Here is a 72,089-nt window from a genome sequence, read left to right as displayed (position 1 = left end):
TACTGAATTACTTCTTTTGGTGGAGGAAGTCCAAATGGATCGAAATACATATTATTTAAGTAACAAACCCAATGTGTTCCAGGACCAATAGAGTCGTCCAAATTTATAATTCCACACTCGTCCTTTTCTTTTAATTTTAATAAATTATTTCTACTAAATACACCCCTAAAGTTTTTAATTTTTAATTGTTTTACCCATTGTTCAATTTCAAAGTTAGATATTGGTTTGTTTATAAATTTTATTTTTTTTTTACTATAGGAATTCGTCTGTAAGGTCTCCGTTGTGAATCAATCTGTAATCCTTTCCCACTTAACAAAGATGTAATCAAAGGTATCCCTAGACTAGCAGCCAACATACCTAAAAAACCCACCGTCTTGTTTTTGTTTTTGTGTTAATTTAATCACTCCAGATCCTACTAGTTGCTTTCTTTGATTAGGTGTAAGATATGGTGATATCATATTTCTCTTATCATAAGCTACTGAAATAATACCATTTCCAAGTATTTTACTAACACCAGTACTGGCTAACCCAGACAAAGCACCAATGCCTAGAGGGGCTAATATTTTTGGAGCTATTTTTGCTGCCATTGGAAGAATTGTTTTTCTAACAAACCAGCCAAAGCTCCTAAAAATCCACCATTTTGACCTTGACTGGACATCTGTTTTTTTGAAATTGTAATTTCTAATCTCTTCTTATTTGCAACAGCTTTTTTAATTTGATTAATTTGTGTTTTTGTTAAAAGTAAAGGGAAGTTTCCACGTAATTGTTCATGTTTTAATCTAAAAGTATGTGGAATTTTGTTGTTGTAGGCTCGGGCTAAATTTTTCTTTTGTCCATCTGTAAGGTTAATTTTATATTCAATATAATTTGATGACATTATATATTTAAAATTTATTTTATTTAAACAATAACAAGTTCATTTCCAATAGTATTTATTTCAACTGTTTCCTCATACAATACAATTGCATAAACACGGACATGTGCTGCCGGCCGAACATTTAATTTAGCTGTTAATGTAATGTGTTTAGGATCTTCTGTTATTGCTTCCTTTTTATATTCCAAGTTAAAATGAACAAATCCAAACAAACTTTGAAAATTTGATCTATTTAGCAGACTTCCAGTAGTCTTATTATTTTGTTTATAATAATAATTAATTACATCATCATATATTCTTGATATACTTGTGTATTCTGTTTCTGGATAAAAAACACCATTACCAACTTCAAGACGACAAGAGCTCAAAATACAAACATTATCATCTGCTGCATCAACTTTAAATGTATCTAATAAATGTGGATTCTGTCTTTGTGCATTACTTTTGTCAGGTCGTTGTAAATAAACAAATACATGTTGTGGTTTTGTTACACCAGCTGTTATTCTAAAAGTTATGTTCGTCTGTCGTGTATCAGTTGATTGTGTTATCATTTCCCTAAGGTATGACCATCTTGCTTTTTTAAATCTTTCAGTAGCAATTAGATCAAACCCAAATTCATTAAAAACCAAACGTGGAACCCATAGAATTAATTTTGTTACAATTACTCTACCAGCATCAGCAGCATTAGCTCTAAAAATTAATTCATCATCATCTGTCAGCTGCAGTGTTATTTGAATTTGACTTGGAGGTAAAATATTAGTTTCTAAACCCTGAAAAAATGAATAATTATTTAATGGAATTTTAGCATTTACCTCATTACCACCTTGGATTAAATCCTTTCTAATAGCAAACCCCGAATTATATTTAACTTGATCCTTCCTGCTCTCAGCATTCTCATTTATATCTAAATAAATAAACTCATTTGTTCCAGTTGATTTTGCATAATCTTCAGATAGTTCAACTAAATTTTTTACATTTATTATTTTGTATAAATTATTACAATCATATACAATTTTTCCATTTTGTTTAACCACTAACTGATCAATTAATGAAGCTGCATTATTAATTAGAGCAATTTGATCTCCAACATCATAATTATTACCATCAGCAAGCTTATTTACTTTAAAACTTACTTCAAAATAGCCATTAAACCAATCAAAATATGAACTTCTATCATTAATTGTAAAGTGATATCCGTTTTTTTTGTTTTAACATTATTTCCAAGACAGATATTAAGGCTGTATCTAATTGAATAGGAGTTAGTTCGTATCTTTCGCAATATTCTTTTGTTCTAAACATGTATATATTATTATATATTTTATTTTTTATTTTAGTTTTATTTTTTATAAATAATCTGTTAATACGTTTTTGTTGAGCTGAAGTTCCAGCACGAGCTAAAGTCCCAGATCCTGACAATATTCTATTTATTCTCATATGAATATCCTCCTCATTATCATTATTATTTTTATTATTTTTACTGTTATTCTTTTCTTGTAATTCCTTAGCAATTAAATTACCAACTGCCGGAGCAGGTTTCTTTTTAAGTTTTTCAACAATTTTAGCTGCAGCTAAATTTCCAACTTCTGTGCCAACCTTTTTTGTTCCGCTTTCAAGTGCTGCTTTTCCTGCTGTTTCCAAAGCTTTTTTTCCAGCTGTGTTAATTGAAGATGCGGCTGAACTTGAAAGCAATTTCGTTAAAGTGTCAAAGATACCTGTCCCGTGTATGATTTCTTCTCCTGTGTGAGCATCAACATAAATAAATATTCCTTTATTTTTGTCATAAACTTTTTTGTACATTATATAAAACTAAAATTTTTAATTTCATAATTAAAGTTTTAAAACTTTAGTTTTAATTAATTTCTTTTAAAATTAGTGTAAAACTTGTTTCAACCTCATTAAAATTAATTATTCTACCAAATACATCTGTAATATATATTCTAATTGAATTTATAATATATTTATTAATTTCAGAATATCCAACTCTTTGTGGTTCTTTTGTAAATGGATAAGCTCTTGTTAAATCTGCAGTACTTAAAGCATAGATATTATCACTGAAATTACCATCAACAAGTGAATTATCAATAAGATCACAATGAATATAAATTGTATCCACAGAGTTAGTTATATTTGGTGTTTTAGTTCCCCATTCAGTATTGTCTAATTTTTTTTTCTCAAATCCAAGCAATGTATGAAAATTTGATATTTCCAAATCCAACTTAAAATTATCTGTAATTGAAATCAAAATCTTAAAACTACTTAAATCAAATTCCAAACTTATTGGAGCAATTTCTGATTTATCAAATTCATAATCATCATTACTTATTAATGTTTCCCTAATATAATTATTAATATCTGTGTAACTGTAAGAACCATTTGTAAATATAATATCTTTCCAATCCTTACCATTATGATAACGAATTCTTTTATTGTCATATTCATCACTAATATTATGCCAAGAGTAGGTCATAGTGTTAATACTATCCAAAAACCCAAAAACATAAGTTTTATTTTATCTAAAATTAAAGAACGACTAAATCTGATTGTAAAATCACTCGGAGTATTTTTATTATCTTTAACTGTTTCAGAACTTAATACTATTTTTTGTTCCATTTATATAATTAAAAACTTTAATTAAAATCTAAATTCAAGAAAAATAATTTTTATATAACATTTCATGTTGTTCTGGTAAAAGAGAATTCATTTTTAATAGTTCATCAATTATTCTAATACCTTCATTTTTTAGTTCTTCATTATTATTTCCAGCATTAATTGAACCACAAATTATCTCCAAGTCATTAACCAATTCTTTTGGATTACATGGACAAACGTCATAACCTTGTCCTCTAATTACTTTTTTAAATTTCATAGATCTTTTATTGATAGGTAATCCTGACTTTTCTGTTAATTATTTGAATATTTTTCTTGAATGTATTGAATGCTTTTTATTATTGTTATATCTTTTATTAATTAAATCAATTAAATCATCATCTACTTTAGTGTTAATGACTTCTTTTCCAGTTATTCTATCCTTAGCAATTAATTTGTTTTGACCATAAAGTTTATTTAAGTTAATAATTAAATTACCATATTGTCCATTTGGTGAAACTTTATATGGGTTATGATATCTTATTCCTTTTCCTTTTCTAATTACCTCTGAGTCATCAATCATTTTTGATAAGCGTTCACCATATATTTTAAGATTTTTTTTGTCTGATTTTAACTCCGAAACATACTCACCTGCAGTCATAGGTTCTGCATCTGTAAATTCAATTTTTTCATCTGGATTTTTTTCCTTGTGTTCATTTATTCTACGAGTACATCTCTTTAATTTTTCGGTAACCTCTTTTCTTGTTTTTATCCAATCATCTTTATCTTTGTTTATTACTAACTCTGATAATACAGGTAAGTTCCATTCTGATATTACATCTTTATCAATATTTGCATCTAAATTTATCACAAATTCTTCTTCTGATTCATCAGTTGTTTCACCTATTTCTTCTGCTAATTCTTCAGGAAATTCTCTAGTGTCTTCAAACTCATCATCTTTATCATCCGAAACCATATGATCCTCTGGTGGCAATAACCGCATTGACTCCTGGAATAGCTGTGGTAAACCCTGGTATGTTTGTATGTCTTTCATTTCATCACCTAGTAATGCTAATTGTTGTTTTATTCCAGGTAATGCTTTTAACTGACTTGATAATTGTTCTTTTTGACTTTCTATTTTTTCAGTAATTGGCTTATAAATTTCAGTATACATATCCCGATTTGTAGCTTTTCTTATTTTTTCTCTCATTATTTCTTCTCTAAGATTTCTCATCTTTTGCCCAACTAATTTTTTTCTTATTATCATTTCATTAAGTTTTGATTGCATTTATATAATAATGTAAGATAATGTAAAATAATGTAAAATAATGTAAGATAATGTAAGATATTGTAAAATAATGTAATATTATATAAATGGAAATTCCAAATTATGATACAAAAAATGATAAATCCAATAACTTTAAACAATTTTATCCTTTTATGCCAGATTCATGTTTTAGAATGTTAATATGTGGATCTTCTGGATCTGGAAAAACAAATACATTAATGCATATACTTCGAAAACCTCTTATATATTATGATAAGTTATACTTATATGCTAAAAACCTAGAACAATCTAAATATCAAGATTTAATTAACAACTTAAACCAAATTGCAAAAGAAATTAAAGTAGATCCAAATGAAATACTTGAATATTCAGCTGATCCCAACCAAATTGAACCTTGTGAAAATCTTGAATCAGAAAAACAAAAAGTAGTAATATTTGATGATTTTGTATGTGAAGATAAAAAGTTCAAAATGAAATAACAAAATACTTTATTCAAGGACGTCACAAAAACTGTTGTGTTATTTATTTAAGTCAGTCTTACTATAAAACACCAAAAGATATTCGAATTAACTGTTCATATTATATTTTATTTGAAAGTCCAGGTAAAATGGAAAATAATAGGATTTGTGATGAACAAAATATAGATCGTGATTTATTTGCTAATGCAACAAATCAAAAATATGATTTCTTATATATTGACAAACCAAGGAAGTTTTTAAGAAAAAACTTTACTGGTAATATATAATAATTATATAATGGGAGTTTTTAATGATGTAAAACAAATAAGTGAACCTGACAGTATAAGTAAAGTTAAATTTGATATTGATTTAAGTGATTATGCTACTAAAAAACAATTCAAAAAACTTAAAAAGGAAACGGAATCGTATCTTCACAAAAATAAGGAACTTGATAACACAATGAACAGAGCATTAGATATGGGAGGTAATAACCTTATAAACCTAGGAGATCCAGATAAACCCAACGATGCAGTTCCAAGACGGTTTGTGTATAAAAAAATTCAAAGTGTAATAGATGACTATAAACTTGAAGATGTCAAAAGTATAAAACAAACACTAGAAGCAGAAGTAAAGAATATTGAAGAATTAACAAAAGATTTTAAAAAGAATTCATTATTAATTAATCAATTACAAGGTAAAATTGAAGAAGAAATGAAAGCTATGGTTGATTCTATTAAAGAACTTGAAGAGAAATCTGATTTGACAGATGACAACATAAAAGAAGTATTTCGAGTTAATTTAAACATTTTATTCACCCAAATTCAAGAATTAAAAGATAGTTTGATTAAACATGAAAAACTAAAAGACAAGATTGTTGAAGCTGAGAAAAAGTTACAAAATATGTATCAGTTAGAAATCAGAACAGAAATAAATAAACTAAATACTGAAATGACAAAAGGGAATCAAGATTTACTCGACACATTTTCAATAAATTTGCCCGAATATAAATCTGAACTGGAAAAGGCAGCTTCACAAGAGGTGATGATCATGATACAGCATTAGATAACCTTAAAAAAGAAATTAATTCTAAAATAGATGAAATTTAAAAACAAATTCGAAATTGGATTAGTATTGTTGACAACCGTCACAATTTAAAATATGCAGAATTAAGTAATATTACAAAAAAATTACAAGAAGATATTAATGAATTTAATGATCAAATTAAAAAAATAATAAATGATTTGGACTCTGTAGTTGAAATATCAGCTAAACAAGAAGAAGCAATTAAGATAATTAATGATAAAATTAAAAAAAATAATAAATGATTTGGACTCTGTAGTTAAAATATCAGATAAACAAGGAGAATCAATCACTGCTAATACCCAAGTAATTACTGCTAATACTAAAGCAATAACCGCTAATGTCGAAGAAATTACCACTAATACCCAAGAAATTACAAAAGTAAAAAATGTTTTCTTAAAACAAGAAACACAATTAGCTAGAACAAAAGGCGTTGTTGACAATTTATCTGCTTCTGAAGTTGCCACAACAAAACGACTTGATGATTTAGCTGAAATAATTCTTAAACTTAAAAAGAAAGACAGGAAAATAGAAAAAAGGGTAGAGGAAGTGAGACATGAAGCGTTTCTCTTTGAATACTATTATAATCATACTTTTGATTACATACAAATGAAAAAGTATTTTGACCGTCGTGGTGCCTGGATACATTCAACATATAAAAATATGGCCGATCTGAACTATTTAAATATATTTGAAATAAGACCTGGAATTATCTTAGATTATAAAGATTTTATAAGCATAAACCAACAATATAAAATAGATGTACTAGATATGCTTTTGAGTGGTGTGTTTATAGTCAGAAAAACCGGAACTTATATAATAGATATTAAGATTTTATTAAAGGGTGCGAGCTCTCCGGGTGAACCGTATAAACCGACTAAAAGCCCAATATCACATTTTATATTTAGGTGGCGGAATGATAGGCCTCAGGATGATGTTTTATTTGATATATTTGATAATGTAAATATAACAGCTGAGGCAGCTGAGGACTTTGACACTGATAAGTTAATATCTATGTATAAGAAAAAAATTAAAATTTATCTAAAACAAGGAACAATGTTTGATATTCACCCGTATAACGATTCAGCATCTACAGAATTAACATTTATGCTTTTGATAGGTAGTTACATTAGATTCTACATATCGGATGAACCTATATCCTCTGGTAGAAGCAGACTTTTGGATTAAAGGGTTAATTAAAAGCTTAATTAAAGTTTTAATTACTATGTGTACCCTGATAATATACTTACTAATTGAAAATAAGATCAAATATGTTGTATAAACAACTCCTCGATATATGTTTATCTTAAAAGGAATGCAATAAATCATCTGTTTAACTTATAATATTGATTGTAAACACACCGTGTGTCACCAAATTACAAAGCTATAATCTATACGTTTAATGGTTTTAACATTCCTTCATGAATTACAGCGTAATTCTCAATAAACTGTTTCAACAAAAACTATTTATCAACACCGGTGTCATTTTCAAGTTTATCAATATCAACAACTTTAAACAAATATTGGTTTAATGTACCGGTGTCGCTTTATTGATTATTGCAAATAACAGCTGATCAAAGGAATGTGATAATGAATCGTCTGTTTAACTGCGGTATAATAGTTAGTATATAAATAAGAAATTCGGAAGTAATATTACAGGAGGTACATTTTATAGTTAATTATTTTATAGTTAATTATTTTTAATATATTTTAGATTTTGTTCTCATTTTTGTTAACTGGTAAGGTTTTGTCAAGTTAAAGCAACCTGAAAACCTGTTTTTTCTTATTTTTTAAATTGTCCGGCATTGGATTTTTTTAGAATAGGGACAAGGGGTCAGTCCGGACCAAAGACTAAATCTTTTTTTGGTTAAACCAAAGGTTTTCATTCGGTTTAACTAAAGATTTAAAAGATTTTCAGGGTATCAAGGGTACCAAGATAGTATTTTAAGTTTAGGGTAAGATTAAAGTCCACTTATAGAATAGGGTCAAGGGGTCAGGGGGGTCAGATTTTGAGCCAAAATCGGTAATTCTAATACTACTACTATATACCGCTATGTTTTGGACAAAAAGTCAAATGATGTTTAAGTCCCAAACAAATATGGAAGCTTGACATCACCTACTACAAAAAAATAATCGTATTAACTGACATATAGAACATAAAACTGATCACGTAAAGTCTATTCTTTAAGTCTACTAAAGCATAAGTCAATTCCTTTCTGTTTGAAAAGCATTCTCAGGCCCCGGCCAAGAACCAGTTCTGGGCTAGAAAGCTTCATCATTATATATGATACATCTTACCAGCGAGTATCTTCCTTATTAGGCCATGTGTATTCATACTTCTTCTGAGACATGAACTTCAATCTGACATCTGTACCATCAGTTGCTAGCACCTGAATAAGAAATAACAGTTTTAGAATGGAAAAAATGTGCCTGATCAAGTAGAGTCATTTCGGACACTTGAGGTATCGCGTGTTGAATGGATGATCATATAATGAGACGGTACCGTACTTTAGGCATGAAGGGGGCAATTAGCCGGATATGCCTCCGTGGTCCACTCGAATGTAGTCCATATCAATATATAGTGCACTTTTCCCGCCTAGTAAAGGCCATTTTCATGCCAGATATAAGCTTTATTTATGCTTGATTGTAAAAAGGAATGTCCGCAGATGATTTTAAGCTACGTTATATGCTTCAAAAGTTGATTGGAAGCTGCTTTGTAAAATGAAAGTGAAAGTAGGTATTTCCTGATGTCTACCTACGCAATATTAACGTTTTCATCACGTGTCTCAGTCACGTGACCATGGTTTCACTGCATTATGGTCAACCCCATATTTTTTGGGTATATTTTGATTGCCTAAAGACAGACCTTCAAGACAAGGGTAGTCTCGCAGGATGTGAAAGGCTAGAAATCTTGATAAAAATATGTTATAAGTTGTTAATTTTATATAGAAAATAGTAGCGGATGCATTTAATACCTTCATACCTAAAATGAAAAATTCGCACTTCGTGAAAATTGCTTCAACCGATGTAAAACTGGTACTTTCTGATCAGAATTGAGCAATAAGCACCATTTTAAGACAAACATGGCATATTATTTGCATATTTTGGGCAAATTTGAGATTTTTTCGGAAAGTAGACAAAAATTCTGATTTTTAAGGTGCTTCCCCACATCTCAGTTTTGCATCAGCGACACCATTTTAGGTAAGAATGACAGAAATCGATTATTTTTCGTGTACTTCTAGCTGTTTCTTGCAAACGAATAATAGAAATAAGATAAGTAAGGCCGTATGATACTATATTTAATGAAAAATTGGCATTATCTATGCCCCTGACACGTTTTTTGCAGGTGTGGACTGTCTGTCTGAATGGGGCATAATTCCAACAGTTGCCTTTCTTTCAAACTGGAAGTTGGCAAAATTGTTGACAGCTGACTTACGTACAATAATTGACTGCAACAGAACGATTTTGAAAACTTTGGTATTTCTTATAGGCATGAAGGGGGCAATTAGCCGGATATGCCTCCGTGGTCCACTCGAATGTAGTCCATATCAATATATAGTGCAATTTTCCCGCCTAGTAAAGGCCATTTTCATGCCAGATATAAGCTTTATTTATGCTTGATTGTAAAAAGGAATGTCCGCAGATGATTTTAAGCTACGTTATATGCTTCAAAAGTTGATTGGAAGCTGCTTTGTAAAATGAAAGTGAAAGTAGGTATTTCCTGATGTCTACCTACGCAATATTAACGTTTTCATCACGTGTCTCAGTCACGTGACCATGGTTTCACTGCATTATGGTCAACCCCATATTTTTTGGGTATATTTTGATTGCCTAAAGACAGACCTTCAAGACAAGGGTAGTCTCGCAGGAAGTGAAAGGCTAGAAATCTTGATAAAAATATGTTATAAGTTGTTAATTTTATATAGAAAATAGTAGCGGATGCATTTAATACCTTCATACCTATTATTTAGCATCTCCGAATCTTGTTGTTCGGTTCTAGGTATTATACGATTGTAAAATCATATTGAAAGCCGGGAACCAAATACAGATAATATGAATGTATCGGCGGGTCATCTCGGAATGTTCGGGATATCTCGAACATACAATCGGGTCAACTCGGATTGTTGTAAATATCAAAACAAGAGGGCCAAGATGGCCCTAGGTCGCTCACCTAAGAAACACTCCATAACAGTGTAAAACATGTTTGACCTAGTGATTTCATGGAAACAAATATTCTGACCAATTTTCATTAAGATTGGACCAAAAAATTGGTCTCTTGCGATAAAACAAGCATTTTCTTAGATATGACCTAGTTTTTGACCCTAGATGACCCATGTTCAAACTCGACCTAGATTTTATCAAGGCAATCATTCTGACCAAAATTCATGAAGATCAACTGAAAAATACAGCCTCTATCACATACAGAAGTTTTTCCTTTGATTTGACCAAGTGACCTAGTTTTTGACCTCAGATGACCCATATTCAAATTCGACCTAGATTTCATTAAGGCAATCAACCTGACCAAATTTCATAAATATCAACTGAAAAAAACAGTCTCTATCGCATACACAAGATTTTTCTTTAATTTGACCTAGTGACCTAGTTTTTGACCTCAGATAACCCATATTCAAAACCGACCTAGTTTTCATCAAGGCAATCACTCTGACCAAATTTCATGAAGATCAATTGAAAAATACATCCTCTATTGCATACACAATGTTTTTCTTCGATTTGACCTAGTGACCTAGTTTTTGACCCCAGATGACCCATTTTCGAAATCAGCCTAGATTTTATCAAGGTAATCATTCTGGCTAAATTTCATGAAGATCAGTTGAAAAATACAGCCTCTATTGCATACACAAGGTTTTTCTTTGATTTGACCTAGTGACCTAGTTTTTGACCCCAGATGACCCATTTTCGAACTCGGCCTAGATTTCATCAAGGCAATCATTCTGACCAAAATTCATGAAGATCAATTGAAAAATACAGCCTCTATCGCATACACAAGGTTTTTACGTGATATGACCTAGTGACCTAGTTTTTGACCCCAGATGACCCATTTTCGAACTTGGCCTAGATTTCTTCAAGGTTATCATTCTGACTAAAATTCATGAAGATCAATTGAAAAATACCGCCTCTATCGCATACACAAGGTTTTTCTTTGATTTGACCTAGTGACCTAGTTTTTGACCCGAGATGACCCATTTTCGAACTCGGCCTAGATTTCATCAAGGCAATCATTCTGACCAAAATTCATGAAGATCAATTGAAAAATACAGCCTCTATCGCATACACAAGGTTTTTCTTTGATTTGACCTAGTGACCTAGTTTTTGACCCGAAATGACCCATTTTCGAACTCGGCCTAGATTTCATCAAGGTTATCATTCTGACCAATATTCATGAAGATCAATTGAAAAATACAGCCTCTATCGCATACACAAGGTTTTTCTTTGATTTGACCTAGTGACCTAGTTTTTGACCCGAGATGACCCATTTTCGAACTCGGCTTAGATTTCATCAAGGTCATCATTCTGACCAATATTCATGAAGATTAATTGATAAATACCACCTCTATCGCATACACAAGGTTTTTCTTTGATTTGACCTAGTGACCTAGTTTTTGACCCGAGATGACCCATTTTCGAACTCGACCTAGATTTCATCAAAGTTATCATTCTGACCAATATTCATGAAGATTAAATGAAAAATACAGTCTCTATCACATACACAAGGTTTTTCTTTAATTTGACCTAGTGACCTAGTTTTTGACCCGAGATGACCCATTTTCGAACTCGGCCTAGATTTCATCAAGGTTATCATTCTGACCAATATTCATGAAGATTAATTGAAAAATACAGCCTCTATCGCATACACAAGCTAAATGTTGACAGACGACGGACGACAGACGACAGACGACAGACGACGGACGACAGACGCCGGACATCGAGCGATCAGAAAAACTCACCTGAGCATTGCTCAGGTGAGCTAATAAAAATCCCATTATTAGCTATTTAAAAAGATAAGTGGTAAGTACTTTATTTAAAACAAGTTCAGGCGATACGAAATGCTAGTTAAATATTTAATAATCTTTAAGGGACATGGGGTCTAGCGGTCCGGTAAGATATATATGTATTACTAAGTATTGTATTATACAGGTAATTTCTTTAAAAGTTATGATAATTTTTCCTAAAGTTGCCGTAACTACGGATTTTTGTAAATATTTTATTTATAATTAGTTCTCACTCGGCTTCGGGTTGAATATGAAATTTCCGACAGTCGCCGTTGGATCTATTTATATATTTACGAATACTTATGAAAGCATTAGATCTATTTTTATTATTTTAATTCATCAGTCACGACAAAAAGAAATTGATGAAAGCTTCCGATTTTGGCGTACAAATTGTTATCTATTATTTATTGAATTTGCAGTCGTATAATTTCTTGGGATTAAAGAATTATAAATACTTCAGTTTCCGTACACTTACAATGTATTTATAACGGCGAGAAAAATACGAGAGCGAACTTTTGAAATCACATTCCGATTTAAAAAATAAGATATAGTCTCCTCTTTGAAAATATCGTTCTTAATATTCATTTTTATCACCGGACATCTACACTGAAGGTCTAGAGGTCCGGTTACCGGACCCCGAAGCCGCTACCATATTTTATGCATTTAGAGAGATAAATTTGTGAAAAAATATCCCTGCGTCTTTTGAGCTTACCTTTGCCGTTGCTATATAATAGCAGATAATTTTTATTAATGTAATACAAATAAACATTCAAAATCAAATGACTGGTAACCGTAATACAAATGAATCTAACTTTAATACAATTCATTTGATGGCCTATTGCAACCATGCATGTGAGTACAAATCAAACACTTATACAGTTCTATGTTCCGCACCATTTGCAAACAAAATCTGGCTCTCTACATTTAACAAAAGTCACATTCGAACTGCAGTGCCTCTTTTCCATCTTCGGTCATCGCACACAAATCAATCGTTTTCACGCAACGGCGGTGGAACATTCTGGGACATTTGTTGCAAGCTATCCAGAAAATGCTATCATCATAGACCTCTTAACAGACGTAGCACTTCCGGGTTACGTCAACATCAATGTCGATGTCTGACCCGTCGCTAAGTTTTGGCATGTCAACATCGCTGTCAGATGATGACTCGCTTTCTCTGTTCTTTCTCTCCAAATACTGCTTTTCTACCTATTTTTGAAGCTTTTACTGAATATTTAATCGCCTCTGTTCTTCACGAGCTTTCTTTTTTGCTTCTTTTTGTTCCAGTTTCTGCTTACGCTCCTCATCCTTCTGTTGCTTCCTTAGTTCTCGTTGACGTTTTCGTTCTTGTTTGTCTGCTTCTTCTTGTTCTTTTCTCTTTCGTTTTTCTTCTAATATTTCTCGGGATTTTTCTGTTTGTACTGTTTAGTTTCTCAGCATGAACATTTCGGCCTGGGTGGTTCCAATACTCCCGCTTTCATAGCTTTGGGTATTGTTTAATCACCCCTTGGATATGGTGCCTGCTTTTTAATTTTGTCTTTTGGCAGTTCCTGTGATATGAAGGCTCCATAACCTCAGATCCCCTTTCTAAATTCCAGTTTGTTTAGTTCTGCTCATTGTTTTCTCGTTTAGGGCAAACCCATTATTTCAACTAGGGACCATACGCCGCTTTTCATGAAATTACATACTAGTGTAGCATTGAAGGTTCCACGTGCACCGCCGTATGAACACATCTGCGGATGTCTCTAAATTGTTTTTTTTTTTGTACTTTTAGCATGTGTAAATGTTGAGTTCTGCTCAACCCGGGGCTAGAGGGCGTGGACGGTAGCATGCATTTAACTGGGGACCATACGCCGCTTTTCATGAAATTACATACTAGTGTAGCATTGAAGGTTCCACGTGCACCGCCGTATGAACACATCTGCGGATGTCTCTAAATTGTTTTTTTTTTGTACTTTTAGCATGTGTAAATGTTGAGTTCTGCTCAACCCGGGGCTAGAGGGCGTGGACGGTAGCATGCATTTCCACTACCGTCCATGAACAGGCTCAATCAAACCGAGCCTGCAACATTTTCATTTTTGTTGTGTTGAGCGACCTGTAGAGTTTCCACTTTTTCTATTTCCTTGTCTGTATTAATTTCTTGTTGAACATTTACGGTGTTATTAGCGTTCTCCTGAGCTGCTGGTAAAACCTGCGATTCATCGGCTGCTCCAGAAGCAATGACCGTTTGAGGTGCTATGTGGGTGGAAAATGTTACTCGGATCCATTTTGCACGTACTCAGCACCTTTGATGCATTCAACGGAAACAGTCCGGAGTCCCTAAACCCATGAACAGCAACACTGACTGTGTTTTCCATTAGATTTTCAAGGCAATATATCTTTTTTTGAAAAAACAGAGTTATGGAAATGTAAAAATCATAAAGGAGCAGAAAGCTTCCCTTCAGAAATTAATAGTTATTTGGAAAAAGAAAAGCAAAGTCACTGTATTATTGGTCCTTTTAAGAAAAATCCTTTTAGCAGTCCGTTAAAGATTTCTCCGTTAAATTCTGTTCCTAAAAGAGATACGTTAGAAAGACGGATTATTCTGGACCTTAGTTTCCCTAAGGGTAATGCAGTTAATGATTCAATTAAAAAAGATCGTTATTTAGGAGAAGATATTGAATTAATTTTCCCAAAAGTTGATGATTTTATTCATTTGATAAAAGCTAAAGGTAAACATTGTTTGATGTTTAAATTAGACTTGAGGAAAGCTTATAGACAAATTTGTATTTGTCCAGGTGATTATAATCTAGTAGCTTATCGTTGGAAAAAAAATATCTTCTGTGATACCGTTTTGTCAATGGGTTTAAGAAATGCTGCAGCTATCTGTCAAAGAGTAACTAATGCTGTAGCTTTTATGATATTTGCTTAAGGCAGGTTTTATATAAGGCTGGTTTGTCAGAATCAATTGATAAAGCTTGTCCACCATCAGAAATAATGATATTTCTAGGCATTTTGTTTAACTCTAACTCCATGACAATGGAATTAACCAATGAAAGGTTAAACGAAATTAAAAAGTTAGTTGTTTTTTGGTTAAATAAAACTAAAGCTTCTTTAAAAGAATTAAGTCTCTCATTGGAAAATTAAATTTTGTGGCCGCTTGTGTAAGACCAGGACGCATTTTCATAAATAGGTTATTAAACTGGTTAAGAGCCATACATGGATTAAATCCTACAGTGGAAGTTGATATCCCAGATTATGTTAAAAAGGATTTGAATTGGTGGGATAGGTTCCTTGTGAGTTACAATGGAATATCTATTATGTTATATAAAGACTGGTCAAAACCAGATGGTATTTTTTCCACAGACAGTTGTTTAACTGGATGTGGAGGTTATTTCCAAGGAGCTTACTTTCATTCAGAATTTTCAGAAGCTGTAAAATGCAAAAACTTAAATATAGGTGTGTTAGAAATGGTTACTATTATAATAGCTCTCCGATTATGGGGACAAGAATTTAAAGGAAAAAGAATTTTAGTGTATTGCGACAATCAGTGTGCCAAGTTTTAAATACAGGTAGGTCAAGGTCAGAGACTTTTCAAGATGGCTTAAGAGAGGTTAGCTATTTGTGTGCTATTCATGAATGTGAGATAAGAACAATTCATTTATCTAGTAATGAGAACAGGCTAGCAGATTGTCTTTCTAGGTGGCATTTAGATATTCATTATCAGGATGAATTTAAAAAATTAACACATGAACAGGAGGTATATGAATGTTTTATATCAGAGAAAATGTTTAAATTTTTAAATATTTGGTAACATTCTGATATTTAATTTCAGATAAACAGTTTAAGGAATTAAAGCAGGACCTCAAAGTTTCAAATTTGTCTGCATATGCATCTGGTTCACGGAAGAATTTAAAAATTCAATGGGAGTCCTTTATACTTTTTTGTTTATACTTTCATTTACAGTATCTTCCAGCTGAATCTTACACTTTACAATTGTATGCTCAATTTTTGAGCCGTTCTTTCAAATCAGTGGACAGTATCAGAAATTATTTAAGCGGTGTTAGAACCATGCGTTTATTGTTAGGCCTTTCGTTAGATAAAATAAATCAGTTTTTATTAAATTTATCTCTGAAGGGTTTAACTAGAATAAAACAACATTTCATTAAACAAGCAGAACCTATTACACCAAAGATTTTAAGTGAGATTCATTCCATTTTAGATATGTCAAATAAAAATGACATTGTTTTTTGGTGTTTATTTTTGTTTGCATTTTTCTTAGTAGCTAGAAAATCTAATTTAGTACCAACAAAAAAAAGCAGACATTGAAGTTAGTAATTTTTTATTAAGAAAAGATGTTACTCCTTTCGGTGATCATTTGTGTGTTAATTTTAGATGGTCAAAAACTTTGCAATTTGGAGACAGATTACTTCAAACTCCTCTGTTGAGGTTACCTAGATCTTGTTTGTGTCCAGTTGTAGCATATTACAAAATGTTACAATTTGTTCCTACCATTAGAGATGATCAACCTTTATTTTCTCTGGATGAAACACATATGATCAATTATTATATGTTTCAAAATAAATTGAAGTCTGTTCTTGCGGAACTAGGTTATGATCCGGTCAGTTTTTCCTCACATTCATTTCGTAGGGGGTTTGCAACTTTTGCCTTTCGATCGAACGTAGCAGCTGATGAAATTCAGATATTAGGTGACTGGAGGTCAGACGTATATAAGAAATATATTTCTCTTACTTTAGAAGACAAACTTGATATTATGAAATACGTAAGTGATAAATTAAATTTTTAGTAAGATAAGTGGCTTTAAGCATTCTAGTGTCCACTTAATAAATTTTTTTTGTTTTTCTCTTCTACTTCAGTTTCTCGCATAAACCAACTCAGGAACCCGAAAGTGAAGAGGTGTCTAATTCCGTCTGACTCTATGGCTAAGCATGTAACTGACATTCGTGAAACAGACATACGGTCTTATCCTGGGATAACTATTGGACATTTAACTTCTAAGATCATGAAGGGTTCAATAAATTTAAATTACGAAAATATTGTTATTCATGTAGGTACTAATGATGTCAATAACTTTTCTTCGGGTGAAATTTCCTCTCTGTATTCTAACTTAATCACTGCTGTCAAGACCTTCACAGATAGTTCTGTCACAATATACTTGCCCTCTATCTTGCCTAGACCAGTAGATTTCTCAGAAACAGGACCGAAAGTCAAAGAGATAAATTTATTTCTTGAAGCCATTTGTAAGGATAGGAAGATTAAGTTTCTAAAATCTTTTCGTCCCTTTCTCAAAGCCAATCAGCCTCGTAGAGAGCTTTACGCCATCAAAGATGGCGGCTTACATCTAAATTTAGAGGGTACTAGAAGGCTAAAGCAATTTTTTATAAACACAGTAGCACATATGTAAACACTATATGAATGGAAGGTTGTAATATGGTCTTGTTAGAACTGTTATTCAGTTATAATTGTGTATCTGTGTATTCTGTAAGTTGTTCTATTCTCATCATAGAAAATGTTTTTTTTATTACTGCTTAATTGAGTTTCACTTCACTTTGGATATAATATATCAAAGGAAGATGGATATATTCACAAAGTAGTATGTTATACTTTGGAATATGATATTCCTAGAGGAAGTAGTAAGCAATATTTCCCTAGAAAAGGGACAGTACACTAACAGTCTAAGACTCGAATGTCTTAAAAAAAATTTGTTTTTACATTTATGTGTTATTTAAGGGATTATATTCCTTTACAAATAGTGATTGACAGTATATACTTCACTTTAGATAATTTATCAAAGGAAGTTTATCTATTCACAAAGTAGTATCTTATACTTTGGAATAAGGGGTTTCTAGAGGAAATGGTATATGACATTTCCCTAGAAAAGGACAGTGGTATTATAGACTTGTGTGTTTAAAAATTTATTGATCTAACAACATGTACTTCACTTCAGATAATTTATCAAAGGAAGTCTATCTATTCACAAAGTAGTATCTTATACTTTGGAATAAGGTTTTTCTAGAGGAAATGGTATGTGACTTTCCCTAGAAAAAGGACAGTTGTATTATAGACTTGTTATTTAGGGATTTATTTATTTAATTCATGTCATACAAGAAAAGACATTGTTTTCAATGCGGTGAATCATAGTAGTTTCTTTATACTTACTTTATAGGTATGAATACCTTTAGATTGAAACTGAACACATTTACTTTACTTTTATATATTTATTCAAAGAATCATTGTGATTAGAAGTAAACCTTAGTAGTTGTCATAATTATAAGAACAAATACCTTTTAATAAAAATGGAATGCATTAAGTGCAATAAATTCACTTTGTATAAATTTATTCAAAGGAAGTTGATTCAGTTTACAAAGTAGTATATACTTTGGAATAAAATAATTTTAGAGGAAGTGGTATGTAACGTTTCCCTAGAAAAAGGTTGGTTATTGTAGTAGTAATATGGTTGTTTTCGTGCATTAAAATTTATGGAATATTTTGTTAACAGTCTCATAAAGGACAGACATTCTTATTAGGAGTTCAGTTTTATAGGAAGTTTGATGTAAATTTACAATTATCAATACAGTATATATAGTATCTGTAGATATAGTATCTGTAGATGGTTACATATATGTTTCTTTGAGGTTTTGTTATATGTAGCAATTGCTTGGTTTATTTATGTAAATGTATAATGTATTAAGTTTTTATGCTGGGCCTGTGGGTTGGCGTTAAGTTGAATATTTATAATGATTACTGTCTTATTTATGTAGATATTCAGTTTTCTTATACTGAATAAGTTTATTTTGTAGTTGACAGTAGTCAGTAGTGAATGATAACTAACCTTTTATATGAGAAATGTACTACTCTGACTCATAAAATTTGGTTAGTTCATATATGTATGTTGTGTTATTGTTAAAACGTGATCTATATGTAACCTAATAAATATTTATTATCATCAAAAATTTTGGCCTTTTCTTATATAAAAATAAAAAAGAAAAAAAGAGTGATCATTTAATTTAGGCGATTTTCTGTATTCATAAAATCGGTTAATTATTGAGAACAGCAGTTTTTTCGCGTCTGTAAATCAAGTTAATCGTCTTATGTGTCATCGTTTCTGATTGGTCAACGGTTTTTATTCTTTTTAAATCTATTGGTTTTTTATCAAAATCATTGATAGGCTTATTCTTGTATTTTATAATTCAATTTAGACAATTTTCTTCATTCTATATTTTTCTTGGTTGGATCACGTCTAAAATAATTTTGAAAATGCCCGAACCCGCCCTGCCCTTGATATTATTGTATATGTGTTTATAATTTCATGTAATATTTATATGTTCACTTGTCTATTGTTTGTTGTTTATTTGATTTCTGATAGTAAGTGTTTAGTTGAATATTTATAATGATTACTGTCTTATTTATGTAGATATTCAGTTTTCTTATACTGAATAAGTTTATTTTGTAGTTGACAGTAGTCAGTAGTGAATGATAACTGACCTTTTATATGAGAAATGTACTACTCTGACTCATAAAATTTGGTTAGTTCATATATGTATGTTGTGTTATTGTTAAAACGTGATCTATATGTAACCTAATAAATATTTATTATCATCAAAAATTTTGGCCTTTTCTTATATAAAAATAAAAAAGAAAAAAAGAGTGATCATTTAATTTAGGCGATTTTCTGTATTCATAAAATCGGTTAATTATTGAGAACAGCACTTTTTTCGCGTCTGTAAATCAAGTTAATCGTCTTATGTGTCATCGTTTCTGATTGGTCAACGGTTTTTATTCTTTTTAAATCTATTGGTTTTTTATCAAAATCATTGATAGGCTTATTCTTGTATTTTATAATTCAATTTAGACAATTTTCTTCATTCTGTATTTTTCTTGGTTGGATCACGTCTAAAATAATTTTGAAAATACCCGAACCCGCCCTGCCCTTGATATTATTGTATATGTGTTTATAATTTCATGTAATATTTATATGTTCACTTGTCTATTGTTTGTTGTTTATTTGATTTCTGATAGTAAGTGTTTAGTTGAATATTTATAATGATTACTGTCTTATTTATGTAGATATTCAGTTTTCTTATACTGAATAAGTTTATTTTGTAGTTGACAGTAGTCAGTAGTGAATGATAACTAACCTTTTATATGAGAAATGTACTACTCTGACTCATAAAATTTGGTTAGTTCATATATGTATGTTGTGTTATTGTTAAAACGTGATCTATATGTAACCTAATAAATATTTATTATCATCAAAAATTTTGGCCTTTTCTTATATAAAAATAAAAAAGAAAAAAAGAGTGATCATTTAATTAACAGGCTCAATCAAACCGAGCCTGCAACATTTTCATTTTTGTTGTGTTGAGCGACCTGTAGAGTTTCCACTTTTTCTGTTTCCTTGTCTGTATTAATTTCTTGTTGAACATTTACGGTGTTATTAGCGTTCTCCTGAGCTGCTGGTAAAACCTGCGATTCATCGGCTGCTCCAGAAGCAATGACCGTTTGAGGTGCTATGTGGGTGGAAAATGTTACTCGGATCCATTTTGCACGTACTCAGCACCTTTGATGCATTCAACGGAAACAGTCCGGAGTCCCTAAACCCATGAACAGCAACACTGACTGTGGTTGCCTTTTCCCATGCCGTCTTAAATACGTTTGCAAACTCTTTTTGGTGACGTGTTCGCCGATGTTCTGAAATTGATAATCGCGGACAGCCTGCTTCCAAGAATCTTTTAGTACGCTGAATAAACGAAGGTCGAAGGGCTGCATGAGATGCGATGCATGCTCTAGGAGACAGTAGAGCTCTATTCCACCCTGTCTACAGATGTCACTAACTCTCATTGACACGTGGGTCGAGTGGCCATCAACGAAGAGAACAACTGGTTAACGTACACCCCGTTCTTTAATAGATGGAATAAAGACATCAGTAAGCCATGTAGCAAAGAGGTCCGCGTCCATCCACCCGTTGTCTGTTCGGCCCATGACTGCCTCCGGAAACCCCTCCAAAGGATTGTAAGCACATCGTTGGCCAGGATAGACAATAAGTGGCTTCAAGAAATGTCCCGTTGCACTCATGCACGCCAACACAGTAATCTGCGTTTTATCAGATGATGTAAAATGATAAACAGTAGAGGAACCTTTACGTGCAATAACTTTGCCTGACTTCGGACACAATGAAAATCCTGACTCGTCTGCATTATATAGACGGCTAGGGTCTTGAAGAATGGTAGGATCTTTGATTTCATTGCGAACTCCTCAAACCAGCTTTGAACTTTAGCCTGTGTAATAGTTGCTCGCTCTTTCCCTAGGTCCTGTGATAGCCGTTCTGTCATTTCGGGATGCCGCTTCACAAAACCGTACCACCAGTCCTTCCCAGGCCTGTTGTCCTTGAATGGATTTGGTCTCTTGTCAGCATCAATGATACGCTTGACAGTATCAAGAACTTCTTGCCTGGTTCTGCCATAGCCAATACGGGCCATATATAGAACCCAGTCAGTGATTTTTTTTTTGCGCGATTTGACTCCGAAATTCGGCGTCTTCCCAATTGACAAAAATAGTCAATATTCCCAAAAAATGCTTAAAAATTCCCAAAAAAACGAGATGATTATTCCCAGTTAGATTGATTTCTTATGAAAGTTGAACTAAAACGATGCAAATAATCATAAAAATTCCGACTCTAATTATGGTTTATTCGCAGAATTTTGTTGCCGATTCGAAGCGCGTTGTTTACATAAAACGGGTCACGGCATAGTACGGCATTTAGTATGACTTTCATCACGGTCGCTAAACGCTTTTTTTCATGAGTCAAAATGAGTCGGAAAAAATTGTTAGTAAATAAAATAACCATGTCGCATAATTCCAAATATTATACCAAGAAAATAAAACTGAAACACGCCGTCGGTACTCCAGACATTCGATCATCTTTTGGTAAAGTTAATTTAAATAAAGAGAATTCTAATCAAACGTCAGAACTGTCCAACAAATCTGAGTCCCCACAAAATGACCATCAGAAATCAACAGAAGCAGACCCTAAGCTATCTGAGCCATCAGATCCTGTGACATCTGAAAATGTCCTGTCTGTTCAACCTCAGTGCTCTGAGCTGGATGTACCTGTTCCATCATTTCAAGTTTCATCCTCATCAAACACTACATGTATGATAGGCCCGGTTCCTCCTCCTGTGTCTAAAACTAAGCTCAGGTTGAAGAAAAAGAAAGGCCCAGTGGTCCCATACCAACGCAGATTCTACAACCTGAAATATGAGCATTTGTACAAGTCATGGTTGTATTACTCGGGAGTACAAAATGGGTACCTTTGTAAAACATGTGAACTTTTTGACAATCATACTGAGAACAAAGCATTTGTAACCAGGGGCGTCAAGTTAGGGACTCATCCAACCAGGCAGTTAGAGCTCCATCAGGACAGTTTACAGCATAAAAATGCCAACGAGCGGCTGGTTCTAGCAAGGTCAAATGTAAATGTGTATCGTCAGCTTCTTCTGAAGGAAAATGATACCAGGATGAAGAATCGAGAAGCTTTGAAGAAAATATTCCTGTGCATTGACTTTCTGATCCAAAGAAAACTTGCTTACACAGAAAATACGAAAGCCCTTGTAGAGTTTGTTGCTAATCTAGGTGTCAGGGGCTTACAAGAACATTTGAACAGTAAAATTAGTTCTAAATATTTGTCAACAACTTGTATTAACGAAATGCTTTTGTGTACGTCCGATCTGTTTGAACGTGATCTACTAGAAGACCTACGGCGAAAAGAGTTTTCTCTTCTGGCTGACGAATCATCTATGGCACATAGAAGTCAGATGAGTGTAATGGCTCGATTTGAAAGACACTCAGTTGTTTCAACCTATTTCCTCGGCTTCATTGAACTTACCAAGGGAACGGCAGAGCATATTGCCTCAGCTCTTGAAGGGATCCTTGTGGCTAAAGGAGTTGACATTTAAAATATGAGGTTCAGTGGTTTTGATGGATGTAATACTATGAGTGGTATTCAAACAGGTAAATTTAATTCATAAAAAAAATTAGGGAACAATAAAAAATATTTTAGATAATGATTCCTTACAAATTTGATAAGAGGCTGGACAAACTGTAAATGTCGTTATATCAGTATTGTGTGAGTCAGCTTTTCAGTACCATAAACATTTGTATTGTATTTACCTCCCAAATAGTGACACTGTATGTAAGTTTTATGAAATGATTTACACTGTTAAGAAATGATTTTCTCAATAACCGAAGAATTTGACCTTAAAGTTAAACTGATTCTAAATTTTCACAGGTGTTCAGAGAAGAATGTCTCATGTCAGCCCGTTTTCCACTTATGTAAACTGCCGAAACCATAGGCTGGCATTATGTTTGACCCATCTCATCAAGCGATTCCCAAGATGTGGACTCAGCTCTTCTGTCACTGTGGAAGCTTTTTGAGTTTTCCACTCAGAAATTTGCAGTGTTCAAACATATCCAAGTAAGTTGAATTAACAACTGAATAATTTACACATTTTATTCCTGAATAAACTGTCATCTGAAATTGTCATCTGAATATTTTCTTCAAGTTTGATTTTATTATTGACTTTGTTATCTTTAAAATGAAGAATTTATGGTAATAGATGTATATCTTAGACTCTATAATTGGATAGTAAATGATTTCCACTCTCAAAACTTTACATATATCCCATTCTAAAAATCTTAATGACAATCATTTCTCCAAATTGACAGGTTGTTTATGGTGTTAAACCACTTGCGATCACAAAGGCATGTACCACACGTTGGCTGTCACATCTACAGGCTGCTGCTAGATTTGTTTTACGGTAAGGTATTGTCAATGTAAATACTATAGGTTAATTGAATCTTATACATAAGACATCACTATGCTTTGAGAAAAAATGTAAGGTAGCAGAAAGAAATTCAATATTTTACAAAGCTATTTTCAGAGTGAGACTAAAATAATGTTGTAAGAGCAAACCATTTTTATAATAAAGTAACTCAAAAGGTACCTGGTACCATGACATAAAAACTGTCTGACTGATCATTTTACCTTGGCTGGCTTTGCCCTCAGATAAACACAGTGACACCAGGTTAGGGCTGAAACACTGCCGAGGGTCCACATCTAAGGATATCAATGTTCTTGGGTTACCTGTAGACTATGGTGTACTCCGTCTGTCAAATAATGTCGGGCTCATTGACTGTCAGTGTGTTTTCCATTTATATGCTTTCAGGTATGTCTGTATTCTGGATACATTGGACTCACTGTATGCAGCGAGGAGGGAGCCAGAGTTGATGGGAATACGATTGTGTCTGACCAATCATACAACTGTAGCCACTATTCTACTGCTGACTGGCATACTCAAGCCAGTGAACATGTTGTCGTTATATTTGCAAGTTAGTATATTTTTAAGCTTGAAACTACATACATGCAAGTTCTGTTAAATCGTTCTGACCAAAAAGATTTTTGAATTCCACACCACTAATTTGAAAACACCAGTGACATTGTTTGCTTAGTATTATTAAAACTCATTTTGCAGAAAATATAGTATATACTAATCAGTTAGTTATATAACAATGAGGTTTAACATCATGTAAATTAAAATTTTGCTTCTACATGTATTTGCCATATCTTTAGGAAGAGAATATCAACTTCACAACACTACCAGAGCATGTGAAGAACAGAACTGAGGAACTGCATGGGCTAGTGGAGAAATACAGGAATTTGCAAACTAGTGACACTGAATTTACCAAATGTATGATGCTCTTCGGCGAGATCCAGGACAGGACGAACCTGGAGAGGAGAGTGAGAGAGTGCGGCAGACAGTAGGCTATAACACCAGAAAGTTACCTACAAGAGACTGACAGGTTTGTTATATGCTAACTTTATGATTTTGAAACTGATAACCTATTTGCCTGCCTCCGACTGAGAATCTTTTTCTTGTTCAAAGCTTTCAAGATGAATAACTGACATATTTATGATAATGTTTAATTGATGGAAATTGTTATGAGAATGAAAATATGGTTGTTTTTTTTCTAAATGTATACCTTATAATGCTATAATGTTTTTGGCAACAGGAATTCCATTGATATATGACCTAGTCCAAGAGATCGAAGATGCCTTTGCAACAGGGCAACCTGTTTTGACCGGCTTCGGCTTTCTTAACCCATCAAACCTACAAGACACCATAACTGACCTGCCCAAGTATGGAGAGGTATGTTTTAGATGAATTGCGAATACCTACACAAAAACAAAGACAAATATCAAACAGGGAATGCCACGTACCAAAATCGCAGCCTCCCCCAAAACGAAACCTACAGCACGCAGACGCGCACACCACAAACACACACACACACACACACAAAGCCGACACACGAGGACAAAACGAACAAACAAAGGAACACACACACACACAGCCCACATAAGAGGACAAAACGAATAAACAAAGGAACACAGTGGGGCACCGCCTTGGAACGGTCAGTGGCAAAAACACCACTGGGGAGCTTAAACGGGTTTATGGTGCGCACCCAACCTCACTCTTACCACCACCATGTTCCAAAGACACGGGACAGTGTAAATAAAAGTAATCCCCTCCGGGTGAATCTCTAACACACGGACTGAAAACAAAAAGGCATGGCATGTAAAACACAAAAATGCTCGTGTATAAAAATATAAAAAGCAAACCTTAAGAACCAAAAACGTATGTACTCAATGCCTTTTCAGAAGACAGAGCAACAAGAGAAACACTCTTAAGGGCCCGACGAAACAGGCCAGAAGGCAGATATCAAAACAGTTCAGTCCTAGTAGGATTTAAAAACTGCTTATCATAGAGTCCTCCCCCTTTTCCGTCAGACACAATCAAAGAGGGAAGCGTAGTGTCCAACTGTAAACGGGTTGAACACTAAACATGCGGTATGTCTCAAAACAGTTGGGTCGTAACCTCTTTTAATAAAACGTTTTATAATTTTACCAAATACATTTGGAAAATTACCATGACCCATGATCTTACGAAATTTGTAAACCACATCCCCATAAAAAACGGGTTTAGAAGCCTTCTATGCAAATTTATATTTTTATCATGGTTCAACACGTGTATCATTGAAGATTCCATGTTCACCGCCGTTTGAATACATCTGCGGATGTCTCTTAATTGCTTTTTGTACTTTTAGCATGTGTAAATGTTGAGTTCTGCTCAACCCGGGGCTAGAGGGCGTGGACGGTAGCATGCATTTCCACTACCGTCCATGAACAGGCTCAATCAAACCGAGCCTGCAACATCTTCGTTTTTGTTGTGTTGAGCGACCTGTGAAGTTTCCACTTCTCTATTCCACCTTTTCAAAATGTTATCTAAGGCCATTAAACATAACAATATCTGCCTGTATGATGCATTGTAATTTGTAGATATTTTTAATTCAGGTTTCAAATCTACCAACTTGGCAAGTCTTATGTTTGAAATCTTTAAATATTATGTTTTTGATTAAAGGACTTACTGGGTAGATTGGTCAACTTTTATGGCTCTCCGAAGGAAGACCATTTCCAAGGGCATGTCTCTCAAGCATCAGCATTAATGGATGCCAACCAGCTGGAAACCGAGCTAAAAAGTTTCAAAACTCAGTTGTTCATGCTAAGGTATTACCGTAAAGTGATTGTTATGTTTAGCTCTCCAAACTTTCTGTTAAAAAAAGTTTTTATTTCACACGTTCTTATGTTAAGTTACTTTATACAGGTACAACAGATTTCTTTGATGAATGAGTTTTTTTTTTAATAAAAGGTGTTTCAAAAGATAATTATATCTTATCTTTATAAAGTCATTTTTGATTGCAATTGATTTGAATTCAATTTCTACAATCGTACAATACTTTCAGAGAAGTTTGTGCTACTAGACAACTTTGTTTTGTTCTGTTCTGTTAATCATGCTGTTGTTTGTTACCAGTTGGTTTTAATTTCATTTGTTCACATTTTTGTTCGCATTTTCAGCCCAGTTGCAGTGTGACATCATTTGTCAGTCAGTGTACTATAAGTCTAATTTGAACTAGTATATGATTGTAAGAAACACAATTTTTTAAGCCATTATGAAATTTATTTGAATTTTCATACATGGCAATAATCATGACTATAGATGTAAAACTACCTAGTACATGAATAAGTCAAGGTTGTATTTAAGTTTTTTGACTAATTAATTTATCTATCTGTGCACAAATACTAACTTGCAGCTATTAAATTTATTCGTTTACAGGAGAAATGGTAAAACTACTGTCACAGATGTATATAAAGAGTTCCAGCGGGATCCTGTTCTCCAAGAGTGTTTCCCATTAGTATACAGACTCCTGTACTTCTCAATGATACTTCCATCCTCTACAGCTGTGGTTGAAAGGAGTTTTTCTCTGATGTCCAATATTTTAACAAAGAAGCGAAATCGTCTTACTCAACGTAGTTTGGACGCTGTAATGCGTTTATGTCACCAAAAAAATGAACTGAATAATGAGAAACTAGAATGTTTAGTGGACAGCTTTAAATGATTTCTTTATTAAGTTGTGTTAATTTTTCCCAATTTTGAAGTTTATCGCGCTAAAAATTCCCAATTTAAAAGGCATGGGCTGTTACCAAAAAAGTAAAAAAAATCACTGCCAGTCAACTAACCTCTGCTCTTCAGCTGTAGTCAGAATGGTCTTGGATGGACATGACACAGGCGTCTTGCCATGGACTTTGTCATGCAGCGTGGACGTCGGAATACCATAGTGCTTAGATGCGGCTCTCAATGACATTGACTTTGACTGTACGGCATCCACAGCATGATGTAGAATCAAAATGTCGTGGTTTTTCTGATTTCTCTTCGCGCCTATTTGTTTACTCATGCTGAAAAATAAGATATTAAGTCAAATTAGTTCTATTTGCTAAAGATCATAAAGAACAGAATTGTCTTTTCGAAAATATACATTTCGTGCCGAAAATAACGTGGTTACCACAGTGCCAGCAAAACACGTGCTATATTTAGTGTCAGAAATATTTTAACAGACAAAATGATTATTTAGGCTATTAATAGAAGAGAATCTAGCGTTCGAGATTACCCGAAACATGAGAAATCTATCGGGAGAACTCGGACATACCCAAAATATGGCCGCAAAGGATAATAACATCTGTTGACCGCCAAAACAAAGAATCAAATAGTGTATGCCTTTTTGTTTCCATTACGTGTGTAAGAGATTCACCCGGAGGGGATTACTTTTATTTACACTGTCCCGTGTCTTTGGAACATGTTGGGGGTAAGAGTGAGGTTGGGTGCGCACCATAAACCGGTTTAAGCTCCCCAGTGGTGTTTTTGCCACTGACCGTTCCAAGGCGGTGCCCAACTGTGTTCCTTTGTTTGTTCGTTTTGTCCTGATGTGTTGGCTTTGTTGTGTGTGTGTTCCTTTGTTTGTTCGTTTTGTCCTAATATGTTGGCTGTGTGTGTGTGTGTGTGGTGCACGCGTCTGCGTGCTGTGGGTTTCGTTTTTTAGGAGGCTGCGTTTTTGGTGCGTGGCATTCCCTGTTTGATATTTGTCTTTGTTTTTTTACATGTAATAAACGTTTCATTCATGTAAGAAATACAAAAATCTCATTCACTATATAGATCTATTTAACTCCAAGCAACGGTATAGTTACGTAAATGTTACTTACATGGTATGCAGGAAGATTTTTCTCCAGAAGCAGAAGCGTTGATGTATGGTAAGTTCGTTTTGTAATTTTTCAAACATGGCGGTTGCTCACGTCATGTATTACGTCACCAAAATGTCATTTTATGTGGAGAACAAATCTAAATAACACGTGTTCGAGATTACCCGACGTCCGACATGACCCGAAATGACCCTAAATTATAAAGAAAAAATAATTACATGAGTTACTTAACATTTGCCTTCCGGGGTTTCGTTTATTACTCATCAGGGCAAATAATACAATACGGCGTCATAAAATGTGTAATTGCTAATCAACGTCATTTTTGCGTGCACATGTGTACACAACGTAAATATTGTGACGTCATCAATTTTGATTAAGTTTCGGTTTAAAAATATCAATGAAATAGCGTTCTTTAGATAACCTAGCTGAAACATCCTTACTGTGAAGTTTGTAAAAAGGAAATATTGAAACTTTTGGGAAGGTTTTTGAGCATATATCTAAATGTATCTAAAATTGTACTTTCCTTTCAGGTGGGTCTCTTATTTATTGGTCATGTACTGTCCTTATGTTCCTGAGTTTATTTCCTGTTTGACCAATATAAAATTCATTACACCCATTACAAACCAGTACATATAGTACATTTGGAACAGTGCAGTCCATACTTTCTTTTACATGAAATATTTTATTATTTAAACTGAAAGAAGCCCCTTCAATAATTCCAGGGTCATTACATTTTTGTACTGATGGAGAAGTTCTGTTTTCATTAAATTCAGATCAAATAAGAAGTCTTTTTAAATTCGGAAGTTGTCTTTTACATTTTTAAATTGTTATTTTTGTGTCGTTTATTATTCTTTTCATAGTGTCATCATTATTCAAAATATCCATGTTACTTTTTAGTATTCCAAATAGCCCCTGTTTTTAGGATTAAATGTTGAAATATATGGTGTAATGTTCTCACTTTTATCATTTTGTACACTTAATAAAGTATTCTAGGGATTTGTATTGCTTTAATAATTCCCGTTTTAATAACTTGTAATGGAAATTTTCTTTCAATGAGAACGGTGGCCAGTTCCTTTAAACGTGCTTTAAGTATGTTTTTGTCTGAAACAATTGTACATATTCTCCTTGCCAAAGAAAATGAAATGTTTGTTTTTGTGTGTTTAGGATGGCATGATTTGAAATTTAGATATTGTTTGGAATCAGTTATTTTGAAATATATATCTGTGGTAATAGAAGTTCCATTCTTAATTATCATTATATTTAGAAATGGTAAATAAACTGTGCTCTGTTCCATTACGAATTTTATATCGTTATGTAATAAATTTTAAATCTTTTCATAATAAATAAAAGTATCCCCCCCCCACCCTCTGGGGGAGACATATTGTTTCTGTCCTGTCCGTCCGTCCGTACATCACACTTCATTTCCGATCAATAACTGGAGAACCACTTGACCCAGAATATTGAAACTTCATAGGATGATTGGTCATGCAGAGTAGATCACTCCTATTGATTTTGGGGTCACTCCGTTTAAGCTCAAGGTCACAAGGGCCTGATCATGAAAACCAATTTCCGATCAATAACTTGAGAACCACTTGATTCAGAATGTTCGAAATTTCATATGATGATATGGATTGTCATGAGAGTTAGATTGGGATCAACTGTTATAAAGGCCAAGGTCACAGGGCCTGAACATGGAAAAAAATTTCCGGTCAGTACTTGAGAACTACTTGACCCAGAATTATGAAACTTCATAGGATGATTGGACATGCAGAGTAGATGACCCCTACTGATTTTGGGGTCACCCGATCAAAGGTCAAGGTCACAGGGGCTTGAACATGGAAAACAGTTTCCAATTCATAACTTGAGAACCATTTAGCCCAGAATGTTGAAACTTTGTGGAATGATTGGACATGCCAAATAGATGATTCCTATTGCATCCAGCCACCAATGCTGCTTAGACTTTTGCTCCTGTCCCCTATTGACTTCCTGCCTATATGACTATGCATTGGGGGAGACATACGCTTTTCTACAAAAGCATATTCTAGTCTAAAACTGATTTTTCCCAAAATTTAAAACAATCGTCTAAAAATCTTTTTCATCGTTTGACCTTTTCGTATAGTGTTTCTTCTAAGAAATCTAAAACCAGAACAGCATAAGTTGGAGCAACTTTTGTGCCCATGGCTGTACCTTTTGGTTGATTAAAAAATAGTTTATCAAATGAAAAATTGTTATTTTCTAAAATTATTTTCAAACCTTCAATAATGAAGACTTTATCAAAACGCTCCAACATTAACTCTGGATGTTTATCTAACCAGAATGATATAGCTTCTAATATTAATTCATGTGGAGTATTAGAATATAAACTAACACTGTCAAAAGAAAAAAAAATGGTACTATTTCTGGTATAAATTTAAGAAAATCAACGTCATCCCGTACATTACTCCAGTGTTCTGGCCACTTAATTTGTTTGTTTGGGCTTAACGCCATTTTTCAACAGTATTTCAGTCATGTAACTGCGGGCAGTTAACCTAACTAGTGTTCCTGGATTCTGTTCCAGTACAAACATGTTCTCCGCAAGTAACTGCCAACTTCCACACATGAATTAGAGGTGGAGGACTAATGATTTCAGACACAATGTCGTTTATCAAATAGGCACGTGGAACATACACCCTGCCCGAGGATCGAACTCACGACCCCGCGATCCGTAGACCAACGTTCTACCTACTGAGTTAAGCGGGCGGGCCACTTAAAAACAGTCCACTCGCCGTCTAAATATGCACCGCTACCAAGTGAACGATTTCCCGCCGCGTCCGAATACAGGTCAATTACATTGTCAGTGATCCAGTCTTTTTCTCCCAAAATAGTCATCCCATTGAAATTCTCAAGAAATAGTAACCATGTATGTATGTATAGCCTCTTCAAGTTCATTGTTCAAACGGATAAAATGATATGGCAGTCTTGCTTGTACCTGCACTTGATATAACTGACAGTCAAATGTTCTGCCAGTTGGCATGGCTTTCGTAAAAAAATAATTCAAAGAATAGATTGAAGGTTTCTTAGTTTGAATTTCTTTTTTCCCCAAGGCTTCTGATAATAACGTTTTGGCCTTATCTGCCTTATCTTTTGATATTTTAATTTCCATTTTTAGGGAATCAATCTCCAACCCTAAATAAACTAAAGTAGTGGTGGGTCCTACAGACTTCTCATGATTTATAGGAATATTTATATCAGAACAGACAAATTCAAAGTTTGCAATCAAAGCCGAACAATCATTCTTGTTTGCCTTTCCGGCAAAGAAAAAATCGTCAAGGTAATGGTCCAGGTCTGCAGAATTCTTATATTTTGAGACAGCCCAGTGAAGAAAAGTAGAAAACCTTTTGAGTATACCAGGGCTTACCGAGCAACCCTGTGGAAGCGTCCTTTGTATATAATACTGTTTGCCAAAATTTATACCAAGAAGATCGAAATCACCTGGATGGACAGGACAAAGGTTAAAAGCGGATTTAACATCTCTTTTGCCCATAAGTGCTCCGGGACCTAGACGTTGAATGATATTAATAACGCTATCGAAACTAGAATAATGAACAGATGAAAAACTGCGGCCCATCGTAATGCAGTTTAATCCCCTCTCTAAATCCCTGTAACAAATATTGCGCATCAGTGTTTTTGTAATCTTTGAGCCACATTTCTAATCGGGAATGGTCTACTGGGGTGTGACCCAGATCCCAGAGATGTTCGAGAAGTTTTAAATCTAGGTTGACGCTCGGGTCCCGTGAATCTATATCTGAAAGTATGTGGCACACTAGTTGCATTCCCTTGCCAATGTGACACTGTTTTGCAAACAACTGCCGAATGCGGACCAGAACATTTTTTACATTTATGCGCGTATTGACAATTAAACTTTGAACAAAACACTTTTTCTATTGAAATCAAAACATTGAGACTGTCTTTTTTTGGTTCAAACAGGTAGTCATTGTTACTAACCATAATTCGGCATCAATGCTTGACCATTTTGTACCCGGAATCTGGGCCACTTTATGCCTGAAGTATTTGTCATGTTTTAACCAACTAACTGAATTTTGCTAATGAGCCGAGCGGATTGTGTTCATATAATGTAGCAAATCTTTAGCTAACATTGGTTGTTTAGTTATTAAAATATTCATGAAAATGATAAAAGCGTCTGTCCATTTTTCTATTGACTGAATATCACGTTTAGCCGACCCCGTTTCAATTCTTGTTTGCAACCATTGTAAGTAAGTTCAAAATCCCAGCCATGAATTACTTCCCAATCTGAATGCTGAATTTAAAAAATATCACTCTGTTTATTGTGACAAGTAAAAATGTCTCTGTTTTTATACGTCCAAGGGGACTATTATGTTATACCCCCGGTGTCCATCTGTCTGTCCGTCCGTTAGCAATTTCGTGTTCGCTCTGTAACTCTTAAACCCCTTGAAGGATTTCAAAGAAACTTGTCACAAGTGTTCACCACACCGAGACGACGTGCAGAGCGCATGTTTTGGATGTATCGCTTCGAGGTCAAGGTAACACTTAGGGGTCAAATGTCATATCAGTTTGTTTCGTGTCCGCTCTGTAACTCTTAAACTGCTTGAAGGATTTCAAAGAAACTTGGCTCAAATGTTCACCACACCGAGACGATGTGCAGAGCGCATATGTTTCGGATGACTTGTTTCAAGGTCAGGGTCACACTTAGGGGTCAAAGGTAATATATGACTTTGCTTTGTGTATATTGCTCTGCATTGCAGTGCTCTTGTTTTTGTTTGGCAGATTGAATTTCTTCCCTTTTATGTTACTATAAATTGCTTATTTTGAAGCTTTTTTTATTATTGGCTTTAAGGGAATCCCGAGACCAATTTTCTGTGGTACAACGTATATGGTACCTCCAATTTTTGGTGTATTTTGAAATACCTGTACCTGGTAAGGACTTTTTTGTGGACTTGGAATTTCTTCTTTGGAATTTCCTCCCTTTGTTGTTCCTGTCCTTGGTCTTCCATAGTCAAGTTCTTTAAATTTTGCTCCCATCCTCTGATGTAACCTTTCGGGCGTATATTGCCCCGCTTGGCAGAGCTCTTGTTGCTTGTTAATAAGTATACCATATATATGATTCGTTCCTTTCTTAGTGTTTAAAATAGGTTTTAAATACAGCGGTATAATAGGAAGTTAACATTCAACATTTATACCGCTTTATACAGGTTTCTTATCGATTAGTATCAAGTGCTTATAAAACAGATGCGTATCAAGAATTCTAGCCATTGTGTCAGTTTGAAGAGCATCAATAAAATGAGAGTAAGAACAGAGAACATTTTTCTCGTTTCTTCCAGTATAGAATACTGCTCTTTATTTTGACAATTTTTCTCTTTAAAATTACTTTCAGTATTTTTTTCTAAGTCGATATGAAATGAAAGTACAAGAAGTTTAAAAGTATGTGTTCCAATTCAATTTTCATTTTGTTTTAATTTATCTTGTTGTAAATTTAAGAGATCCTATCCAAACAACATATGTCTTTTCAAAATTTACTTTTAACCCTGAATATTTTGCAAATGCATTCAAAATGTTTAAAGTAGAGTTTAATGACCTTAAAGTAATTTCATACAATTGTTTGTGCTTTCTTCACAAACGGGAACATTTTCATATTTTTCATAGCCGCCGTTAGCTCAGTTAGGTAAAGCGTGGTCTACGGATCGGGGTGTGAGTTCGATCCTCGGGTGCGGCTTTTTGTTCTCCTTTGACTCTTTGATTAACGACATTGTTCTCTTAAATATTTAGTCCTCCACTCTAGTCGATATGTGGGAAGTTTGAAGTTATTGCGGAGAACAGGTTTTGACTGGTACAGACATCCAGAACACTGGTTTAGATTAACTGCCCGTTACAATGATGAAATATTGTTAAAACGCGTTTAACCCAAAAACAACAACACAAACAACAACTATCTTATACGCTTAAGTGAGTAGTCTGTGTTTGCGCTCCTGTTGTTTTCGGTGTTGGGAGAAGGCATTTTATACGCCCGTCTTTGAAAGAGCGGGGTGTATTATGTGAACACCCGTGGCGGGCGGTAGGCGTCCAAAAGCATGTTTTCATCCGATCTTCACCGAACTTGGTGACAATGTTTGTAGGCATAATATGTCGGCCAAGTACGATAACCAGCAACATCGCTTCAGGCACTCTTGAGTTATGGCCCTTAAATTACTCAAAATCTGCAAATTTAGCCCTGTCCACCTCTAAGTCAATAAGTTTTCACCCGACCTTCACCAGACTTGATGACAATGTTTGTGGGCATAATACTTCGGCAAAGTTCGATAACAACCAAAATCGCCCAAGGCACTCTTTGATTATGTCCTTTGAATTACTCGAAAAACTGCGAATTTAGCTTTGTCCGCCCTCTAAGTCGAACGGTTTTCATCCGATCTTCACCAAACTTGATGACAATGTTTGTGGGCAAAATATCTCGGCAAGTGCGATAACAAGCAAAATCCGCCCCAGGTACTCTTGGATTATATCTCTTGATTTAGACCAAATTCGATGACGGGCGTATTTTGTGACAGTCTGACACTCTTGTTGGAGCGCGGATTTCTTTGTTGGATATTCATTCTTGCTTCTTTCCACTCCCATCTCTTTATCAAACCCTTACCTAATTCTGCATTTTACATACAATTTAACTGTACTTATAATTGGAGTTTCGAAGTAATCCTTATGATATATATATTCATTACATTTGCTCTTTTTTGCTACTTTGCGATGAATTGTTCTGTTCTCTGGTGGCGTATGGGGTGCACTGGGCTTTCAAGAAATCTATTCTAACCTTTTCTAGAGCCGAAATATAGACTCAGATTTTCCAAAATGTTAGGATAATTTATTATCAGTTAAATATTTACTAACCAACTAACCAATTATCTGTTTATTTATTTTGTTGCGTTTAATGTCGCACCGACACAATTATAGATAATATGGCGACTTTCAAGCTATGTTGGTGGAAGAAGATCCCAGGTGCCCCTCCGTGCATTACTTCATCACGAGCGGACACGTGGGTAGAACCAACGGCCTTCCGTGAACTGGATGGCTTCCTCACTTGAAGAATTCAATGCCTCAAATGAGGCTCGAACCCACATCGATGAGCGGCAAGTAATTTGAAGTAAGTGACCTTAACCACTCGGCCACGTAGGCCCCCCTCTAACCAGTTCAAGATCTTCGGCCAGTTTCCAGTCGACAACAAACATCACCAGAGTGCTAATTAATCCTTGACCACCGAAGGCTTATTCACATAAGTCAAGAATAATAAGGGTCACAAGACAATCTCATGCAATGTCACATGGGGAGGAGTCGGTACCTGAGACATCTAGTAATATTTTGTTGTCTACATGAAAAATAGGACTTGAACCAAAGAATGGTATTTTTTCCAAGACTCAGTTCTTATAATTTCACGGTGTGTGGTTGTGTTGTATTTGTGTGTGCGGGGGGGGGGGGGGGGGGGAAGGTAGAGTCAGTCTATCAAACACTTTCTACAGAATAAGGAATAAATATAACCATACCAACAAAATTACCTGCATCTATATTTGATTAAATTAAAGGTTGGACCAGATTGCTAGAAAATGTTACACCTACAAGATACATCTATGGATAAATTGACAATAAGAAACTATTTTGCAAGCAACTTGAACGCACAATTCAAAGGCTGATTGTTATATTACTGACACGCTTGTATCTAAAAATAATACCTTTAAACAGGCCACACGTCGACGTGTACTGCTATGTTGTGAAATACAACAACATTGCCACTTAAGACATGGGGAACTTTGAAGATTCAAATGTGACTTTGTTACTAATTTTACATTGTAAACATAGGTTTTTGCTTGAGACATTGAACATTTTTAATCAACCCAGAGTTCTCATCGGCACCTCCAAATGTTTACAAATCTTACATGCTTACTAACACTTTCATATCCATTGCGAAATATTGAGTATGTTCTTGTAGTTTACTGTTGACTTGCAAAATTAAAAAACAAATAAAATGCATTTATAATGTTGGCATACACGTTACTAACTACCATCTGTTTCATTTTATTAGAGTTAATAACATGCAACATTTGAGTATGAGCGGTGAAACAACCGGCATCAGACCAGAACGAAAATGCCTCTGTACATGTTATACCCACTGGCGCCAGATCAGAAAGAAAATGCCTCTGTACATGCTATACCCTACCCATAGGTGTTCTAAAAGAACCATTGTCATGAAGGGAGAAATTTACTAACCCGTTTCAATCGCGCATTTCATACTTAAAACACGCAGTTCGGTAATGTGTACTATGGATATCAAACAAGTTGTAATTTATCTTCCATTGTGTACCGGTCACATTTCTTCAATACATCTTATCTTAGAAAAACAACGCGTAGTTTATAGTTATTTTAACGTTACACAAAAAACTTGCTTGACCTTTCCTGGTGAAGTTCCGTTCTAGATTACAAAATCATTCCGATTGGCTGTTGTGAAAATGTATGTCAATCGTCATTTTACTACACATGTTCGCTAAAATGTGAAAATGCAGCATAAATGTGCAAAATGAATAAAATAAACAGAACAGATGCAGACCAATGTACGATTTCAAATTAAAGATCATATACAAGATGAATTTCATTCATCATTTCCAGTTTTAGTGTAAAATTGTATTTTTTTTAATTCTGTTTTTGTTTATTTACATTTCGCTAAACATGTGCACACTGCCGTGACCTCTAGACCGGATGTTCATTAGGGAAGGTCAAGCAAGGTTTTTCTGTAATGTTGACGAAAGCATAAAATATGTTGATAATTTCAGCAATATGGAAAATTGAGGTGATTGGTGCACGATGGAAGATAAATTATCGCTTGTTCAATATACTAGGTACCCATTCACCGAACTGCGCGTTTAAGTTGAGAAATTTACGATTTAAACGGGTTAGTATATTTTCCAATTCATGACCGTGGTTCTTATAGAATACCTAGGGGTAGTGTATAACATGTACAGAGGCATTTTCTTTCTGATCTGGCGCCAGTGGTTATACCCAACCCCTAGGTATTCTATAAGGACTATGGTCATGAACGTGAAAATATACTAACCCGTTTCAATCGCGCATTTCATACCTAAAACGCGCAGTTCGGTAAATGTGAACTTTTTATCCAGCAACAAAAGAAACAGACTACAAATAAAGTTTGATGAAATTTATTTTTAGATTGTGGCATATATTGGCCATGGCTGTGAATATATAATTTTGAATAACTTTATAAATAAATGCAATGATGATAATCCATAAGTCTTTTCATTTAAACTTCTGCTCCGGTAAGGGTAGCAGGGCGGAGATTTATGCGTTAGAAACGCCAGAAGATGCACTTACATTTAAGCGTATTGTAAGTGGACCTTCCGCCAAAGCGGAAACGCATAAAAATGAAACATACAGCCATCGCCTGTCACCAATATTAATAACACTATTGAGGTGGGGGAAAATTTATGTTTCCTGTTTAACTAACGACCTGAAATGGTATTTAGCATAATATCGTAACCTAATGGAGTCAGATGGGTGTCATCGGGCATAAACACCGGACTGACTTCTAATATGTCTGGGTACCTAATGTATGCACCCCCATTTTTTACGACATGGGCACCAATACAACTATTGCCCCGCTGTCTTATTTTATTTTATTAGCAACGGAATTAAACTGAATGTAGCACCATGTTTTTCGTGCCAATATTTGTGAAAATACCAAACGGGTAGTGGGTAAAGGCTTGCGTAAACTGCCAATTTCGGGGCCTTGAAACAACCGTTTCAGTCCCCAAATTATTTCTACAGTAGGTCTTGTGCCAAGATCATTACCACCGCAATGTAAAATTAAAATTCAAAATGTGCTTAACGGTGTCTACAACATTATATATTCTCATACCACTTAAGCCTTCCCAAAAACCTGTCCCACCTATGGACATAAGGCCAAGATTCTATTCGTCAGCCCGTTGCAATGCCCTATAGTGCGTCCCCTGTATTAGAGAAGACCCTACTATCCAAGTGCTACAGCCTGAAATATTGTTATCAAGTATTGTAAATACTTAGGTGAATCGACGGGAACAAAACACAACTTTACATGTCACCTGCTCTGATACCGTTGCCGGATCATAGCTAAAAGGTTTATAGTGCTGCCTCACTGGAATATCACGCCGTAGACACATGACGTGATACCCCACCCAGTCACATTATACTGACACCGGGCTGACCAGTCCTAGAACTATCCTCTTAATGCTGAGCGCCAAGCAAGGAAGCTACTAGTACAATTTTTTACGTCTTTGGTATGACGCGGCCAGGGATCGAACACACGACCTCTCGCACCCGAAGCGGACGCTCTACCACTAGGCTACCGAGGCGGTTATAAAATTAGTATAGGACTCAGTATTGGAATAAAAATATAGTATAACATGGGGACATGAGGTAAAAGTCAAGTTGCCGCTAATCCCTGAATTCCTTTTTAAATGTACGAACCGGTAACGGACTCGGTAACTTAAAAGGTGTAGGACCTATAGGCATTAGACCTCCATCTTCCGACTCACTTTACATCATTTATTCTGATTTTTTGTGCGAAATTGTGAATTACATACATTCGTACTGTGATCTGCAGATCCATTTTAAGGATCGCATTAGTTTGAGTAATACTGCATATGTTATCGGCTCCCTCTTATTATTTTGTTTCCGTAGTCTACAAAGGCCTTCTAACATGCTTATTATAACAAATTGTTATGTTATCATTGAAGCTGTTTATTTTATTGATATAGCTTATTGCTGAGATTTGGCCTATAATGAAAGAATGTGAATATTGTTGTAAAGATAAAAAGAAATATATTCGGTGAGGCGGTCGAGACTTGGTGGCCAGATGCTCTCGTCTCCTACTTGTTGACAAAGTTGTTCAAAGTAATTTATCGCTGAACTGTCCTTTTTCTTAGTATTTTCTGAAAGCGATGCCTGAATGAGTCTGTCTATTTCAGGTTGAAAATCTGAAGAAAGGACTTCGGTACCGCAAATGGCAGTATTTGCGCGCCGCCGCTTGGTAGCACTATGTGAAGCCTTTGCCACTGAAATCGACTAATAGCGTCACAAATCTCATTCTTTTTCCCGTATACATGTTTTGCTTTAACCTGAATATTTGTCTCAAGAATGAGTAGCATTAAATGCCGTATGAGTGTCATAACTTGTTTATTCTTAGCGGATGTTTTATTCAAAATTTCTACTAGCGCAAGATTGTCAGATCTCAGTACAATTTTCTTATTTTCTTATTTTTTATCAATCCTCCTCATGTGTAAAATGCCATTAGTATCGGAATGAGTTCTAGATACGTTATATCTTTAAACACTAATTCCGCCCAGTGCTGTGGCCATCTAAATACAGTCCAAAACCTTTGAGGCAGCACCCACAACCTAAGCTTTTGTTACCCGAAGCATCGGTATAAAGCTCTAAAAACTGATCGTCCACCTACTCTGAATCATGGAATAAACACGTTCCATTAAATTCATCTAAAAATCATATCCATACTTTAGCGTCATCGATCATATTCCTAGTTACCCGAATGAAATGCTGCGGCTTTTTAGCCTGGGCTATTTTGTCATAAAACCTACGATTAAATGACCTTCCTGCAGGGATGGCTCTCGCAACGAAATGCAGCAAGCCAACTGTTGACTGAAGTTGCCGTAGCTTGATTTTTGTGCAAGAGACTAATTCCAGAAGTGCTGATTTTGCTTTTAGAACTTTGTCCATTGGGACTCTTACCATTTGATTCACTGCGTCATTTTCTAGTCCTAAAAATGTAATTGTTTGTACAGGACCGACCCATTTATCTTCACTTAAGGGAATATTCAAAGTGCTGCATACATTATCAAAATATTGCATAAGAAATTTGCAACTACTGTAATTGGAATTAACCGTAAAAAGAAGACGTCTAGAAGGTGGTCAAAATTGTTGCAGTTTGCTTCGTAACTTACTAACCATTGAAGAAAGGTCGAAGAAGCAAAAGCAAGACGCCCATTGAGGCAGAGTTTTCTGGATCCAGTAGCCCTCATATGATTTAATGCCTAAAAGATCAAAGTCTCCGGGCCAAATGGGGCATAAATTAAATGCTGATGATATGTCAGCTTTAGCCTTTAATGCTGATTTCCCAATATTTCGTGCCATCTTTACTGCGTTATCAAAAGAAGAATACTTAACCTGACTATATTGAGGGTCTATATACATGTAATCGTTAACACCAAAGCCAGGGTGAAAGGATAGATTAGTTTTCAAACGTAAACCTCCGGTGTTCTTTAGAACTAAACCGACAGGATTTGTTCGAAGGTTTGAAATTGGTAGTGATGAAAATGGACCTATAATTCTCCAAAGAGAAGCATCTTCATGCAGTTTTGAATTTAAATTTTCCATATTTTCTTGAGCTGATAAAAGGTTAGAGGAATGTATTGAAAATCTAGGACCTGTATAATTTAGTTTAAAACCATTCTTTAAACTAATATAAAAGCCTTGTCATACGTATTAGGGTACTGCTCATTTTTTTTCTTCAAGTACGTCCAAGTTAATTGGAGTAGCTGCCTGTTCCCATGAATTTCCTTTGAGAGGTGACTGTGTGTTGTCTTGGCAACAATGACTGGTTGTAAAATCTGAAACGGTTGGGAGATGTTGAGAAATTTGGCTTTATCCCAACATGACGTTGAGCATATTTTTAGATACTTAATTTTTTTTTGACAGCACTAAAAGCGTGTCTACCCGGAGGCTCGTTAGAAGCCAGCAAGAAAGAGGACTCCCTAAGCGCGTGCTTTCTTTTCGTTATAGATGGCGCTCCAAGGGCGTGCTCATCTAATTTTATTACGTCATCATATTAAAAACAATTAACAGAATTAATTATTCTTTTGTGCTAGATAAACAGTTTAATCTTAAGCGATTAAACTCAATAGTATATTGAACAACAGGTAATTTATCTTCCATTGTGTACCGGTCACATTTATTCAATTTATCTTATCTTGAGAGCAACAACGTGTAGTTCATAGTTCTTTCAACGTTACACAAAAAACTTCATTGAACTTCCCTAGTGAAGTTCCGGTCTACATTACAAAACCATTCTGATTGCTAACATGTGCACACTGCTGAGACCTTTAGAGCGGATGTTCATTAGAGAAGTTCACAAAAGTTTTCTTCTGTAACGTGTACGAAAACATAACATATGTGGAGTATCTTTGTAATATGAAATATTGACTATTGAGACAATGTGTCTGATGCACGATGGAAGATAAATTGCCGCTTGTTCAATATGCTGGTTACCCATTCACCGAACTGCGCGTTTTAGGTGAGAAATGTACGATTGAAATGTGTTAGTGCTCTTTCCGGTTCATGACCGTGGTTCTTATAGAATACCTGGGAGTATGATATTACATGTACAGAGGCATTTTCTTTCTGTTCTGGCACCGGTGGGTGAAACTCAGAATATCGTACTTCATGTGTTGTTCATGCAGTATGTTGACTAGGGATCCTCGTGAATGAATGTAGACCAGCACATCAGAAACTGAGTATCACAAAGGGATAACACGATTTAAGACAAAACTTAACACTTGAACTTTACCAGACACGGTTGAATCATGAATGATCTGTAAGATTAAATTTTTTCCGATGTTTACATGAAAATATTACCACTGTCGTCTAAATACCCCTCTTCTGTTGTCGTATAAATATAAAATTCCTTAAAATCTCAAACGCAAATAAATACAAAAAATGCAGATAACTATCAGTGCAAATTCATTCAACAAGACATTTTTCGTACCTGCATTAGTCAAATCTACATTACGAAGATAAGGTTATAAACCTAAATATAAATACTGACAAAAAAACCGTTGAAAAGGTCATTACGGCGGCCATTGATGGATCCATAATGGCGAAGTGTGCTTCACGTTCTGACATTATCGTCATGTATTAATGGCAGGTGAAAGGGTGCTGATTTATTTTCAGATCGATTCTAAAATAACGAAGGCATCGTTTATGGAAAACAATAATCAAAATGATGGTTATAGGTTACGTGTCAATACAATAAACAGACGCTTGTACCTTCCAGCCGTAATGGCAAAAACAAAACATTTTTATGATGACCCTCGAGCTAAAAGCCACGGGCAATTTTGACACTATACGTGCCATTATGCCAAGAGACGACACAACAAGGCCGTAAATTTACCTCTTGTTCCAAGTTCGAAGTTCTTGAACGCTTCCTATCTAGCTACCCGGTAGAAATTAGATATGGATAAGGAAAAGAACAGATTTTTCATGGAATAATTTTTACTATCTCAGATCTGTCAGATCGCACTAATATAATTTACCTTAACATTTTGCTAGATTTAAAACAAACTGATCTATTCAACAATGCAATTTTATTTTTGAAATTATAATTTTAATATTCCTTTACGAAAAGTTCTTATTTTCCAACCATTGAAATTTCCTTTGGTATCAGACGCTTTGGACATCTTCGTTTATTGTTTTTCCTCAGCACCCAGTGGTTTTTGCAGCCTATCCTCACACTGATACATTTTGAATCATCAGGATAATGGACGGTGAATGCATTTGGTAATCTGTAAAAAGGCGTATTACATGCTTGACCTTGCAAAATTTAAAATAGCTTAAAATCACAGTAGACCTTCACCTTGAACAAAACCAAAATAAACGAGGTTAATTAGCTAAGATACATATCAATAAAAATGAATGCATCGTCTGACAATTCCAAAATTTATCAATTTGATTTGTTTTGTTAAGCAACCCTTTTGTATCTATACGCTTTTCATTGTTACATCACGGTCGGGGCAGACAACACCACATTCAAATAACAGCGACAGCTTTATGTTTTTTCTGAAGAAAACATATCAAGCATTTTCTATCTGATGATCATAGCTACGGTTCAAAATTGAAAGAAAATTTGAAATAATATTTGTGCAGGTGCATAGTACTTATATGTCGTTAAATCACTGTCTTAAATTGTCGAGTCTTTCGTTATGTAACTTTTACTCCATAAAATACAAAAAAGAAGAAAAATTGTAAAAAAATAAATAGGTTTTAAGGTAGTTCTTGCACTTTTAACCAAAATAATAACGTAACGTTTCCTATCCAGGACACGTAGAAAATCAGCCTGGACCCGGGGGCATATGGAAACGACAATCATTCTTCAAACTGATAGAGAAGGATCTCTATAATTAAGCAAATATCTCAAAAATATTCACACGGACCTACATATTTTATTTGACTAAATTTTAGGCAATATCTTCATTTACACTTTTGAGACGTTTCATTTAAGTGTACATTGTAAAAATTCTATATTCGCGGCAGTGATCATGAAAGTTTCCAACAGACCCCAAGTAAGAAAATTTGCATGAGGTCAAAAGAATGTTGCAGCAATTCTTGCAATATCCAGAAGTTCAAATAGTAAGGGTTTGATAATTTCTACATTGTAGAATATAAGTATATTAATGCTTGCCTGTGTAGAACGGTTTTCTCAACTTGAGGGGAATGAGAAATCAAGGTGTCGGGCACAGGTAGTTTTATAAGATCAATTTTCTCGCCTTCCACTTTAAAGTTTTCAAAGATGATTTTAATAATTATCATGAAATCATGCATGTACATTGCAATTTATAACGTTAAATACCTATGTAAAAATGCACTCGTGTAAACTGTCTTTCCCTAGGGAAAAAATAAGATGATCTCGTCTTTTTCCCCGCTTCATAGACAAAAGAAAAATATCGTAATATGCAGAATCACATAGAACTGTTAAACAGTAGTAAAAATTTCTTACGTGGCACATGATAAACCTTTCTTCTTGCATCTACATATCTCACACGAGTCATAGTTCCTGACTTTTGATCCAGGGAGCATCCTTATTCCTTTGTAAGGGCAAAACCTCACTGTATGCCCGTAAACTATAACAAACAGTCACGATTTCAATTATGTTCCATCCTAATTGTGTAAAACGGTTGTTACCTTCTAAAACATGAAAACCCGTGTTGTTATTTTAGTCATTTTCTTTTCTGGATTTTCTGTATATCCTATAAACAATAGCTTATAGAATATACAAGAAAAGCTTGAAAATCAGTTTATAAACAAAATTAACAAACATGAGAAATAATTCTGTTATAGTAAGTCTAGTAATACACTCATTTTAAGATAAAATTTTACCTTCTTCCGTCATTATTGGAGTAAATGAGACGGCTCCATAAACAACAGAAAGGGAGACGGCCACCAGAAACACGTAAAGCTGCATTTTCAACATCACTATCAACAACTCAGAATGTCACAGTGAAACCACAAATAAGGCTAAATAGCCTGCTATGACTAAGCAAAAGAGGCCCAGCATGTGTGTCTGCACAAATAAACACATTCTTCTGACATAAGCATTGCTGGCTCCATGCAAATAACGAGCAAATTGTTGCATTTGACTTTTTTTCAAATTTTAAATAATGCTTAAAGTCTTGAATATAAAAAAAACTCAAAAAACAACAACAAAAAAGCAATGCGTCAAAACTCCCGCTGGACACATAAAGAAACGTCACGATGAAATTCTATAGAATCTCTGTAGTTTGCGGCTGTCTAAAACCTTTTTTGTTTATATTTCCCTGCTTCAAGACTTTTTTTGAGTATTGGTATTTTATTTCGGATGGTTGGTCGCTTAATTTCACATCGAGCCGGCATAATTGAAATCTCAATTTTTACACATTTTCTGAAGAAAGAAGGCCGCCTAGACCGTGTACTGTGTGTTTGATTTGTAAATGAATTTGCATATAGACACTAGAATAGATACAATGTAGGTTAGTCATTTTTAAAGTTATTGTAAATAAAAATGTTGCTTTCATTGTATTGTTATTCTTTGTAGAGTCAAGTTGAACATTTCAAGGGGGAACTGCATACTGAATACTTTATGTTGCATTTAATCAAGCTCCGTCAATATTATTCCATACATTATGTGTTAATGGGACGTTGTTTGTGACGTCATTCTATTGTGTGTCTTTGCATTTAATGAATTCCGTGTCGATACTGTCAATTTTACTCAAGTCAGTCACGCCGAAGACAAGAAAGTGGATGCTTTCCTCATCACAAAGCGTCTGACAGAAATTCTTGACACTTTTCTCAAACACTTTGCCCAAATAATTTATCACGAACCAGATATGTAGACAACGTTGCACACTGGAATTTGGGCGAAGTGTTTTTAGACAGTATTGAATAAGAGTGGTAGACCTTTTGTGCCGACGAAAGCACTTGTTTTTCTGTCTTCAACGCTTTTTATTTTATTTAAATCTATCAAGTAACAAGGCGATTACATTTACAAACAAAACTATTACATTTTTTCCACGTGTGTACGATATCAAAAGGTCACGTGGGTTGGCCACCCTAATGACTCTTTCGACCTTCGTTTCATTTTAAGAGCAGCTGCGATTAGCATTGTACAAGAGTTACTGAAAACCCTATGTATTGTCTGTTAAGTCTAATTCTAAAATTTTAAGCTTACCGTCCAACAGTCATCATCAGCTTATTGTGGCATTATCAACGTTTACAAACTATAACTTTTTTTTTTGAGATGGCTATTTTCCCGCTACAGCCTGCACGGCCTCTGAAACAAAAGATTTTAATGCTAAGCAATCTGTTGTTTTCTTCTCTTACACATAAATGATTTAATCCGTTTTACAGCTATATTAGATTAGACCATATTGGCGCACATAAAATTGATTATGGTAATATGCCATAAAGAAATTCAAAAAGGTCATTCCATATAATGCGTCTGGTGCTAACTGCTTACCCGGCGGCTGCCGGACATTGCTTGAGGAGGTATTGTTGCCGTGAACGTTTCCCACAACTCAAAATATGTTTTACCTAAATGTCTCAATCTTTATAAGACATATGATTTAGCTTGACTATCTCTGTTCTATTCCTATCAAAATTTTCTAATATTTAGAAAGTAATGACAAACAAAAATTGTCGGACCTAAACTTCACTACATCTTTGTATTAGAAGCAGACTTCCGTGAAAGTCATCACTTTAGTGAAAAAACCATCTACGGATTATTAGGTTTGGATGACCTTATAGATAAAAGAAGCAGAAACATTGATACGTATCAATTATAATAGAACATATAAAGTTGAAAATAAAGCGTATAATGGGAATGTTAGTCAACAGTCAACGGTTTTAATGTGAATTCAGGCATTCATAACAGCATTAATATTTATTTATTGCCAAAAGGCGTAACCAACACGTGCGTTAATGGTGATTTACATCTTGATATCTCAAATATGCGTATATTCCCTATGATATATAAAATCTGTGACAGGCTTAATAGATCAAAAGGAGCATTAATAACCTTCATAATTGTCTTTCTGTGTAATCATGCGAAAGAAAAGTCGCATTCTACTTTCATCGTTTTAGAATCACCATGAAAGGCTCAATACTTGTTATTGTATCCTTCATTTTATTGCACTTTTTTGAATATTCGACGGGAGCTGTATTTCACGACGAGCTAAAGAAAGAAATTGGTACGTCATAACAATTACGTCTTACCCTAGATAACTTTTATTAAAAATTTCTACGCAAGTATTTTTACTTTTATCTATCTCTGTATTCTGAACAGTAATTTGCTATCTTGATATATATTGATGCTTTTCGAACGATAGATTGTGCAAGAATTTTTGAGTTTTGCCTTTCGTTTTCAGTGTATGGGAAGAAGGTAAAGTTTTGCGAGTATAAAGGTCTGAGGTTGTTACGCCGGTCTGTCATCAAGAACTATGACACTTGTGCAAAATGCAGGTGCAAAAAGGATGGTCTTACGTGCTATACGTAAGTAGCATTTCTAGCATTGTTATTAAGTAATACCTTGAATAATGACTGTTAGCAGCTATACGGGTAGCATAAATGTCGCCGTGAATATATGCCGTGTATCAAGTGTTAAGAAATCAGCTCTACTAGTACTGTCTTTATAAAAGTTGATTTTCATTTCAATGTGGAGTATATCAAAATAAGAACAGAAGCAAGAGGAATTGAGTGGATTTGATTTCGACAAAGTTTGAAAAACCTGTCTATTTTATTTGCCATAATAGTAAATATAATCTTCTATTAAGAAATATTTCAGTAAAATCTTCAGTGTGACCCTTTTTCGAACATGCGCAAAAATCATCAAAGTTGGATTTTCCGATAGAAGGCCATAGTGAAAATCAATCTGCAGACCAATAATTTCGAATCGGATTGACCAAAAGTCAATCACATGAATCTGTCTTTATATTGGCTGAATTTCCTTCGGAGAGAATGATGTTTTGGAGACAGTATTGTTAATAAAATTCTTCAATGTAGAACAATTTTGTTACAAACGTTCAGAGCTACTTTCACAAGAAATCGTTTACCTCCGCACGTAGGCTAGATGTAATATTTCAGAACTGTCTTTTGTAGAATGTTTCCATTGATTATGGAGCCGGAAGATTCTATGTGTACATATTTCTTGGTGGGATGTAAAGTTAAATGGGTGCTAAAGAGCGACAACAATGCACGGTGTCCAGACACACTGATCCCGAGAGATTTATCTGCAAATGGAAAATAGACAAATATGCTGTTGTAATATTTGTAAAATTTGATGTATCTATCCTGCATTTAACGAAAATGTAAATATTTAAATTTGTTTGACTGCAACAAAGAAAATACAAATATGAATAGTCTAGAAAAAGAGTTGGGATTAATTGAATCCATATTTCTACGCTACTACCTGAAAGTTTTGCTCTTCATTCATATTACACGTCATTGTGCATTTAAAGCCATCCGTAGAAACGGTTAACTTTCAGAAACTTGCTATTTAAAAGTTTCAAGGCAAGAAAACTTCTCAAAATGGTTACTGCCACTGAATGCCCTGTAGAAATATTTCGATTGGATTTGCATTGTCGTAATTATGGTAGTCAGTGAAAATATTAATTTACATGTGCCATTATTCTAATTTCAGCTTTATTTCTTCTATTTACGCATATGTACTGTTACTGTCAAAACATCTATTAAACAAACTTTAAGCCAGTCCCACAAGCACGGTATTCCAGTCAATAAGGTTTTACAGGCGAAACAATACTGTTTACTAGGTTTAAAATACTACACATCGATAAATGTATAATCTGATAGCATTAAAACTGACGTCTGTTACAAGATATAACTTTTAAAGGGATTGCAGTTCTGCAAGCACATTTAGTGTCCTTTTTTCAACCAGTAACTTGCAAGACCTTTTTTTAATATCTCCAGTACTTTACACATTACATTTTAACTTTTAGTCTCTTTTTTCCATTTTAATTTACAACATTGCTATAAAACTTTACTGAAATCAAACTGTCATAGTATCCGGATAGCCGGTGTTTATAATATCTACTGAACAAAAAAGTCTGTGTGTGTGCGTGCGTGCGTTTGTGCCAGCGTGCGTGTGTGTTCGGGTTAAGTGTTTTTATTAACGATGTCTACTTGTAGCAGTGACCGTTATGCCCAAATTGTATAGTGCTGCCTCGCGGGAATATATCACGTTGTAGATAATTGGCATGATTTCCCAACCAGTCATATTATACTGACATCTGGTTTACAAGTCCATAATCAATTTTCTTAATACTGAGCGCTAAGCGAGAGAGCTACTAGTACCACTTTTCACGTCTTAGAGGGAACAAACCCACGTCCTCCCGCACTTAAAATGGGCGTTCTACCACTAGGCTACAGAGGCAGTGCCATATTTAAATAGAACATTTATTATTTGTATGATAATGACTATTTTAATTTCTAAAAAATCAACAGAAACATCTCTGTTTTCTTACAAATGGTATTCAACCGTTAGAACACTGCTTTATATATGCATTTTATGGCTTTTTAAAAAGTGGTTGGGTGAAGTGATAAAACAAATAAGATTATATCTTTGGGTCATTACATATTTTTGAAACTTTAATATGTTATTCATAGCACTTCGTTCTAAAGATGTGCTAAATTTCAAATATGTATTTACAGTAATATGTAAGAATTTGGCAAAAATTGCAAACGCAGCATTATCATTAGTTAATAATAAGTGAAGATGTAGTTATATAAAAAGGGAGGTAACATATATTACTAAATATCAACAATTCTGTTTTAAATAGACTCAAATCAATAATTTATTCAAGATATTTAGCCTTTTTTTCGTATTAGTGAAAAAAGTGCTAAAAAGTGGGCTTTATTAACTTTTAAAACTCTTGCACTTGAAATATGTCAAATTAATCAAATTTACGTGTTCAAAAATATTTGTTAAAATGTTTACCTTGTGTCTGACACTGCATCCAAAAGTTATATAGTTCGGGATCTTATTTCCTTTTGCTTGCTGGCGACAAGTTATTCTGCCTTTGTGACCAGTGTAGGCTGATCTTGGTCTGCAGTGTTCGCTGTTCAATCAGTAAACTTTTAGTGAACACCCCTTCAAATAATGAGTGTTATTGTCCAAATTGAATGATAGACCAGTCCATTTTAGAATTTGGCAGGGTTAGAGGTTAAGATATAGCAGTTGTAAATGAAATGTATGTTATGTTTGTAACAATTTTGCCGTGGAGCTCCCTTGAGAAATATATAGGACAGACTCTCTGAAGAGATTTTCATATTTTGGGTAGTGCGAGTGTGAGTGGTAAGAAATACTGCGTTTTAACACAGTTTATTAATTTTATCACACAAAGTCTATACATGTATATATATTTGTCAGGCGTACGCACATAAAAACAAACTTTGAAATATATATAAAAAAGTTCTGCATTATACAAAATTTTATGGGCCGTCAAAGTTTGTGTTATAGAAGGAAAAACTGACATTTCCATTTCTTATTACTGGATCCATAGGTGTGTTAAACTGACGTACTTATGAAGTAATCTCCTAGAACTCGAAAGAAAGAAAATGTCTTTTATTGAAATGTATGAAGTGTCTATTGGACGCTTCATTCTTTGCCATGAAAACCATGTAAGAGAATCTTTTCTAAAACAGGTGGCAAATCATATATTTTACTTGGCAGATATAAAAGCTTACATGTGTGATCAGGAAATGGAACAGAGGTCAATCCTGACACCATACAGTAGGAATAAATAAATAGACAATTGCAAGATGGAGGCCCGATTTGACGAATCAGATTCTGAGGATGATTTTCCAATTAGTGAACTTATTAAGAGGATGTCAAGTGGACCTGGTAATGATTACAATAATATCAGTAAAAAACCAGTGGAAACTACACCGCCAACAATAGAAAACGACAGTAATGAGTGTCTTAACAGATATATATATTACAAATGATGATGACGATACTATTCAACCTTTTTGTTGCTGTTGAAGCTGGAAATTTAATATATAATAAGTTTGGAAAACGTAAAACAGATCCGGAGAAATGGCACCGTAAAATAAGAGAAGACGACAACATGGGAAAGAATATCAGAGTGTAAATGGGGGAAAGTTCAAAAGAAGGGGTCGAAAGTGATCAATTGTAGATGCAAATATGTATGCCTGACTAATATTTTCAAAGATAGAAGGGGACATATATTCAACCAATACTTGGGTATGACATACGGACTTCTGAGACGTTTTATAGTCCATCACGTAAAACTATGAGTAAAAACAGTCGAACGACATCCACAGAGGAATCAAGAAGAAAGGTCACATAGGAGTATTTCCATCCAGTTTATGACAATATGATTGAAGTGTGCAAAAATAGTTTCATGAACGTGTTAGATATTGGCCCGAAGGTAACAGAGTACATGAAGAGGTACAGAATATATGATTCAAAGATAAAAGAGGTCTACATAAAAAAGTTGAGAAATCGGAGGATGTAAGGGACACTATACGGAATCACACTATTGTCGAAAAGATACTGAACGACAATATCTAGAAAAAGGGTTGTCTGTGTATAAAATGTACAGAATATACACAAATGAGTGTAAGGAAAACAATAGATAAATTATGGTTATATAACTTTTTTCTTTTATCAAGTCTAACCTTGGATTCCACCGGCCTAAGAAAGACTTGTGCACATTCTGTGCAATGTACAAAAGTCTTATTGATAATGAAAAGAAAGAAAAAGAGAAAGAATATGTGGAAACACCAAAAGAACGTGTTCGGTAGCACAAAGAAAGAACATTAGGAGACAGAAATACACCAGTGATTAACTTTATCTACAAAAGGTTTTAATATCTCCCAAAACAGATATTGACGAAGTATATTTCAGTCGAAAATTATCTTCATACAATATTTCGGTTTTTGACTTAGTGTCAAAAGGAGCATCATGCTTCATTGTATGAAACTGTTGCCAAACGCGGAAGCAATGACATTTTATCCTGTATGTAAAAATAAAATGAAAGCATCGGTTCCGTTGCACATTTGGTATATTATTCAGACCAGACAGCTGCTCTGGACAAAATAGAAACCTTCCATTCTCTTGTATGAGTTTGTATTCTATTCAAAACTTACCCATTTATAAGATTATTCATAACTTCTTTGACGAGGGCGTTCACAAATGGAGAGAGATTCAGTACGCGGCAATACTGAAAGGGCTACGAAAAGACATAATATGCTTGGTCCAACAGATTGGATGTCAACGGTATCAAACAGCAAACTGAACCAGCCACGATATAAAGTTTTTGCAATAAAAACATCTGATATTAAAGATTTTAAGGATTTAGCCGACCGGACAGTTGCCAACAGAAACAAGGCAGCTGATGGTATAACACTGCAGTGAATAAAGTTAACAGTTTCGAGTACCATAAATGTGAACCCAACAGAATTTATTTCCAGTATAACTTTGATTCTGATTAGAATTACATTGAAATCGCAAGACAAAATTTGAGAGAAAAAAAGAAACCCATCAACGGGTTCGAGTAAAAAAAATGCCTGCTTCGATCAAATATGCATATCTTACCTTAAATACTGCGACCTGGTTAATTTGTGCATGAAAAACGTTATTCCAGCAAGGTATCATTCCTTTTACTCACAGTTAAGCAACAAAAGACGACGAGTAGAAAAGTAGTGTTATGAAGACAGTGACATGAAAAATTTAGTTAGAAGATGGTGCATTCGGCACATTCATTTAGTAAAGAATCAACATGTTTGATGATTTAAGAATAATGACTTTGTAATGTCCATCAGTCAATAAGTAATCAAACATATGATGACAGTTGTAGATTCTATATACTTACCGCCTATAAATGATGTTATATGAAATAGACAGTTAGTTTTGATACAGCTAGCATCTACGGAACAAATACAGAGCATTGCTAATAAATAAAGTATAACATTGATTAAGCAAGCTTTGAAGTTACTGGATTGAAAACATGATGAAAATGTATTGATATTAAAAAGATATTGGCACAATCTAATTAATTTTGGATAACCCCTCGTACATATTGATATCAAAATATATTTTCAAAATATAATATACTTTACAGCTAACCTAAATTGTTGAATTTGTTATTATAACACAGATAAATATGGTGGCTTAAAGATATGTTGGGACACTTTTTAGATCGAGGTCAATGCACATAATCAGTCACGGGATAACCAGAACAAAATGATGATATGGCCAATGAACTATGCTGCTGCCAACAGAATAGGATGTTTCCTCTTGAGAGGTGACAAGTATATCTTCATATATGTTCTGATGTGTAGAACTGATGTCTCATTGAAAATATTATTGAAACTACTAATGTAAGAAGTTTAGAAAGTAGTCCTGTTATTTCAAATCATCAAAATCTTTTAAACATTTGATATCCACATAGACGTTCATAAATTATGAAATACCCTCGCACATTTGACGTATTTTAAAAAATGATCTTTTGCTAAAATTGAAATGCTTTTTTTAAGGTTAACTTCGGTGTCATGAAAGAGAATCTATCCTCCATTACAGGAGTCATAAACATTCTGGAAAATCTTCAGCAGTATGTTCCAAGAAAGGCAAATGGACAAACGATAAAAAGTACACATAAAGTGTATTCATTAAAGTATGCACAAAAAACAAACTCTGAGACTGGATGTAGTCGTCCCAGTTAGAAAGTATAATAAAGAAATTGCAGCCTATATTAAGTGATGTGTTTGAGTTGACACAATATAAACATGCAAGGTTTACTTCTTATCTGTTCCTCTGAAATTGTTTTATTTGAGAATACAAGCCCTGCAACATCAATGACCATAATTACAGAAGTGGCACCTGGATGTGTGTGTGTGTGTGTGTTCGGGTTTAACGTCTTTCTCAACAATTTTCCAGTCATATGAACGACGGTGGCACCTGGATGTAATGTAAGAGTCACACATGTTCCTTGATTGTGAAATCTATGCAAGTAACTAAAACAAAAACAGGAACGGCTAGGCCACATTCAAAGAACACAGCACTCCACATGGAAATATGTGTATGTGCGACTGTATACACGCACACAGCACAGTGTGAGCACATGTACACAGCAACACAAACGAACGCATTGATAACAAGGAAGTGACAAACATATATAAAAACAAACATGAAGATAGAATACCATAGGGTACCGTCTTGGAACGGTTAGTGGCAGAAACACAAATAATTCTCTGCCTAAAAAAAGAACAAAATCCCAATATGAAACAAAGCTGGTCGATGCATCACTGTGGGATTAATATCTTTTGTGGATTTGTCACTAGCTTACACCTTGACCAGAGAGCAAGCTTGCTAACTCTCAATTCTAATTCCTAGATTTAAATTTGTGTTAATGACTCAAATTTTGTTGCAGTTGTTTGTCACGGAGATGGTATTCAGTGGAAAGGCATAGAAATGCTCAGTGTTCAAGGCAGCATCATTGAGAGAGAAGAAGGCGGGTTACAGGATCTTGTATTAGCCCAACAAGAATTTCACAAACGTTGCATGACTATGCTGGTAATATGTCGGTGCTAGGGGGCGTGAGAGGTGTTGCACATTTCATTACCTCTCATGAACAGACTCAATCAAAAAAGAAACAAAGAAAAATATCAAACAGGGAATGCGACGCACCAAAAACGTAGCCTCCTCAAAACGAAACCCTCAAACCGAGTCTGCTATCATTCTACTTGGTTGCATTCTTTGCTTCCAAAGGATCTTTTTACAGATTTTATAACATCGATTAAGGATAAAATAGAGGTTTTTGGCTAATTTCAAATGCACAGCTTCAAGTCCTGTCTAGCTGAAAAAGAGATGCAGTTTAAATTATTGTAAAATACTACGTGTTTTATATTTATTTAATAGGTGTAATTTTTAGTATTTTTGATAAAAGTTAAGTTGATGTCCATCTTCATCTAAAGTTAAAATGCGTAAGGCCATGCACAGAAGGGAATATATGTCTTAAAACTCAATGAGCGATTCGCACTATAATGTCTTTACAGCTTTTAAATTTCCTGTACGTGATGTGTGTAATTGTTCTGTACCTGGTGTTCAGAATACGATGAACAAAATGTGCAAAGGAGGACAGAATTCTAGGGGAACATATGCAAATATAGAAATGTGTTTGATCTCAGGAATGTTATACTTCACGACGTCACGAAGTCTTTTAACCCTTGTGTTGACTTCGAACTATATGAGGGATCTACTTTTCAGATTTTATTTCTTTCAAAGCAGCGGGTGTCTTCGGGATCATTGATTTCAACTCATTTAGATTTGAAGATTGAATACTGCTTAAGCCGGTGCTAGGGGGCGTGGGCAGTGTTGCTTTTTCCATTACTGTCCATGAACAGACTCAATCAAACCGAGTCTGCAATTTTCACTATTTGCCTTGTTCTCGGTGCTTCCGAGGGATCTACTTTCCAGATTTTATCTACTTTCCAGATTTTATTAAGTACTGTGTGGCGGCCGTAAAAAGTCGCCCCGACTTCACCTCGTGTTGTTAAATTTTCTGGTCCTTCGGTGTCATTGATTTCAATTCATTTAGATTTGAAGATTGAATACTGCTTAAGCCGGTGCTAGGGTGCGTGGGTAGTGTTGCATTTTCCATTACTGCTCATGAACAGACTCAGTCAAACTGAGTCTGCAATGTTCACTGTTTGCCTTGTTCTCGGTGCGTCCGAGGGATCTACTTTTCAGATTTTATTCATATGGGTACTTACTTATATTTGTAAACTTTTTCATTCACTTTGGCTTTCAAGACGGTACCAGATTGTCACATACCGTTGGTTGAAAACCTATATTTCATTATAGTTCGAGAAAAGATACAATCACAGATTATGACAGCACAACCATTAAGTACAGTTTTGTTTCTGCTGTAATGCTACTGTTTGAAGGGACAATCAATTGAAAAACGGAATAAGAGAACTTGAATCAGTATTAAATATGTCACCAAACATTGATTCTCAACTAAATATTAAAATTAAGTGAAAATTCAGTCCCACAAGCGTTTCAGCTAACACAACTGTAACAATTTATAAACATAAAACAAACGTACAATGGGTAAAATCACACTAAAATATCATGTGCATAACATTTTTGTGAAAAGTACATCTTAATATTCTTGATATGGCCAATTGCCCCTTGTCCCCCGCTCGAAAGCATACATTTGCATTTGAATAAAGCCATATTACCCTTAGGTATGATGAAAATTAACTTTATTTCCTTACCATATTGTGTCAAAGATTGAGTGAAAAGGCATTTTCTAAGGATCAACCATCTTATTTATGAAATGTGCATGTTAAATTCTTGTCCCTCAAACACTGGATAGATACGTTACTAAACTTCAGAGAGACCAGAAAACCACATATATGGCCCTTTTGTGATTTAATATTATATTTTTAAAACCGTAAGTTATTATATTTTACCATACGCCAACTGTTTTGCCAACCATTTAATTGCTAAAGCTACAATATTTTCTCATAATGGACACAATACAAATAATTATTTAATTCTAAATAGATACGTTACCACCATCTCTTATTGAAAATCATTCACCATTACAAGCACATTAAAAATATTTAAACACAGTAATTGTCCGTGTATTTTCTATGTGAGTTAACATTTTTTAATAAATCCGACAATAATAAAGGATCTTCAGATTCACTTCTGTTTTTTGACAAACAGATACGTTACAGATAGATACGTTACCGATTTCAATTAAGTAAACCCTTAATTGACTATTTCACGCGACTTAATGACGTCATACGAATATTTTACGTCACAATGTGAGTGCGATGACACGTGTTGTTTTGAACGCCATTTTGTATACAAAACCTGGATATTAAATCGACATGAATCTGGATAATACGGTAAGTGTACTTTTTCTTCATATTTTGTGAACCAAACTTAAAAAAATCATTTATTTACCCTATTACTTTATGTAACGCATACAATTTAATGTTCGTACTTTATAACCATGGTCTGTAGTGAGATAAAAGAATTATGTCCATTCAACTGTGGGTAACGTATCTATTGTTCATGGTAACGTATCTATTCTATACTCAGTGATGTAATTTTTTGAAGAATACTATGGAATATTGTTTTCTGTTTTTGAAAAGATTAGATATAAAATAAGATAGTATGTAATATAAAGTACATTTTAAAATCAGAAATGAGGCTTGCAAGTGGCTTTAACTCAGATAAACATGAACATTGTTCACGTCATACTAATATTTACATATAAGTAACAGAATGAATTATATCTAAATCTTATTGTTTTTCAGAAAACATGGCAAAATCAAGAGCTGAAATACAGCGACAATACAGAGAAAGGAAGAAACAATTAAACAGTACATTCCTAGAAAAAGAACGAGTGAGACAGAGGCAGTACAGAACACCAGCCAGCGTAATGAAACCTCAAAAACGTAAGGAGAAAAACGAAGCAGCTAAAATGTACTGTGCAAAATACAGATCCAAGGTGATGAAATGAAAAGAAATTCCCGAAATCAAAATGTAGAAGAAGCTAACTTGGTGCAATCATCAGATGATTATATCAAATGATAATGTTGTTACAAGTGGTAGAGCACTAGCAATACGATCACCATTAGTTACACGGTCAAGTACTTCAAATGAAGAACTGCTTGTTGGGTTTGACTTTAGAAGGCGAAGCAGCAGCTCAATGAAGAAAAGGCGCAAAACAGCTTTATCAGCAGCAAGATCTGAGGCAAATAGGTTAAAGAGTGAATGCGATAAATGGCAGAAGATGACATGGAAATATAAGAAACGTTGCCAAAGAATGAAAAATGAGCAAACTAACAAAACTGACGAGAACGATACTATTTCTGCAGAAATTTTAACACACAAGAGTAAAGCACACCATGACATCAGAGAGGCAGGTTTGACACCGAGGTAATTTTCCAAATGTATTTGGTAAAATTATAAAACGTTTTATTAAAAGAGGTTACGCCCCAACTGTTTTGAGACATACCGCATGTTTAGTGTTCAACCCGTTTACAGTTGGACACTACGCTTCCCTCTTTGATTGTGTCTGACGGAAGAGGGAGAGGACTCTTGATAAGCAGTTTTTAAATCCTACCTGGACTGAACTGTTTTGATATCTGTCTTCTGGCCTGTTTCGTCGGGCCCTTAAGGGTGTTTCTCTTGTTGCTCTGTCTTCTGAAAAGGCATTGAGTACATACGTTTTTTGTTCTAAAGGTTTGCTTTTTATATTTTTATACACGAGCATTTTTGTGTTTTACATGCCATGCCTTTTTGTTTCCATTACGTGTGTTAGAGATTCACCTGGAGGGGATTACTTTTATTTACACTGTCCCGTGTCTTTGGAACATGGTGGGGGTAAGAGTGTTTTTGCCACTGACCGTTCCAAGGCGGTGCCCCACTGTGTTCCTTTGTTTGTTCGTTTTGTCCTCGTGTGTTGGCTTTGTGTGTGTGTGTGTGTGTGTTTGTGGTGTGCACGTCTGCGTGCTGTAGGTTTCGTTTTGGGGAGGCTGCGATTTTGATACGTGGCATTCCCTGTTTGATATTTGTCTTTGTTTTTACAGAAATCAGTTGTTAGAAAACTCGTTATGGGGAATGCAGTATGCTCAGAAATACAAGAAGTAGTAGAGAAAAACCCACAACAATCAAAACGCAGAATTACAAAGAAGGTATTCAGTGGCAGAATTGTGAAAAAGTATAGATGTTTATCTCTTCTTAAAAAGAAGACTGGTGTAAGAGTTGGTAGACTGAACGATACTGAGAAAAAGGTGGCGTTTACAAAACGATTTAGAAAAAACAAAGAACAAGAACGTCTTAAGGAGGAGGTCAAGGATTTTTACGAAAGAGATGACATGAGTAGATGCATGCCAGGCAAACAAGATATTTTCAAAAGCGATGGACAAAAGAAACAGACACGAATCTTAAATGATTACTTGTCAAACCTACATGAAACATTTTGTGCCGAATCACAAGGAATGAAGTGTTCGCTTTCTCAGTTTTGCAAACTACGGCCGCAACATGTAAAACTGACAAGCTTGATTTCGAGAAACACCTGTTTCTGTACAAGTCACCAAAACATGGCATTAAAACTAAAATGTCTGTGATCTGTCATTGTTAATATCAGCCCTAATCCAGAAGTCGCCAGCACAACAGTAGAAATGGACCATATGACAACTCTCCTCTCCAATATAACAGCAGAGGATGTTGAATTTGAGTCATGGCAGAGGGTAGTATGCAAAGGCGGAAAGAATCATATGTGCATTGTGAAAACAACACAGAAGCTGACGGACTTCATAGCAGCTATGACAAAACAGTATGATTTGTTTTTACAGCGTGTTGAGCGTGTGCGTCACCAGTACAGATCTATCACAGAACTAAAGGCTAATCTTCCAATGAACGAGGTCGTGATACAAATGGACTTTGCTGAAAACTTTGCCTGTCAGAGCGCAGATGAAATTCAAAATGCATACTGGAATTCTACCAACGTGACTTTGCACCCAGTTGTAGCACATCAGAAATCGCCGAGCGGTGAACTTGAACACAAAAACTATGTGTTCATATCAGATGTTAATCATTATAATTCCCGAGCTGTGGTGGCTATCATACAAAAGTTAGTTCCACTGGTCAAGACAGATTTCCTAAAAGTAACCAAGATGCACTATTGGACAGACTCGCCAACTTCACAATACCGTAACTGATACATTTTTGATATACTTTGTAGACATGAATAAAATCTGGAAAGTAGATCCCTCGGAAGCATCGAGAAAAAGGCAAACAGTGAAAATTGCAGACTCGGTTTGATTGAGTCTGTTCATGAGCAGTAATGGAAAATGCAACACTGCCCACGCCCCCTAGCACCGGCTTAAGCAGTATTCAATCTTCAAATCTAAATGAGTTGAAATCAAAGATCCCGAAGGACCAGAAAATATAACAACACTGAGATGAAGTCGGGGCGACTTTTTACGGCCGCCACACAGCACTTAACACCCGCTGTTGTGAAGTAAATAAAATCTGGAAAATAGATCCCTCGGAAGCACCGAGAACAAGGCAAACAGTGAAAGACATGTTCGGCGTAAAGCAGTATGGAACTATTGAAAGTGGCCCCCAAAAAGGGTCCCTGCGACGGAACGGCGGGCGCTAACGACAGGCATCAGACATTGAAACGGGAAAAAGGTTCCATTCAAGTGACCCGAGTTTTATGAAGGGGTTTCGCTGCACGAAAAGAAAATAAGTATATTTTTATACAAAAGGGGATATGATCAGCAGATGCTTTGTAGAGAGAAAAATACAGATCCATTCCCGGTCCCATGCTTTTCAGAAATAAAAATTTATTAATGTGAAATTTTCCCCAAAAACGGTAAATATTTCGCTTAACTAATCTGGCGGGTCCTTGATTAAAGGTTTAAACCCAAAATAAAAAAAAAAGATTTTTACCAGGATAATTTTTTTGTGTGGGAAGTAACGAACAGGTGTTTTTTTTTTAACTTATTACATTTAACAGGAAACATTTAAAAAGGGGAAAGTACCAAATTCCCAAATAAATGACCATTTTCCAAAAAATTACCATGAAATTATCCCCAATTTTCATACATGTTGAACAAAACTTCACAAAAACAAGATGTTTTCTGGTTTTTTTTTCAAATGAACTTTAAAAATGCCCCATAAAATAAGCCTGTTAGGCCAGCCAAACAAAAAATCTAAATTGAAAGCTAAATATTTGATAAAACCCAAAAAAGAAAAAACAGTGTTAGGCGCCCGAAAAAATTTTTGAACATTGAAAAACTTTTAAAAAACCGTTGGGTCAGCCTAACAATTCATTACGACCTTTTTAGGCCCCCTTACAAAATTTCAAAAAAATTTAAAAAAAAGGATTAAACTTTTCGGCCAGCCTAACAAAAAAATACATAAAAGAAAGTTTGAATATTTGATAAAAAAAAAAGATATAGATCTTCACAGAAGAAACACCGTGTTAGGCTACGAACAAAATTTTAAACATTGAAAAAAAATTTTAAAAAACCGTTCGGTCACCCTAACTTCCCCTATACAGCCCTTTTTGGCCGGCATTACAAAATTTCAAAATTTTTTTAAAAAAAAAGGACTTTAAACTTTTCAGCCAGCTAACAAAAAAATACAAAAAGAAAGTGAATTTTTGTAAAACTAAATGAAATAGTCTTCACAGAAAAACACTGTGTTAGGCTACCGAACAAAATTTTGAACAGTCAAAAACTTTAAAAAAACGTTTGTCGCCTAACAATTCTTCGCCCTTTAGGCCCGGCCTTAAAAAATTTAAAAATGATTTAAAAATAATGATTTTCAAAATGTTCGGCCGGGCCCAAAAAAAATACAAAAAAGCTGTTCAATATCATATACTTCTTTTACCTTTGGTTAGGTTGGCGAAAGATTTTTGAATTATTGGAAAAAAATAGGTTTCAAATTGTTTGGCCAGGAAAAAAATACAAGGAGACTGTCAATATCACAAAAGTATTGTGTTAGGCCGGCCGAAACAGATTTTTGAGATTATTAACAAAAATGTTTCAAACTTTTAGGCCAGCCTAAAAAAAATACAAGAAAGATTTGATATCACATATCTCATACAACTTTCGCTACCCCAGCCGAACACTTTCGAAATGGTTTAAAAAAACTGGTTTCTCTTTGTTGGGCCAGCCTTACAAAAATAAAATAGGCCCCCGAACGGCTTTTGAAAAAATTTAAAAAAAAAAAAAAAAAAAATTGAAACTGTTTGACCGCCTAAAAAAAATACAAGAAAGCTTTCAATTCACAATCTCCAAAAATTTTGTGTTAGGCCCCCAAAACATTTAAAATAATTTGACCATTTGGGCCCGGGGCCTTACAAAATTTTAAAAATGTTTTGAAAAAAGGAGATTAACTGTTCGGCCACCAAAAAAAAAATCAAAAAGACTGTTCAATACCAGCAAAACTCAAAAAAACTTTGGTAAGGCCGGCTTGAACAGGTTTTTTAAATCTTTTTGAAAAAAAATGTTTCAAAATTTTTTAAACCCACCCTAACAAAAAAAGAAAAGTTTTTGAAATCACATTCACATACACTAGCCTAAAAAAAAATAAAAGAGAGTTTTTCCCAATCCCACTACAAGTATCGTGTTAGGCCGGCCCCAAAACAGACTTAAAAAATTTTTAAAAAAAAATTTTTCCAAATGGTGGGCCAGCCTACCAAAAATGATACATAAAAGCTTTTAAATATCGTCAACCCTAAACAACATTGTGTGTACCCCGGCCGAACAGGTTTTGAAATTTTTGAAAAAGTTTTTTTTGAAATTTTTCCCCCGCCAAAAAAATAAAAAAAGTCAGTATTTTTGATATTACATATCTCCATCATTTTTGCGTTAGACCAGCAGAGAAAACTTTCAAAGGGTTTTGAAACATGGTTTTTACATTGTTCGGCCACCCAAAACAAAAACAAGACAGTTTTTCACACAATACCCCCAACTCCGAAAGATTTAAAAGAGATGTTTCAAACTGTTTAAAAGCCTAACAAAAATACAAGGAGTTTTAATATCACATTTCATCCCATACATATTGTGTTGGGCCAGCCGAACGATTTTTTAAAATTATTCAATATCAAAATTTTTCATAAAACATTATGTTGGCCAGCCAAAACAAATTTGAAAGGGTTTTGAAAATATGTTTCAAAATTGTTCCCCCAGTAACAAAGAAAAAAGAAAGACTGTTAAAAATATAGTATACTTCAAAATAACATTGTGTTATGTGGGCCCGAAAGGTTTTTAAAATTTTTTTAAAAAATTGTCAAAACTTTTTGGCCCCTAACAAAAATACAAGAATCTATTTGTATCAATTTTCCCCAAACTTTTTTTTTTTTAGACCAGCAGAACAAATTTTTAAAGGGTTTAAAAAACTGGTTTTTTACACTGTTCGGCCAGCCTAAAAAAAATGCAAGAGGATTTGCGCTAAATGCCCCCATGCAATTTTGTGTTGGGCCCAACAAAACAACTTTTAAAAATGTTTGGGAAAGATTGTATCATATTTTTTGGGCCCAGCAAAAAAAATAAAAGAGAGGGTTTTCAAATCACTACTCCATTTTATAATGTTGGTGGCAAAAGGATTTTTGAATTTTTTGAAACAAGAGTCGGCAAACACGAAATGCCCCTTGACATTCAGAAATTGCAAAAAGGCAAAATTATAGCTCACTGAAACAAAAGTTCTACCATTCGGTTTAAAATCTGCCTTGCCCCTTTAATCTTTTCCCCTAAAAAAGAGATTACAGTGATCTTGGGTCATCCACTGACAATTTTTGAATTTCCCCAAATTTTCCCAAGACTAGCTCAGGTAAAAATCAAGGTCAAATTTTCATTCAGTAAAAAAACAATGTGTATGTGGTCCAAATTTGAAAGCTGTGGTTTGAAAAAAGTGAAAGTAGGTCACTAGATAAATCTCAAGATAAAAGTTCATTTCGGTACACAAAACTAAGCATGGGTTTTAAAATTTGAAGGGTACCCCCCATGAGAAAGTGAAAGTAGGCCCCTAGGAAAAATCAGGTAAATTTTTTTCAAAACCAAAAACTTTGCAATTGGCCCCTTTTTTGGTTTTTCCCCTCAGAAAACAAAAACTAGCTTGTGGTTCAAATTAAGCTTGCGAGAATGTAAAAGTAGGTCCTGGTAAAAATCGGAAGTTTTATTTTTGAAAAAAAAAATTATGATGTGGTCCAAATTTGAAGCCTTACCTTCAAAATGTGAAATTGGGTCACGGTAAAAAAACAAGGTCAAAGTTTTTTCGACACAAACCTATGCAAATTGAAGCTGTGCTCAAAAATGGGGAAAGTAGGTCATGGGCAAGATAAATGTCAAGGTTACTTGCCACTAAAAAATATACATGGTCCAAATTTTAAATGATTAAGTTACGGACATAAGATTCTAAGTTTTTTCCCTATAAGTCTATTTGAATAGGCCCCCTGGGGGGGGGGTAATATTTGCCCTAAGGGAAAATTTTTAACAATTGGTGGGGAACCACAGATGAGCTACATTACAAAATATAACCCAAAAGCTTTGGGGTTGGACAAAAAATTTTTAAAAGTTTTTCCCCATTAAGTCTATGTAAACCTGTGACACCGGCAAAGCCTATTTGACCCTTGGGGAAAAATTTTTGAAAAATCTTAAAGGGGGGACCACTAGATGTGTCATATACAAAAATCAAACCCTAGGTCCTGTGGTTTTGGAAAAGGGGTTTTTAAAATTTTTTTTTCCTATGCAAGTCTATAAAAACCATGTGCCCCCCGGGTTGATGAATTTAATTTTTTGAACAATTTTTAAAAGGTGGCCCCCAAGGATCATTCCTGTGAAGTTTGGTGTAATTTCCCCAGTGGTTTTCACGAAGAAGATTAGTGGGAAAATGTTGACGGAGCAGACCACAACAGACATTGAGCGGCACAAAGTCCCTGACCTTTTGGGCCAGGTGAGCTAAAAACATAACTGAAATTATTCTAAAACAAAATTTGAAGCATCTGTATGCTTTACGTAACCGAGCATGTGTAGAGTTAATTCCCCCACACTGAACACACACAATCATCAAATGGCTAAAAACATGTTTAAATATTTATCACTCTTCTGGGCGTAAATAAAACATTTGGGAATTTAAAAGTTGATGGGTATAATATGTTTTTTTAAATCGGTGGTTTTTAAATATCAATTTCGTGTGGAGTAAAAATCAAAATGCTCTTTTTAGAATGAAAAAAAACAAAAAAAAATACTAAATGCACCCTTTAAAAACCAACAAAAAATGACCCCGAACTTTAAAAGTTTTTGAACAGTTACGGATGGGTAGTGAGTTGAACCCCCCCCGCAAGCCAAGGAAAAAAAAGAAGAAAAAAATTTGAATACGAATTGAAACTGAACTGCAAACAATTTTCGGGGTTTTTAACACCAAAATATATCACATAGTTTCATTTAAAAATTTTTGGGGGGAAACTGTTTTAAAAAATAAAAGTATTGTTTTTGGGATTTAAACCTTTTTTCAACAGTATTTTCATTATGTATTGGGGGAAATTTAAACCAAAACCATGTTCCGGGATTCTGTACCAGTAAACCTTTTTCACCATTTTCCCCACATGATGTGGGGTGAAATGAATGATCCCCAGGACATACATCCCCCCCAAGGCCCCAAACTCCAACCAACCATAACGAGAGGCGCACTCCCTTTTAAGCTAAGCGAGCAGGTTCACATGATTGTACTTAAAATAATAAAAAGGAGGTAATTTCGCCCAAAACGAAAAAAATAAAAATTAATTTGGGCCTGAAAAATATACAATTTATTCAAATTATTTGAAAATATATTCAAAGCAAAAAAAAGGTTACGACCAGAAAAAAAAAATACCAATCTAAAAAATGTTCTTTCCTAAAAATATTTTTGACCTTAGAGCTGGGGGCGGGTCTTGTACCATACATACTCTTCAAAATTTTTTTATATTATTTTCAGAATTGTTCAGTTGGCCTTTAATTAATTCTGAAAGACATTTAATTCTTAAAAAACTAAGTGTGTTCAACTTGTTAATCAAAGCTTAGCATTGCTTGGCAAACCAGCAAAAGTCAAGAACAACTGTAAACATTTAAATTTATTATACAAATTGTGCTAGCTGGCAGAACAACCTTTTACATAAAAAAAGTTGACTGTAAAATACAAAAAAACAGGTTTAAAACAGCAAAAAAAAGGCTATTTAAAATGGCAAATTCTCGTGACTTGCGAAAAGACTTGTATAAACCCTTTTGAAATATACAAAACACAAAGTGTTTCATTAAATTCGAAATTTAGGCAAAAAAATAAAATTTCACGACTAGGGTAATCAAAATTTAAAATGGTATTTCTTTGACTGACACAATCTTAAAAAAGGCAGCTCATTTAGACATAGATTGTTTTTTGCTTGCTGAAATATTTAAAAAAAGCATTAAAAAAGAATTTGGGAACAATCTGTCAGAAATTAAACATTATTTCTTTTTGGGTTTTTTGTATAGATATATTTGTATGGGTGATTTTGTTTTATTCTGTCATCTCTTTTAAGTCCTGGTCTGAAACTTTCCTCTTCTTGTTGTCATCAGTGAACACAACATGGTACACTGAAAAATAAAAAGAGAGTAGTAAGCAACAGATAGTAATATCAATTTCTTAAAAGAATTTTTCTGAACATCTAACATCTACCCAATGCCTAACTTACATTAAATGCTTCCACTCAGGCCATTTCTACACAAGGCAGTTATGGTATTTCTCATTTTAGTATACCAACTGCAAATTATCAAATGTGATGATGGAAGTTGACTTCTTTTTGTGACATTTGAATGGTGAACATAATGGCATTGTAACCTGTGCATTTTCATATGTTGTGATTTATCAATCTTTTTTTTTTATCTTGTTTTGAGATGAAAACTTTTTGCTTATTTTAAAACTTTCGATCCATTTTTTGAAAGTTAATGTCCTAGAGGGTGGTAAACTTTCAAAGGGTCAAACCCCCCAACCCCGGGTTTAGCAGCCAACACCCCACCCTCAGGAATTTTTTTTTTCTTTTGATAACACCAAAAAGGATAATGACGTAAATTTTATAAAAAAATAACTGAACAAACAAGGCTTCTCCTAGGGGGCCCACCCCCGTGGGACTTTGAATGAATAGTTAGGCCGATGTAAGAGTTTTGGGCCTTTGACCTACGGACCTTGTCTTGCGCGCGACACTCATCTTTCTGTTACACATTATGCCCAATAATTTTAAAATCCCCGATGAATGACAAAGAAAGGCCGGGCACGCCATCAATGCACATGATGAAAAAGACCTTTAAAATCTAAATGTGACCTTGACCTTTTTAGCTACGGACTGGGTCTTTCGCTGACACGTCGCTTACTGTGGTACACTTCAGCCAAGTTAATTTGAAAACCATTATGGATGAAAAGAAAGGACCGGGCATGAACACTATCATGAAAAATGACCCTTTAAAAGTCAAGTGTGACCTTCCTTTTTAGCTCGGACTGGGGCTTGCGCGCGACCGTCGTTTAATGTGGGACACAATTTCCCAAATTATTTGAAAATCCATCCACGATGCAAAAAAAATGGCCGGACACAAAAATTGCGGACAGACTGACGACCGACAGACAGTTTAAAAAATTAGCCCCCTTCGGGGGCATAAAAAACACACAAAAGAATACCCCCTAAAAAAGGTTTAAAAAGGGATTTTTACCTGCTGTCAATTTTTACTTTTTTTACAACCAAAAAAGATTTGTAAATATTGGGCCCTTTTTTAATTTTTCTGCATAAAGTCAAGTAACCCCGGGTTTGAACAAAATTTCGTGTGTAAAATGGTCTTTTATAAAAGGGAGACAACTTTCCCCAATTTGTTAAAGCATCCATTCTTTTTTTATCGGAGGTTATACTTTGTGATTTAAAAAAATGGGCAAAGTAATGAAATAAATAGAAAATTTGGCAAAAATTAAAAATTTAAGCCCCTTTTTAAAAAGATATTTTTTTAATTTATACCAAATAACCCGTTATACGGTACTTTCATTTTTACGTACAATTTTTACATTGCATTATTTTTACAACAACAACTTCCAAAAAGTAATTTTTTTTCAAATTAGGTGATTTGGTCCCGGTGTCAAACATTATTCGTAGGTGGGTTTGTTTTCACATGATTATTAAAAAAGTGTTAAAATACTTTTTTCCCCTTCGTACTTTGCAGTGTAAAATTCATTGTCGCACCCTTTTTGCCCTGACTGATCACCAAAAATTCCCCTGAAAAAAAATTAATATCTGACTCATTGATTTTTTACCTTTATTTTTGGGAAAAGCAAAAGAACAATTTATTAGTTCACCAATTTGGGAATACTAAAAGCCCTTCCTGGGTGAGAGACAACCCATCCTTGGCCCTTTTAAAAAAGGCCAAAATTTAAAAATAATAAAAATTTTTTTATTTTTAGAAGCTTTAAAATTTGAAAATGTATCTACATCATATATATATTCTAGGTCTTTTGACAAGATAAAAAACTTAACTGAATAAAGATGTTACATATAATTTAAATAAATGCCCCTAAAGTTATCAATACATTTTATGCCCTAAACTGTCCTGAACAAGAATCTCAGAAGTCAAAGCCGATTAAAAAAAGTAAAACAAATGGTTTGATGTATTTTCATTTTCCCCGGTAAAGGCCTGGGAGGGAAAAAATTTTTACACATACCTTTCCCCGATTATTTTGGGATTTTCTCTTCTTGTTTGTTTTTGAAATAATATTTTAAAAAATTTAAAATGCTAATATCATTATAAACAAAAAAAACTATAATAACCCAGAAGTAATTAAACAGTCTTAGTTTGAGAAGAAGTGAAAAATATTTTCCAAAATTCTCTACTCTAAGCTGCTTTTGAAAAAGCACATGTCTCCCCCAAAACAATGCTTAATCACCTAACAGGAAGTCGTCCTATGTCGTTTATCCTACAAAAAACACATTCTATCAAAAGGCGTTTTTTTGTTAATCCCCGGGCCCTAATTTTTGAAATTTTTCCTCAGTGATGTGGTAGTTTAAAGACTTGGCCAAAGGGTTTCGGGCAAACATTTTTTTCAATCCGGTAAAGATGGAGAAAAGTTCAATTAGAGTGCAGACAAAGATAAATAGGCAGGTTTCCATAAAACAGGGGAAAAAGTTTAAAGGCCTAGGCAAAAATTTCTGTTATCAAAATTCCTGAAGACTTTAAAAAACGTTTGTTTAAGTTTGGGAAAACCCCATCAGAAATGTAAAATTTTTAGGGGGGGACAAGAGTAAAAAAACCTTTTTCGGTAAAAAAGGGCTAATCCCAAGGGCCCGGGCCGCTTTGGCTAATTTAAAATTGGCCTGGTCTTTTGGGCAAAAAAATTTTGTTTAAATAGTGAAGTGATGGAAAAGATGTTGAAGTGGGACAAGATTTGTGACAGACAAAAAACACACACACAGACTGGAGAAATCAATATGTCTCCTACACACTTTGTTAGGGGGACAAAATTTTTATACTTTTATAAATTTTTAAAAAAATATATTAAGTACTTTGACAATTATTTTTGTTTATGTTGTCTTTTTAAATGTATAGCCAATGGAGACTACGAGGAAATTGGCGGGAAAGGGAAGATATGGGGTTCGAAAACCCCCTGAGATTTGGGATTTAAGCCGCAGTGTAAACAAAATGGTGCAAGGGCAAATAAAAATAAAAGACTGATGTTAAAAACCTTTACATTTTTTTTTAACCCTGGTGATGTGGTCCCAAAAAAAGGGGGTAAACATATAGTGGCCCAAAACCCCCCCGAGATTTATGGGGTTCCCTTCAAAAAAGTAATCTGCAAAAATCCCCCCCAACACCATGGTAGTCGCAACGATCCTTTTCATTTCAGACGGGCAAAGAACTAAAAGAAGCTAAAAATTTCGTTGATAAAAAAAAACAAATGAATAGATTTACCAACTGATAAAATTAAAAAATGACAGTATATGTCGGTTTTGATTCTAAACAAATTTCTTAAGATCGATTTAGAGTCTTAATTGTAAGCCAGTTAAAATTTTTGTATTGTTCATGTTTTTAAATTTTTATATTTTCGATATTAACATTTTTGTTAAAAAGAACGTTACTAAATTTTTTTGACCTTTGTTTCAGATAGAGATTGAAGAAATTTATAATATATTAGTTGTTCAGGGAACTATGCGGGATATAGGCATGGCAAATCGTCAAAAGTGTGACGTAAGATATCTTTTTGAACAATGCTTTCAAAACAGGAAAATTCAGTCTTATTCACGATATGCTCTAATTTCCCGTATTTTCATGAAAGATGAAAAAAATATATTATTTGAATTTTAAATTGCAGTTTACAACCAGGCTAATCTGTCTCTAGGACTTTCAATTTAAAATTCTGGGAAAATTTAAACAACAGAATTTTCCTTTCAAAAACCCGATCAAAAGAAAAGTTCTAAAGAAAAAATTTTAAGAAAAATGTTTAGTTTCTGTCTACCTTGTACAAAACATTCCAAGAAAAGCAGATTTTGTTTAATGGTGATGCACCTTTCCTTTTGCAGTTTGAGCACGACATTCCCCCTGCAGTGTATTCAAGCCAAAATAACAGAAGCTGCTTTATGAGCCCCTGTTCTTGTCCGGACAAAATCGAAATGGATTTACGCAAATATATCGCAGATATTTTAAAATTTTAGCATGATTGCGGCTTTTTTCCCGTAAAGTTTGGTACAGGAAAAAGGCCGTACCGGCGACGTAACCATAGAACAAATCAAAACCCTTTACAATATTTTCAAAATTTTTTACATAAATGATTTATTAAAATAAATAATATGAAAAGAAAAAAAAAAAAATGATAGAAGAAAGAAAAAAAAGAAAGTCGTATCTCTAGATACAAAAAAATTTTTTTAGTCCTTCTAATCACGTGACAAGTCTTTAATGTAATTGTGAACTTTAAGTAGCACAAACAAAACAGCTTCTAAATTCAAAATCGTCCCTTAAACGTTGAAAAACTTATTCCCTATGGCTCCTATGGTGGTGGTGATTGCATCCCCGAGCTGATTCGAATAAAAAAATCTCGTCTTTGCGGTTTACGGCACAACCATGGGACGTACTCTGCGTGGGAATATCACATCCAGGCAGTGAAAAAAAAATGAACCCCGGGCATTTTACTTCCCGGGTTTTGACACACCAGGGAAAATCGGCGGAAGAAGCAAAATATTAACATATGTAAGCACCTAGCAAAACAAAAAGTCAGGGATAAAACTGCTCCTTTTTGGGGACACCATACCCCCGTAGGCTCCATAAAAATAGTGCTATTATACAAAATTATGTCTACTAAGTTTAAACGTCACATGATTAAAATAGTCACTTTTTACTTCCCTTTTTACCAAAATTAATTACTACTTAAAAGACTAAAGTTAAAGTAGAAAAAGTATGAAAAGTATATGATGAAAAAAAATTTTTGTACGGATATGATAAAACTGCAGCTATTATTTACAACTACAAATTAACAAAATTCAATGTAAATCAACGTTATATGATAGTTGGCATCCTTATAATATCTAATGCCATACACTAAAACGGACATTGTTGTGTATGCAATAGCCCTGTCACACAATTTCATATTACAATTATACATTTTACTAGACTTGCCATATAAATTTATACATAACAATACAATGCAGTAATGGCGTTCCATAATAACGAATGTTTTGACATAATTTTTGAAACAAAGTACTTTATAAATATCATGTTACAATTTTTACATCTTATATAATGAAACATTTTAGATTCCCTCTTTCCAAATAATTACAAAAGTCTGAAAAATTTTTAAATTATCCTGACATACCGAAACTAGCTAAAATCATATGCCGAAAAGTAAATGTTACAGAATTCTGTAGAATGAACACAAATTTACCAAATAAAAATCGTAATGCAAAAATCATACAAAATCTAACAATAAATTTCTTACCTCGATCGGCTAAATTTCTAGCAAGAAAATAATTCAGACATAGATCGTCTATAATGTCGAAGGTGGTGTGCGCAAGGCATATCTAGTCCAGTCTATTTAAAGGATAATGTCCCGCCAATATAAATTTCATAGGATTCACGGCTAAGCCGTGGACTCTTACTATTTCTATTTTCACGGATTCACGATATAGCCGGGGAATCTAACTACTTTGGCGCGAATTTCAATTGACAATTTGAGGCCAATTATAGTGGTTTTGGGATAAAAACATAAATTACTGAAGTTTATAAAATATCA

General features: G+C 34.3%; 4 protein-coding genes and 1 pseudogene across 4 annotated transcripts; 3 read left to right on the top strand and 2 right to left on the bottom strand.

The window, feature by feature from the left end:
* Positions 1-13,232: 13,232 nt before the first annotated feature.
* Positions 13,233-22,069, bottom strand: LOC128549697 (uncharacterized; annotated as a pseudogene).
* LOC123538819 (uncharacterized) lies at positions 21,762-23,685 on the top strand. Its single transcript, XM_053537111.1, has 2 exons — positions 21,762-23,304; positions 23,582-23,685. The coding sequence occupies exon 1, from the start codon at positions 22,104-22,106 to the stop codon at positions 23,247-23,249; it is 1,146 nt and encodes a 381-aa protein (XP_053393086.1). The 5' UTR covers positions 21,762-22,103; the 3' UTR covers positions 23,250-23,304; positions 23,582-23,685.
* Positions 23,253-25,287, top strand: LOC123562328 (uncharacterized). Its single transcript, XM_053527029.1, has 3 exons — positions 23,253-23,304; positions 24,443-24,681; positions 24,923-25,287. The coding sequence occupies exons 1-3, from the start codon at positions 23,253-23,255 to the stop codon at positions 25,112-25,114; spliced, it is 483 nt and encodes a 160-aa protein (XP_053383004.1). The 3' UTR covers positions 25,115-25,287.
* An 18,057-nt stretch (positions 25,288-43,344) lies between these two features.
* On the bottom strand, positions 43,345-45,302 carry LOC123562873 (uncharacterized). The gene is made up of 3 exons (XM_045355467.2): positions 45,149-45,302; positions 44,769-44,892; positions 43,345-43,557 (listed from the first exon to the last, which is right to left on the bottom strand). Exons 1-3 carry the CDS (start codon positions 45,240-45,242, stop codon positions 43,404-43,406), a joined length of 372 nt encoding a protein of 123 aa, XP_045211402.1. The 5' UTR covers positions 45,243-45,302; the 3' UTR covers positions 43,345-43,403.
* A 2,032-nt stretch (positions 45,303-47,334) lies between these two features.
* LOC123562874 (uncharacterized) lies at positions 47,335-48,640 on the top strand. Its single transcript, XM_053523805.1, has 3 exons — positions 47,335-47,493; positions 47,671-47,794; positions 48,401-48,640. Exons 1-3 carry the CDS (start codon positions 47,394-47,396, stop codon positions 48,546-48,548), a joined length of 372 nt encoding a protein of 123 aa, XP_053379780.1. The 5' UTR covers positions 47,335-47,393; the 3' UTR covers positions 48,549-48,640.
* The last annotated feature ends 23,449 nt before the right edge of the window (positions 48,641-72,089 follow it).

Source organism: Mercenaria mercenaria, chromosome 2 (genome assembly GCF_021730395.1).
Source record: "Mercenaria mercenaria strain notata chromosome 2, MADL_Memer_1, whole genome shotgun sequence".
In the NCBI taxonomy this organism is placed as follows: Eukaryota; Metazoa; Mollusca; class Bivalvia; order Venerida; family Veneridae; genus Mercenaria; species Mercenaria mercenaria.
This window is presented reverse-complemented; position numbering and strand designations above follow the sequence as displayed.

Coding starts and splice junctions, on each gene's coding strand:
- LOC123562328 (XM_053527029.1), top strand. CDS start 23,253: ATGAGGTTCAGTGGTTTTGATGGATGTAATACTATGAGTGGTATTCAA. Junction 23,305..24,442: donor TATGAGTGGTATTCAAACAG/GTAAATTTAATT, acceptor GGTTACCTGTAG/ACTATGGTGTACTCCGTCTG. Junction 24,682..24,922: donor TGTTGTCGTTATATTTGCAA/GTTAGTATATTT, acceptor CCATATCTTTAG/GAAGAGAATATCAACTTCAC.
- LOC123562873 (XM_045355467.2), bottom strand. CDS start 45,242: ATGTTGAAAATGCAGCTTTACGTGTTTCTGGTGGCCGTCTCCCTTTCT. Junction 44,893..45,148: donor TCCAATAATGACGGAAGAAG/GTAAAATTTTAT, acceptor TGTTTGTTATAG/TTTACGGGCATACAGTGAGG. Junction 43,558..44,768: donor AAAGGTTTATCATGTGCCAC/GTAAGAAATTTT, acceptor GCCTTTTTACAG/ATTACCAAATGCATTCACCG.
- LOC123562874 (XM_053523805.1), top strand. CDS start 47,394: ATGAAAGGCTCAATACTTGTTATTGTATCCTTCATTTTATTGCACTTT. Junction 47,494..47,670: donor CGAGCTAAAGAAAGAAATTG/GTACGTCATAAC, acceptor TTTCGTTTTCAG/TGTATGGGAAGAAGGTAAAG. Junction 47,795..48,400: donor GATGGTCTTACGTGCTATAC/GTAAGTAGCATT, acceptor TGTCTTTTGTAG/AATGTTTCCATTGATTATGG.
- LOC123538819 (XM_053537111.1), top strand. CDS start 22,104: ATGAGTCGGAAAAAATTGTTAGTAAATAAAATAACCATGTCGCATAAT.